The sequence below is a fragment of the Trachurus trachurus genome (genome assembly GCF_905171665.1).
Source record: "Trachurus trachurus genome assembly, chromosome: 14".
Classification (NCBI taxonomy): Eukaryota; Metazoa; Chordata; class Actinopteri; order Carangiformes; family Carangidae; genus Trachurus; species Trachurus trachurus.
In genome coordinates, this window is record NC_139903.1 from 6,313,041 (window position 1) to 6,367,190 (window position 54,150).

General features: G+C 43.3%; 1 protein-coding gene across 1 annotated transcript; it reads right to left on the reverse strand.

The window, feature by feature from the left end:
- Window positions 1–575: 575 nt before the first annotated feature.
- On the reverse strand, window positions 576–48,105 carry pdlim4 (PDZ and LIM domain 4). Its single transcript, XM_083987276.1, has 7 exons — window positions 47,807–48,105; window positions 37,783–37,934; window positions 26,991–27,072; window positions 13,976–14,292; window positions 11,348–11,505; window positions 4,738–4,879; window positions 576–2,406 (listed from the first exon to the last, which is right to left on the reverse strand). The coding sequence occupies exons 1-7, from the start codon at window positions 47,897–47,899 to the stop codon at window positions 2,202–2,204; spliced, it is 1,149 nt and encodes a 382-aa protein (XP_083843402.1). The 5' UTR covers window positions 47,900–48,105; the 3' UTR covers window positions 576–2,201.
- Window positions 48,106–54,150: the final 6,045 nt, after the last annotated feature.

The window sequence follows — 54,150 nt, forward strand, 5'->3', positions numbered from 1 at the left end:
GATGTCAGACCAGAGGCTACGCAACATTGTTGATAGGAAAGAAAAAACAATAATGGAGATCAGCACTGCAAAGAAAAAAAAAAACATTTTCCCACCTCAAATTACAAATAAAGTAGTTTTGTTAGAAACAGTTTGTAAAATCAGGAATAAAAAAACCACCCCATTCACTTCACTATTCATATGAAGCCAAAAGAGAGAGAGAGAGGGAAGAAAACCGACGCCATGTCCTCGTCTCTCTTTCTTAATCCCTCCCTTGCTCTCGGGGGAAATGTAAAATATATATTTCATTTTGTTTTCTGGACGCGAGGCCGTGAGCAGGAATCTGAATCTGAATTCATAGTCGGAAGGGAATAAAAAACTAAAATGCACACTTCCAACTTCTGTCTTCCAGAGAGGAGCTGTATCTGTGTAGTGGCTCCAGAAAAAAAAAAAAAAAAGGCTAAACAAAGTGAATATCACTCCCATATGTTGGAGACGCACGTCCAGTCCCAGTTTAACAGATTTTCTGACAGTTTTCTACGGCTCCCGTCTCTTTACTATACTATTTCTTTTTCCTTTTTTGTTTAAAAAAACAAAAAAAAAGCACAAGTCACGAGGGTCTGGAGAGAAACCTGAGTGTTTTTAATAAACACGTCCTGTGAACTCTGTGCTCTCGTCTCTGTGAACTTTAAATTCTTCACTGCGAGTTTTGAAATTCCTCTCTCAGTCAGGTGCAGGAGGAGCCAGAAGCACTTCATCTTCAAACTGTCATGGATTCTCTGCAGGCGATTTTGTCGATTAAAAAAGCTCGGGAGTCGGGAGTGGTAGAGTTTGTCACTGAGCTGCGAGGACATGGTCGGTTGGTTGTTTGTTTGTATTAGCTAATAGCTACTGCACATGAAAGGCTGCGCTACAGGTAGATCCCACCTGATCTACTCACTCATTGTTTAACTGACAGATGAGCGTGAAGAGATTTTCGTAAAGAGAGAGAGATGTTTCCCAGCTTCAGAAAGTCCAGAAGATTAAAAAACTGCGACAGGAGAATAATGTGGAACTGTAACATGGTAAAAAAAAAAAAAAAAACCTTTAAAACCCGTTCACCAAACATAAACATGACATCATCAAACCCTTAGGTGACTGTACGACATCCCAGTGTCTCCACAAACACCTGGAGACTCCATAGTGGATACACCTGTGTGTTGCTTTCTCTGTTTGACCCTACTGTATGTGACCCTTGGTAACCACGGTGATGGTTAATGTCACAACAAAGCCATGAATCTGAGGAGGTTTTTGTCTCACTCATCCAGAGTTGAATCTAAAACAACTGGACTGAAAAAAACCTCTTGGAAACATCCGAGTCGGATCCAACTTCCTCTGGGAAGTTCAGGTGAAGTCTGCAGAAATGCTGACTCATGGTAAGTGAAGCTCAAAATGCATGAGACAACGAACACGAAGCCCTAATGGACTTATGGGTAAATCTGTCTGTGAGTCTGTGAGTGTGGACGCTGTGGGGACACTGGGATTGGACCAACTGTTGCCAGGGAAACTGTTGTTATAATGACCAGACTCCTCTGCAAATTTCATTCCAGCAAACAAACCAATCAGCTTCATTATCTCTTATCGTAATAACACACATACACACACATACACACACACACACACACACACCAGTGATCTATGATTAAGGCTTGACTGAAGGTTGTAATTGAACATTAGATATGATGCCGGTAATAAACTGATAAACTTTCTCTTCTTTTTCTTCTCCTTCTCCCCTGCCCGAGTCTCATTTCTTCTTTAGTAAACTATAATAACTTTGTTTATGAAACTTTGATATGAACGTCGCTCTGTTATTGTGACCTTGAACTGGTCGTCTCGTATCTAAGGTATCTAATGTAAACACACTGATGCAGAGATGAGGGCTGTCGTATCAGATTGGGACGTAAAAAAAAAACAAAAAAAAAAACAATGTCAGCTTTTAGATGTGTGTGATCCGCCCCGAGCCTTATCTTTATTTTTAATCAATATACTCAATATAAACAACATTTATTAGGTCTGTGAGTGTAGAAATGCTGATATAGGATCAATAAATACATGAATATGAAAAGATTGATCCAATATTAACATCCCTCCTCGACAGAACCTGATAAACGTCGGCTCGGGCGCTCAGTAGCCCCGTCCTCCCACATTTTGGTTTCCCAGTTATTTTACGCTCTGCCTCCGTCTCACACCAGCTCCACCTTGGAGTTGGGGTAAACGGCGACGACGTCGTAGCCCTCGGGCGGCTGCACTCGGGCCTTGGCGTGGGTCTCACAGTACAGATTTTCCTCGATGAAGAAGTAGCCTCTCTGCTTCAGGTTGAGGCCGCAGTCGTCGCACATGAAGCACTCGGGGTGGTAGAGCTTGTCCCTCGCTTTGACGATGGTGCCGCTGGTGATATAAGAGAAAAGACGGAGACAGTGAGGACACAAGGACGAGGTTTTCTGGTTTTACACTTTACAGTTGTTAAGACTGAACAAAACAAACCAGCACAAGATATTTTGAAATGTTATATATAACATATATGTCTGTATATCAAGAGTGATGTTGATCACATATTGTACATGTGTAGATAGAAGTTTACAACAAACACCAAAAATCCATATTGAAATTTCTAAATTTCTATTAACTAAAATGAAAGCAGAAGTAAGCGGAATATTTGTGTTAATATAAGTCTTAAATAGTTATATCTTCCGACAGCAATCACTTATATAGAGTGTTTGGTCTGAAACACGGGTCTGTCAGTCACTCTGTTCTGCTGTAAGCCGAGGAGAAAACTTTCCTTGTATCCTACAACCTTTATCCAATGAGGAGAGAGAACGGCATAAAGGGGCGGTCCTCTCTGTGTGCAGCCAAGGGATCATGCGCGTGAATGTGGTGACGTAGGGACGAGGGCGGGGACTGCTAACTCCATCGGCTGACAAGAAGTTAGCCAAAACGACCGGATCGCTTACTTCTGCTTTAAATTATTACTATGAAAACATTATACATATATATTGTTGAATGATTTGAATAATTGAAGATAATTTAATTCAACTGTTTCGACATCTTTTACATTCAGGATGAGGTTTCCTCCTGTAATGTTTTGTTTGTCAAGAAGCAGAGTTGTTGTACTGTTTGACTGTAAGCTGCTTTTTTTGTTTTGTTTTTTAATAAAGTTATTTCTATTTGAACAACATGGATTAGAGTGACTGCTCACAGAGGAGTGAGTGAAGACCACAGGTAAATATCTAATTTATTAAAACAACATACAACAGTAACAGTTTATATATGTATTTCTTATTGATTTCTCATTAAGTTTAAATATGTGACTTGAATAGAGTTAATACTCTTTATACATGCATGTTCTATTTCCTATGGACATATATGGAAATCCAACATGTGCATGTGTTTATGAGTTGGGTCATTTACATGTGTACAACATGTTTCAGCCTCCCTGAAGACTTTAGACAAACATAAACAAACATTTATTTTTATTCTCAGCCTTATATGCAGTGTGTTTGTGCAGTCTGCATATGTTTGTGAAGTCTTTGGGGAAAAGTGGAGCAGAAATAGTTGAACTCTCACAGAGTCAGGCTGCCGAGGATGAAAATGGATAAAAATGCATAATAGGAAAATGATGCAGCGACGACGCCAACTGCAAAAAAAAAAAAAACACAGAGCGCCTTAAAAGGGCGACTGCAGGCAGCATCATCTTCATCATCTTCCTCTTCCTCGCTGCAGAGCACAGTCAGCTCTTTAAAGGGCAGCGCGGTGACTCACAGCTGTTCGTTGAACTATTATCAATGCAAATGAACTGTTATCATATTTTACAGCTGCAGTTTGAATGCATCTCATCACCACTGGTCATTTTCTGAACAGTCTTGTGTTTTAATTCTGCGGAGCTGGTCTCTGATCAGCGCTGGGTTGAGTCAGAAATCACTCGCTCATGTATTCGAGGGCGTCGCTCACTCAGATTTTCCTCTGTGAGGTTTTGGAGCCGGCGAAACGTTTCGGTCACGAGCTTCTTTTTTTAAAATCAGTGGAGCCGCAGCAGTCGCAGGATAAACTCCTGACACCGTCCTCGTCGTTGTCTGCTGTGCTTAAAAAAAAAAAAAAAATGCTATAAAATATGCTGCCGGCCGGGTCATAACAGCCTCATTGTGCCATGCCATGCTCCCACAATGCACTCTTGTTCAGCCAATGACATCACTGCTTACCTGCAGCTGCTTTAATAGAGGAGAGGGGGAGGGCGGGGATTACCGGTGCATGAGCTGTCTTTGGCAGAGCGGGGTGTGCACGTGCATGTGGAAGTTGTATGTAACAGTGTGTATATGTTCCTAGGTGTGTGTGTGCACAGTGTGTGTGTACAGTACAGTGTGCGTGCGTGGGAAAGGGTGCGGACGGCGGCTTTGGTTTAATCATTAAAGTGATAAATGGCAGCAGATTTGACTGAGGCTTGTTGGTGCAGGAGTTCAGCTCTTTGTCTCAGTGAAGAACCTGAACTCACCTCCAGGTAGTTTAACTTATTAACTTTGTCACGACAAGAAACATCCTCCATAACTTTTAACCGCAAATGTGAGAATAAATCAATTAGATTTTGAAATCCCAAGTTTCCTCTTTGAAGTGAAAAGTAAACTTGATGTAAACTGTAATGAATGAAGGCGTCTCTACAGGAATGACACACTGTTATAGGAAACAAACTGAGGTCATGATTGTTATGATTCATTCAGTGACACTTACACGATGCCGTTGCAGCAGCGTGTGCACTGGGGCAGCTTCTGCAGACCAGGCATAGGACTGGTGGGGATGGGGCTTCCCAGTTTGGGGATGGGAGACCGGACTGGAGACTTCAGGCTCCTCATCCTCTCTGTCGGGGAAACACCTGGGGGAAAAAAACAACAGAGTAAACACAGAAGCTCTGGACACTGGATGGTTTTAAAGAGCTGACCAAGGTGACTCAGGTCTGATAACTGATACAAACATGGATCAATATTAGGGGGGAGACCGTGGGTGAGACCCTGCCCATCGACCCATCAATCAATCAATTATATCAATCACATCAATCACTGTCAATCACCATCCGTTTTGCCTGTCCACCTGCCTCTACCCCCAGGTAGAGGCTTATGCACCCAGGTCTACCTTTGCTCTTGATGTGACCAATGGAAACCTTAAATCGACATCCCCTGTTTTATTTAGTTTTTAAAAAAAGTTTTTAGTATGTTTTCATCTGAACTTTGTATTCTAAGTATTTTAACCTATTTATTGCACTCACCGCACTTTCTTTCTTTCTCTTTTCTTGGTGTATGTTTGCCATCGTTACTGTTGTATATTCTGGCGTGTATGTATGTATTGTATGTTTATATTCAGTTGTTTCTTACGGCGCTACTTGCCCAAGACAAATCTCCCTCGCGGGACAAAAAAAGTTAATTTGATTGATTTGATTTGAATATTTATCTGATCAGCTTCCACTTAATGCATCATGAGTAAGTTTCACACACACACACCTCCCTCCTCCCCCCTCCACCTACAGTACAGCTGTGTGTTAACCTGTTGGCTTTAAGGCATCAGCAGCAGCCTCAGGTAACAGCAACTCTTCTATCATCTGTCTTTTTGTTTTGTTCTTTTTCATTTTTGATCGATGATTTTTCCAACTGTTTTGTTTTAGACATCAAACGCGGTGACGAGTCGGATCATGCAGCTCCGTGTCACCACCACTGTCGTTCTCATGCATGGACTAAAAATACATCGGTGTTAACACGGCCGCGGCGCTGCTGCTGCTGCCGTCATGAAGCTCGTACTGTTTCGAAGGGGTTTATTTTTATTGAGCCTGTTTCAGAGGTGTTGATTCGACTTTACGATCTCTCTGGGGGGTGAAACCCGAGGTGCTGTCGTTACACGTCGAGGTGTTTCTCTCATTTTGCTGCTGCTGCTGCTCATTGAGATAAATGGGGTGGGTTTAAAGTAATGGAGACTCTGGCTCCCGCTCAAGATTCAGCTGCAGCTCGTTGAACCCAATAAACCGACAGCAGAGACCAGTTTGGGAGAAAAAAAAAATCTTAAACCTGCAACTTCACCCACACTCACAAGACTCTGGACGTTTTGGGGCCGAGGCCTCGTCCAGATCTGATCTGATCTGACACAGATCACGACAGAATAGAAAAACCAAACTATGGACACGCTCTGATCCTCGAAGACGACTGCTGACCTCAGTGTCCCTGTAACTTGAGGTCATGTTCATCGTTGACCTCGTGCTTTTCTTCACAAACAGGACGTCGCCACTTGTTTCCACTTCCTCAGTTTCTCCGCTGCATTTTTTTCCTTTTTTTCTACACGTGATTATTCTGAAGAGGTTCAGTTGTTTCCATGAAATTCAACCCGGTGACAAAAAAAACAAGAGGGAAAAACAGTTCGTCAGTCTTCACGGACATTAAATGTGCTGATCCTTTATTGATATAAAAAAATCACTTTACTTGGCATAAAGTGTTGTTGTTTTTACCACAGAAAGCTGAATTGTGAGAATGGATCTGTCACGTCTCCTCTCTCTCTCTCTCCCTGACCTCTGACCTCTCCATGTCCCTGTGATTCACTCTGTTGCAGCTTTTTCCTTGAACTAATTCATCAGTCAAACAGAAGCTTGACAGGACGAAGAGTCCGACTTTACGCATCACACCGGTCTGTTACCTCCTCGACGTCGTGTGACGTTCAAGTCTCAGCTGGAAAACTTCCCCATGCATCTTAAAGAGGAACTATGCAGGATTCTTACTTTAACTATACTATATTTTTACCTTAATTAACCAGCTTCAGAGTCCTAGTGCTGGTTAAATCAATGACTTGTAACTTGTTCCAGGGAGAATGGAGGCTCTCTGCCTTCCACCTAGCGTCTCTTGGCTGAAAACCAACCTTGTAAGATCAGAGCTCCTACCCGGTGTCCCAGCTCTCGTCTCTGCGGCACCACCACACAAACGCACCCCGCCGTAACCCGTAATCTCTTGTTTATGACAGATACGACTACACAAATATACACATGGTAACATGGTAGATGATAAATAACGATATCCACCGCTCCATGGATTGATTTCTTGCCGGCTTCGTTGAAAACAAATGCACATGGCCGACAGGAGGAGGAGAGTTAGCAACGCAGAGGAAAAGCGATCAAACTTGTATAGTTCCCCTTTAACTTTTCATTAAAAAATATAATAAAATACTAGTTCACATATAAATATCAGTACAGAGTGGGAACAGTGGCTGCTGCTGCTGCCTCCTCCATGAATAACATATTTTTTATGAAGTGCGATCATCTCCAGCCCAGAAGTGTTTAGTTCTGCTCGGCTGCAGGAATGCATGAAAGGAAGGAAGGGGCAAATTTAATACTGGATATCTGGAGCTGCTCCCAGGGGCTCCGAGTGCAGCGGCCAGGGGCAGATCAGTAAAATCCTGCACTATACAGATATATATATATATACACACACACACAACATCCCTTCACTGATGACGACGTGCCAGCAGAGGCTGTTCAGACCTCTCACACAGTCTAACGACTCTGCACCTGGCACCTGAGTCAAAGCACTCTCAGTTCACCTCCGCCTGCTCCGTGGTGCATTTAAGGTCTGCTCGCATTAGCCGGGCGTTTTATCCCTGGGATTAATGTCAGTGTTACCTGCTGATACTTAACCTTCTGATGGAAAATACCTTTTTATGTGCAGCTCTTGTGGCTTTTTGAAAAAGGTCACGTATCAGGAACGACAGACAAAGAGCAGGATGAAGGAGCGCTTGTTTAGTCTTTTTTTAATAGACTGACTACTTAAGACCCACATGCTCTGCTGCAGCTGCAGACAGACACACACACACACACACACACACACACACACACACACACACACACACACACACACACACACACACACACACACACACACACCATGTTTTATTTGACAGACAGTGACAAGCTGGCACATTACAACATATCTCGCCCCACGCAGCATTCATGCCGCTCGAGTGTGTCCTCCACTGTGACTAATATCAACCAGACGTATTGTAAAAAAAAACGGCCACACACTCGTGTTGGGGCTCGTCTCGCCGCGGCCTGCAGTCGACTACAGAGCTGCGAAGCCAGGAGTCTGAGAGTTTAAGGCAAAGCGAATCACAATATCGAAAGATAAATAAACAGATGTAATAATATACGTTTATACAGCTGTTTCGTGAGATTTTTCAAGGAAGCCAGAGATTTTTTTCAAAAAAAAAAGAAAAGAAAAAGTCTTGATCTGTTTCCCCGACCGTGTGCAGACTAGAGCAGGTTCCAGTTAAATCAAGAGTTATGATGAACAGGGTTTAAGGAATAAAGAAAGTTCAAAAATGGATCAGGGGTCACACACATGCAACCAGAGGGAAAGATATATTATCCCAAGAGAGAGAGAAAAACACTGTAAAATACAGGAAACCCTACTGACATAATCATCAGTGACTTATAATAATAAAATAAAACCAAAAGTTGAACTAAGATCAGTTCTGTATCACTGTGCTAACGAGTGGATGATGTGATACTGTGTGTATGTTGAAGCCGCCCGTCAGACAGCCAAAGGGTTAAACCCCCCTCACAGTTAAAACCCCATGTGGACTCCCACCAGACCATGAAATCCTCACAGGGCTTTAAATCTTGTATCTTTTTCAGGTCTGTTCTGATCCGGTCAGTATCTGGAACGCTCCTGCTCCTTTTTTTTTGTTTTTATAACTCTGAACTTTTTATCTTCCTCACAACATCACAGAACCGCATTTCATTTCAGACTGATGAGACGTTCATCTCATCTCATATCCATCACTTCACTGTCTCCTTTTAACTTCCCACAGGTTTTCTAAATTGTGACACACAGTGAGATAAAAGTTTCAGATCAAACTCCAAGAAGAAATCAATAATCAGTCACGTTTTGATCTTTGAGAGTCTCACGTTTCCCTCCCTCCTTTCTTCCTTTTGTGGTCATTACTCATCAGTGTTGTGTCGAGCTGCCTGCTGAACAAACACCCCCCAGGAGCCGATGGAAAGTCTGGAGATAAACAACATGAGGTCGAAAATATGATTTATCTTCTTTTTTTTTGGAACTAAATAACCTTTCTGGAGTTCTGGGAAGGCCTGAGGTCTCAGAGAGGTCACCGGCCCTCATGTTTATTCCTCCGTCCAACTGTTAAAGAAACACGTCCTCCCTCCTCCGCATGTCCTCTCTCAGCTCATTTCTTTAACGATGGTGGAGAAATTATAAAGTTTTATCTTTCTTGCTCTTCAGAGTTTTAACTCCTCATCTTCACTTTCAAAAGAAAACAACACACAGAATCATCCTGAGTTAAAGTTTGTTTTTTTGTTTGTTTGTTGACTGTCTCGGCGTTAAGCTCCCTGATTGAGCAGCTCCCTCTTTTCTGTCCAATCTCGACGGAGCCTGAGGAATTCTGGGTAAACTGACACTCTTATTTGCTTTAGCTTTAAAAGCCCCTGAAAGTCAACATGGCCTCTACAGGAGACTCCTTCAAGCAGCTACAGTGATTTAAAAGCCTGACACAGAGGAATGCATTTCAGAAAGAAACAAAAAAACAGGAATTTCTTCATCTGATGATTTCACTTGTTTTTGTTTTTTAGATTTAAAAAGAATTCATTTAAAAAGGGGCGGGGTTTACTGACATCTGCAGATGAGACAGGAAGCTGTCAATCAACCTGTCAATCAACCCACTGACAGGAGACTTTCCTTTTCATCTCTTTAATCCATCAACAGTTTCACTCTCTCCTGTTTCTTCTGTCATTACCATCTGTTTTTTTGTTCCCCCCCCCCCCCCCCCCCCCCCCCCTCCCTCGTTGCTTTGAGTGTGATCTTTAAACACGAACTGAAGTCTGAACCTGCTGCTGCTCCTGGTGCTGCGGATCATCCCGTGTTGGTTCGCACATCAAAGTGTTGAACCAGATCTGAGATCAGCTGCGGGGGAGACAGACGGTCTCCAGGGAAACAACATCAGACTCTTTGTAAAAAAAAAAAAAAACTGATACTATCAATGTTTTTAAAGTCTGAAGCTAAAAACACTGGCACCTTCGTCTCCTTAAAAACAGCTGCTACAGATGTTTTCTTATTCAGATGTTTATTCGTCTCCACGATCAGTGCGGTAACACAACACAGACACGCAGACACACAACACAAAGGTTGAGTGGATCTTCTTGTTTGTGTGATTTCTAAACTTCTTTGTGTTGGTTCAGTGCAAACAAAATAAATATGTGTGTGTTGTTGTTGGAGTTACTACTGTTTTGGGTATCTGATGAGATATCTATTCTTTTTATTTAGGGATGAACGATAACTATCGGTACAGATAATTAGTGGCAAATACACAGATAGATAAGTCAGATAATGATATTTCTAGAGGGAATTATATATAATCAGCCAATATTGCCCTGATTTTGCTCATTTTCAGTTTCCGTTCGTCCCCTGTGTTGATGATCGGTATCGTCGCTGGTTATGAGAAGCAGGAAGTTATCAAAATAAATCGTAAATTCCTATTTTCATTCTGTTTCCTGCAGGTTCACAGTGATTCACACGGTGCTCACAAGGGTCACAACATTAATCACTGACTCTCTGTAACGGGTCGTAAACCGTCTTCTCTGAATTGCTGCTTTCACAACTTCTGTCACAAAACCTGGAGAGGCGGTTTTTAGTTTTTGTTTTTCTTACAGAGATTATCGTCATTTTCATCATCATCATCATTATCATCACCATCAGCGTGGTCACATGACTCCTCCCTCCTCCGGAGCTGGAATGCGGCGCGGTCAGGAGTCGGACAGGAAAACCATATTTCTCACTTTATTGTCCTTTGTGAAGTTGTTTTTGCAGTAAATTGCCTTAAAAAAACTTCCCTCCCCTGTTCATCTGTGCGTGAGCTATTTAAACCACTTCATCTTCCTCCTGCTCTCCCTCTCTCTCTCTCTCTCACCCCATCCTCTCTGTCTGTGTCTTTCTATATAAGGAAAGCTATGCCACTGAGACAGAGGAGTTCCCTCCAGCCGGGCCTGACTGAGATCTTCCTCTGGCTGAAATCATTGGAGGAAATATCTGCTCAGTAATTTCCACTGTCGACACATAAACAACTCGACTTTAACGAAACGCTCCAGGACCGTTGCATCGATGCGTGCAGGTACACCCGGGGGTATAAACACATTATAACTGCCCTGTAACCTGCTCAACAGGTCGTTCTTGTCATTTCAACACTTTTTTATCCTCCAGCCAGTGCAGCAGATTCAGACTCAGACTCACAGGAGCCGACATCAAGTTCCTGCACAATAACACAACAGAAACTTACAGTAATCTCATAAACAAACTCCTCCTACCTCCGTCCTCCGCCTCCAGGATTCCCTGCAGGTATTTGAAGGAGCCGGACTGTTTGGGTTCAGAGACGGGCTCCTCGTAGTCCTGCAGCATCTTGTAGACGTCGGACTGCGGGTCGAAGCCGTTACGACCCGGGGGGGAGTGGACGGGCGGCTCTGGGCTGAAGGAGGCGAGAGAGGGAAAGACGTATTAATGCCAAAGCAAGCGAAATCACTTTACTTACTCTACTTTTTTTGTTTATTTAGTCAGGACAATGCATATTAATGAACAGTGAGTACTAGAGTACCCACAGTAAATACACCGGATTTAGCACATGTGCTAAATTACATCCGTAGTCCCCAAAACAATACAACAATTAACATAAAAAGTCCATAAAGACGGAGGACCAGTAGATAACAGAAAATGTACATAGTTACAGGGTTGGGCATGATTCTTTAAATTGTAAAAAATATATAATCTATATAGCTGCAATTAACATGATTCATTGAAATATAAAAATATATATCTATACAGTTGCGATTGACACGATTCCTTTAAATATAAAAATATAAATCTATACAGTTGTGCTTAACATGATTCGTTGACTTACAGTATAAAAGAAAAATATATATCTATACAATTGCAATTGACATGATTCATCGAAATATACACTCAGTGTGATGTGATGTGATGTGATTGTGACGTGATGTTTGACAACGGCAGGAGTAAAAAGGTCTAAAGAAAAAGATAAAACAACCAGAGAGAAAGAAAACCTCAGAGATGCAGCTGAGAAAACTACGGAGGAAACGCAACAACACTTTCCTCAGAGACAGACTGTGAGCAGCAGCATGTGTTGCACTGTAGTTTTCTGGTGGCTGCACAGAGTTGTGTACTTTTTACGCTCTACATGTGACTCCACAGACGTGAAGTCTTAATCACAGCAGCAGCTCGGAGCCGCGCCGTCGTCCATTCATCAAGTTTCTCCCCCAAAAAAACCTCCCAGGACGGATCATCACACTCATCGGATCCACTCAGACCTCAGGGGGACGGGAGGGAGCGAGGGGGGGGCGGGGGGGCCGACAGATGTGTCCAAACCCCGACACACTTTACTGCATGTCTGTCTCCAGACAGAGTGTGTGCGTCTGTGTGTGTGTGTGTGTGAGAAAGCCTGAGTTAGTGAAAGTGAGACTGAGAGACAGAGACAGGAGATGAGCAGTGTTAAAGTGTGTGTGTGTGTGTGTGTGTGTGTGTGTGTGTGTGTGTGTGTGTGTGTGTGTGTGTGTGTGTGTGTGTGTGTGTGTGTGTGTGTGTGTGTGTGTGTGTGTGTGTGTGTGTGTGTGTGTGTGTGTGTGTGTTGGAGGGGATTTTTACTGGGAGACTAAACACACACATTTATTGTCCACTTGAGGAAACGCACAATAACAAATGGCTTTTCCAGATTCCACACATCCATCTGTGCAGGTGTGTGTGTGTGTGTGTGTGTCCATCTCTGTTGGACTATTACAGCTGACTGTGTTTATGTGTGTGTGTGTGTGTTTTTTTTACATAACAACACACCTGGTGAGGCGTTAACAACACAGAGGTTGATGGATTTTTAGAGGCGGCCACCGGAGACTCGCTCTCGGTTTCCTCCTGTGATTTTCTCACAGGAACGAAACCGAACTGATATTTTATCATCTGATACACTGTTAAAAAAAACTGAGTAAGATAAGAGTCACTGATAGTGAATTTACAGATTTTTTGGAGGGAATAGAAACACCTGACTTCCCAAAAAGTTCCCATTTGGTAACATTTTTTTGTCTTTTTGTTTGTTTTATTCAGAATTAAAGGAGAATTCCGGCCATTTTTGACTCCTAAATCGTTGCCATGATGGTCACCCAGTGTTGGGGGGAGCAAAAAACGCGACTAAAATTGATGCAGGCAAACCAGAGTGCGCTAGTGATAGCGACAACGCTAACCCATGGGGACAATTCTTTCAACCAAACACTCAAAAAATAATCAAATATCTATGGTACATGACTGGAATCCTTACGAGACACCACTGAACTCATATAGTTACAGTATAAACAGTACAAACTTTGTGTTTGTTGTGTTGCATGTAGTCATCACCTCAGACAGCCGAACTCTGAAACATCCTGGGAAGACATTACTAAGCGATCGCAGAGCGCCTGCTCTCCCCGCCACAGAAACTAATACTTTTTCCTTGTTGTGATGATTTCTTTACAAAAATAAACGATTGAGCAGTGCAGTGGTAATGTCCATAATATCTCAGACCGTTTATTTTTTATAAAGAAATCATCACAACAAGGAAAAAGTGTTTGTTTCTGTGGCGGGGAGAGCAGGTGCTCTGCGATCGGATAGTAATGTCTTTCCAGGATGTTTCAGTGTTCGGCTATCTGAGGTGAATGACTACATGCAAAAACACAAAGTTTATACTGTTTATACTGTACACTATATGAGTTTGTTGTGGTTGAAATAATTGCCCCCATGGGTTAGCGTTGTCGCTATCCCTAGCGTAGCCATGGTGTAACTCCGGTTTGCCTGCATCAATATCAGTCACGTTTTTTGCTCCCCGCAACACTGGGTGACCATCAGGATTCTGATTCTCCTTTAACCACCAGGAAACTTTAACCCCCTCCTCTCTGTCTCACCTGTGTGTGGCGCTCAGGCTCAGGCCGCTCATCTTGCTCGGCAGAGACCGGTCTCCGTTGCTGCCTCCGTACAGTCCGGCCGGGTTGTTGTACTGAGCGTGACCCTGACCCTGACCCTGACCCTGTCCTTGTCCGTGTCCGTGTCCGGTCCCGTTGCCGTAGCCGTAGCTGTGGCCGTTGTTGTTGGGTCTGGAGTGTCCGTTGTTGAGGTGAGCAGCAGCAGGCGGGGCGACGGGCTGAGGGGACTGAGGTTCGGGGGTGTACGAAGGTTTACGGCTGTAACCGCCGTATCCGCTGGTGATGGGCCGGAAATTCTGCTACAAAAAGAAACAAAAGACAGAAACAGAAGCAGGTTTTTTTAGAGAAAAGTAAACAGAGCTGTTAAAGTTAAGAATCTAGTTTCATTAGACGAAAACAGACGGGTAATGGATTTATTACAGAACGCACCATTTACGCTTCGGTTCAGCAAATGAGGGTTAAAAAGAGCAGAGGAATGAGAAAACAAGCAGAGCGGTGGCCTCGCTGGAAAAACCACAATTGTTTCTGAGGCGAGGAGAGCGGTCGACGCTGAGCAGCACTGAGGTCGGAAAGAAAAAAGCTTTTTCCAGCTCATTTCTGCTCGTCCCCCTCTTTAATAGTGAAGGTTATTAAGACGGAGCTCGCATTAGATTCCCTGCAGATGTTTCTGTCAAAACAAATTAACTTGTGTGGAGTAAATATTGAAATAAAATTTGTTGTTTCTTCTTCTTCTCCTTCCCCTTCTATGAAGTGAGGAGTTTACAGAAGCTGATGGAGCCGAGGCTCAGAACAAGACTGAAGTATTTTCTCTCTGCTGTTTAGAGGAAGAAGAAGCTGCAGCAGGAACTAATGCAGGACAGATGCACAGGCACCTCCACTTAAACCACTGTTTACTCACTGAGTGTTTATCCTGAGGTCAACGCCCTTTTCATGCATTTGTAAAAGAAAAAAGAAAAAAAAAAAGGTTACATCACTGAGCGGCTCAGTGTTTACACGACTATCAGCTAAACTGCAGTGATAGCGCTGAGAGCCAGAGACCGGCTCGTCCGGCTCAGACACTGAAAACATTTACAGATAAAAGTTTTATTGCATGGCTTTCGATGATGTCAGCATCTGTTATGTGTGTGTGTGTGTGTGTGTGTTGGTGCTTTGAATTTCAGAGATAGCAGCAGCAGCAGCAGCAGCAGCAGCCGCAGTGATGGTGATGGATGGTAACCGAGGGAACAGGGCTGCACACGGTCACACGTCCAGACTGTAAACATTTCAACTGAGACCAAGAGAACTGTTTACAAGTGAAGCAACGAGAGAGAGAGAGAGAGAGAGAGAGGAGTCACTGCCGGTCAGACTGCTGCTGCTGGAGCTATGAGCCACTGGAATGAGTGTGTGTGTGTGTGTGTCTGTGTGTGTGTGTGTGTGTGTGTGTGTGTGTGTGTGTGTGTGTGTGTGTGTGTGTGTGTGTGTGTGTGTGTGTGTGTGTGTTTGGGCTGGTTTAAAGTGTCTTAGCCGCAGGAGGTGGGGGTTCACAGCCTCTCCAGACAGGACCCCTGTCATTTCAACAGATGGGTCTGCTGGATGTCATCCTGCCCCCGCCTGGACCACACACACACACACACACACACACACACACACACACACACACACACACACATGCACAGGTCTTCTGTAATCAGCATTTTCCAGCGTGCAGCTCTCTGCAGACCTCCTCCTCCTCTTCATGTACACCAACCAAACAACCAACCAACCAACCAAGCGGCCCACATCTTGAACCGGGGGGAGCGCGCCCTGTCATTGCTGCTGCCTGCTGCACTTAAGACAGATGATTTTCAAGAAATTCAAAACCACTTCTTCTTCCTGCTCGTCTGAAAAACCTCAGGCAGTAAAGACGGATCCAGCAGAACACGCTTTATACCGATAGCCATTCATGGTTATAAGTTTGGAGCAGGAGAGCCCCTCCACCCCCCCTCAACAAACCCTGTTTGGGCAGGACGTCAGAAACACCCAGCGCTCTGCGGCTTCCTCTCCGAGTAAACCAGACACTGTGCAGCTCGGCTCCCACCACACGACCAAACAGCACAGACCAGATTCTACTTATTATCCCCAGCCCCTATTTGCACAGATGTTGTTGGACCTCATGTGATTCTGATTTAAAAAAAAAAAAAAAAAAATCTCCAAACTGCTGCATTTCATGAAACCTTAGACCAATAAAAGCAGCGGCAGGTAGAAGGGTGTTGACTCAGATGAACTTTTCCTCTCCTGTGACCTTTTCCTATCTTTTATTTCTACTGACAATCCATCTTACATCTTTTCATTTCCTGAGGAGAAACTGAACTGAACTGAACTTCCCAGAACTGGAAGGGTAAGTTCTCCAGAACAAATCACTGCTGCCCTTACACGTCCTCTTTTTTTTAAATATATATATATACGTAAGTCTTAATTAAAATCCATTATTCACAGCTCATATTTAGACAGGAGCTAAATCTGCAGATAACAACCGGTACAATAACTGTATCATAGTCAGACAAGCTTATTCATGCCTGAGTCTGGAGAATAAAGGAGGCAAGAGGAGGGAAATCCCTGAGAGTGTATTATATTACACGCTCCTGCAGTGGCAGGACAGTAAAGACATTACATTTATGACTCCTGATCTGTACAAACATGACATGTGAGGGAGGAGGAGCGGCCATCACACACGCAAACCTATGTGGCTATATATTCAAAAGAAAAACAAAGGAGAGAAAAAAAAATATTATGATCTTGTTTTACTGACTCGAGGGGAAATGACCCTGAAGAAGAAATCGAGTTAGTTTTATTTGCATAGCCCCAAATCACAAATTTGTCACAGATGGGCTCAACCATCTGAGCAGCAGCAGCAGCAGCAGCAGCAGCAGCAGGTTTCTATCCTCAGACGAAGAAGAACAGGAACCACAGGGAAGGAGAACTGGAGGTAAGTTCGGTCCGATGTTTTACTCTTTTTAGGAAAGTTTTACAGTTGGAAGGAAAGACGAGGTTTGTACATCATAAAATAAATAGAATATGCAGGTCATGAGTGCACAGATTCCTGAATTATAGCTCTGAATATTCACCACAGAGCTTTAAAGTTCATTGGACAGAGCTCAAACCAATCAGAGTAACGATCCAGATGACGACGTAAAACGTGTCAACAAATGTGGTTGTTGTAGTTTTGCAGGAGCGATGGCGTCTAGGGAGTTTGTGTCTGGTGTCTACAGATGTTCGACCGACGTTGCGATGGCTGCTCTTCAGTTTCCGCAACGTTGCATGTACAGTAAACCAAAGTTGCTAGACGTCGCTTCTCTGTTGTCATCACGTTAAATCTCAACTATGTTTCCAGGGAATTGGAAGTCGACCTCAACGATCTGTAAAGTGAAACGAAATCTCTGGCAGGTTCATCTGAATTCAGCCAGTATACGTAGGCATTTTGCATTTGCAAGGTCAAAGTAATGTTCTGTGAACTTAGTGTGACTTTGACCTTTGACCACAACAAAATAAACAATCTGTTCATCAACTTTGTCCAATGGCTGCTCCGAATTAAAAAAAAGAAGAAAAAAAAAAGAAAGACACTATTCGATCATGAATGGATGAGGTTATAGAGCATCTGTCCCTCGTTGTAGCAAACAACAATATTATAATGTTGGTTTTATTGAAAATTGAAACTGAAAACAGCTCCACAGAAACAGAAACAGGAGGAAATCAACATCAGAAGAGTCAGAAGGATCCCGATGAATCCCGATCCCTTTGTCGTTTATCAAACCGATATCGATATTTTCCCAGTGCAGCTATTGAAGGTGTCAGACTGGGTTTTTTTCTCCCCTGCACCTGAATGCACCAGTTTTTCAGTGGATTTCCTTGTCGCCAGCCGTGAGCACATGTTCACCCATTCTCACCCTCACACTCCTGCCTGAGATGGTGTCACTCCTTCTGTTTCCAGCTCCTTCTCCTTCTCTCTCTCTCTCTCCTTCTCTCTCCCCCCTCCCCGGCCTGTTGCCCAGATATTTGCTTTTAGCTGGATGGCAGATTTATAAGGCAGCACATCTGGCGCTCGCCTTATAAAAATGCCAGTTTGGTAACATTCAGGACCTGTAAGTGCTTTCAAGTTGCTCTGAAGGTATGGTGGCTCGGTCTCCTTTTATGATAGGAGATCAGCTGTGAGCCAACTGTCTCGTTAAAAAGATTTATCCAAGCTTTTCCACGTCTGAACTGCACACGGGGCTTAACGTCGATCCTGTGGTCGAAGGCGACAGTGACGACGCTATAATCTGCTCTGTGCCTGCCTCGTCCCGTCGCCCCCCCGGTAACCTTATCTTGTTTCCTCCTAATGTAGACAAAACAGTTTGGGATTAATAGAGGAGCAGCTTCAGTCGGTCAGTCGATCTGCTGCAGGAACTCAACCTAACAAGGCCGTCGTCATCTGTCCGTGACATCATCGATTTCCTAATGTCTCCCTCTCGACAAAAAGCTGCTCTTTCATTTTCTCCCAGATCTCGACTGCATCATTCCTCCTGGCTCGGAGGAAAAGGGAGGAACAAAAAAAAAAAAAAGATAACTCAAAGCAGTAACCGGGGTATTTATGAGAACCAACACTGTGTGTGCTCATAAATCCGGGGCTGCCATCTGATTTCACCGAGCTGTTTTACAGTGGTAACCAAGCATGGCTAATGGTTTGGGATGACCGACCGCGTATGTCCGCAAGTGCCAAAGATGGAAGGAGAGACACAAAGACGGAAAGAAAGAAAGATATATATATAATGGGAGCAAGAGTTGATTTCCACTTGTGTGTGCGTGTTTTTTTTTCTGAGCTGAGGTTTTTTGCAGCCGAGAGGAACCCGGTGCCTCCATCCATCACCCGGACCAAAAGTCGACCTAAGAGTAATAAGAGTTCGGATGGGAGAAGACGTCAAGTTACAGTTTCAGCGACCGCAGTTTGGTCGGAGAGGAGGGGTGAGACGAGACGAGAGGAGGGGGAGGAGGAGGAGGAGGAGGCTGAGAGCGAGGAGGAAAAGGTGGAGGACCCTAATTGAAATCATATGCTGGTGTTTAACTGAGGACGGGGACCTCAGCCTGCCTCACCGGAGACACACACACACACACACCACACACACACGCACACCTCCTGCATGGTTTAATCCCTCTAGACCTTCGAAATTAAGCTTTTCACATGGCGCTCTGCACCACTAACCAAACACAAACCAGCCCTTTATGGCTCCCTGAGTCTGGCCCTGGGCTGCAGAGGTGGAGGCTGGAGGAGGGTGGGGGAGGATGGAGGGGAGGATGGAGGGGTGGAGGGGTCATAACTGCAGCGGTGGAATTTCTCATCCAAGAAAATGTGTTTTATTTGATCAATTTTCAACTAACAGCTCCAATAAATAATAATAAATATAATAAAGCCATTAAAACTGAAACATTTCGTGGTTTGAATTAAACGTGTTGTGACGCAGCCAACGACACTTTTTTTTTTTTTACGACGCGGCCCCGACAGTTTCAGGTGAAGGCGCTTAAATTATTTCGGTTTGGACTAAAACGTTTGTGTGTGGTGTTGATGTAGAGAGAAAGCCACCTGTGTTAAAGTAAACTAACAACCTTCCTCTGTGTGTGAAGTGAAGCAGAGCGGATGAATTAACCAGTGTGACTGAGCAGGATTCATCTGGTTGGCAGGAGAAACACAGTTTTAGTAGAAGGTTTCCTTCTGTTAACTTCAAGACATAAACAAAGCTCAGTGAAAGAAACTGACGAATATAAAAATAGTGATTTTGTTTTTCTTCTCGGTTATTACGGTAAGCAGTTACCTTGGTGACTAACAGGTTGATCATTTCCACAGTTGAACAAGTGTCACTTTCCTCTTAAAGTGAAAAACAAAGGAAGTTTAACTGGCTGTTAATACTAACGTAGCTACGTAGCAACCAAACAAAAACAAAAAAGCATGGTGCAACACAGCAGATAAGCCAGGATAACTTTGACCACTTTGGAGTTCAGTATTGTCAAGACTATTTATTATGGGTTGAGCTCAGTGTGAAAGGATTAACATGGATTAAGACGGCGAAAATGCTGCAGGGAGTTAAGGTCAGATTGAACAGCTAAAGAGCTACAGTCAGTTTCATGAATAGTATCTCTGATAAATATACTGTTAAGAACAGTTTGAGGAACTCTTTCCACTCTTTATGAATAATTCAAAACTCAATTCATCTGCTTTTTTAAATAAAAACCAAAACGATTATAATGTAATCCAGTTTCGGCACAGCTGTTGTTGTTGTTTCGGGGGGTTTTATGGATCTGTGTCACATTTGCGACCCTGAAAACAAAAGAGGGCTGGATTGAGGTTAAAAACAGAAAATCTTCATTTAATCCTTAAAAACAGAGGAGGATGAGGTCGTCTTTTGGTTGTTGTTTTTTTTTTTATATGAGCGAGCCTGTTCCCTCCTGCTCTCAGTGACCCCGTCCAGCCAGGCAGGCAGGCTGCTGCTGCTGCTGCTGCTGCTCCATTAAGGGGAAAACTCCCCCCAAACACTGACGATTTGGACATTTCTGGGATTACTGACTGATTAGTGAACACAAACAACCAAATAAGTGGGGTCACACAGGTCTGTGATCTGAACGGCCTGCTGTGTGTGGTGGAGCCTCTGCAGCAGCAATGCTCCACTGCTCTGAGATTTCCTGGCAGCAGATTATAAGCAGCAGTGAACCCAGTAAACATATTTTGGCTTCGAATGAGAAAACTCTAAACCCCTTTAATAATGGCCCCATATTGTTCAGACGTACTCTCTATTTAAATGTTAATCCAGTTTTTTTTCGCAATGCTCTGCTTCACTGTTTATTATCCCTGAGTGTAAATGCATCTTTGACAAATTAGCTTCACAACTCTGAAGCTGTGTGAAATTTTTTAACTTATTACTGTCATGTGTTTTTTTTTTTTTTTTTTAAAGGCAAATAACAAATTCGTCACACACTTTTTTTTTTTTTTTCTTTTCCAGAAGCAAAATTCAATTCCAAGCAGTAAAGGAATTACTGTGTGTGTAAGTCATGCAAGGACTTTGTCTGTCAGCTCCTATTAATGTTAGCCCGGAGAATTCGCCTTCAGCTGCCAGCTCCTGGACTCACACCGAAGCCTCAGAGTGACGTGTGATCCAGAAATCTCAGCTTCCGCATTGTGAAGCCTCATTCTTTCCACGGGGGCCGAAGCTGCTGCTGCTGCTGCTGCTGCTGCTGCTGCTGCTGCTGCTGCTGCTGGGGCCACAATAACGACGGCTTTAATAACAGGGGTCTCTGCCAGGAATGGCATTCTGATCGCCGCCTGCCAAAAAAACACTGTTCAACTCTTTTTTTTTTTCTGACCAATACGTCCAATCCCACCTACACTCAGAGCTGCTGCTGCCACTACTGTGTAACTCAATGGAAGGAATTCGTGCGATGAGCTGAAATGCCAGTAGGCTAACTGCTGGTATTTCTTCACTGGGTGCATTATAATAATAAAAAAAAAAACGTCCCGGGAGTAACACTGACAACCGAGCGGCTAAAACGCAGATGTAGGATGAGATAACCATTTAGTCTGCGTCTTTGAAACTGTCTTTCTCATTGGAAAAAAGGTTCAGTACTGAGATAGTCTGCATGCAACAGCACTCAGCGCCGTCCTCAGATCAAATACAAACTCCAAGAAGAACAAAAAGAAACACTGACTGGACTTCTGCTTTGATTTGTTCGAGTGCAGCTTTATTATTTTTTCTTCCCAGACCACTAATCATTATCAAAAAGCCTGATGTAATGGTGCATCTTGAAAATGTCAAAACTGTGATAATTTGACGTCCAAACGATGAAACGAGAGCATAAAAATGTGAATCATGACACAAAGAAATGAAAGGAAAAATCCGTCGTTCGGCGCACAGATTTGTTGTCACCATCTCGGCCTGAGTAGTTTCCAAATGTGGAACTAAGCGAACACATGTGTTTAAACCCACACACACCAGAAAGTCATCATGTCGTTTGATTTCGGACTGTCTTCGCTCCAGGTTTTTGATTAAAAGTAAAGCTGGGGTCTCGACTTGATTAAAGTTAATGAGGATTAACAGCAAAAAGAGGAGAAAACCAGGTGGAAAAGACGTCAAGTGCATCTGAAAGTTGAGAAAAAATCTGATTCATGAAGGAACGAAAAACAAAAAATGATCACGATCATCGGAAATAATGTGAGTATGATGGAGTAGAAGTTCAGTTTTCCAAATACAGTTGATAGATAATAAGAGAAACTTTAGTTTACATGAGAGCAGAGCAGATTTCCGAAGGCGGCCATGACAGAAGAAGCAGCTCTGTATTTTAGGCTCACTGCTGTTCCTCTTTTTTATGGCCGTGATACAGACCATTAACTTCTTCTGGACTTGTTATTGTTTGCACTTTGTCTCTTTTGCATGGAATTTGAAAAGTGAAGCTTCTGTTTTTCTGTTTACGACTCATTTATCTTCCAGCGAAGACACCTCACCATGATCTCATCTCCTCCTTATCAACTTTCATTTATTTTTCTTTCTTTTTTCAACTCCTTGTTGAAATGACAACCGGTTGGAAAATATCTTGCCAGGACATGAGCACAGAGTTTTTTTTGGAAGGACGTTACACACCGTCACCGCAAAAATTCCCTGAATGATAACACAAATGAAACACTCAACTCAAAGCAGATTACATTCACATGAACAGAATGAAATCAGACGCTTTTTCTAATATCCAAAAATACAACATTTCCTCATCGGCTTTTATGACAATAGCTATCCCGTGTTCCCGAGGCGAAAGGAAACACCTCATAGCTTCCATGTGTCACTTCCTGCTCAGTAGCTAATTCCCACAAGTGAGACTGGAATTTCTACCTAAGCCAGAGAAGAAAAAAGCTTATGAGAGGGAAAAATGGAAAAGTAAAAAAAAAAGAGTCCGTTATCAGATTCGCAGCTATCTGGGCACTTTTCATGAGGCTCAAGTGGTAACAATTTCTGCCTCTCTCTCTTTCTCTCTGATGCTCTTTTTTTTTTTGCAATATTCCCAGTTAACTGAGTCAATCTGTGTTATAAAAGCACCAATGAATGCCGATGTAGGCCGGAAAAATGTGTGGTCACTTCCAGAGGAATTTGTTTATACAAAAGCTGAAGTGTCCTGGTGTGCCTCTTTGGTTTCAGTTCTCACCCTGCAAGCCAAGGCGTCCTGCACTCCGAGTGAGTCCTAATCCTGCAGGTCACGTCAACACAGCGGTAGGTGAGTGTAGGATGACAGAACAAGGCCTCAGATCTCCGCCAGCACAATCAGAGACTGTGTCGTCGCTCCTCGTCCAGCGATTTGATTCGGTTCTTTTTATTTTATTTATTTCTTTTATTTTTTTTTATTCTTCGTTCTGTCCAAACAGTGTCAGATAATTCAGTCTGGACTTGGTTCAGAGAGGCCGTGGTGCGTTTAAGGTCTCCGAGGTGTCTGAGCAACAATCGCCATTGTTATGTGTCAGTGCGAGACCCTCCGAGCTGTATCTGATTCTGAATACAGCAGGAAACAAAAGAAAGAAAGAGAAAGAGAGAGGGAGAGAGAGAGAGAGCCTCGGTTCTTTTTATGCGACCCCGGGGAGCGGATGTTTCCTCCTTTCATGCAAAGAGGAATTCACCTGAGCGTGAAGCTAAAGTGGCCCTGACTTAGTGGTTTCCAGGCGTCCAGGTTCACTTCATTAAATGAGACGCCAGGGAACATTTTTTAGACTTTAGAGAGAGAGGAAGAGCTGGATAAGATGTTACAGAGATACAGAGAGAGGGAGAGACTTGGACAGAAAAGAGCAGGAGAGACAGACACAGATCTGCAGCTCTCGTATTACCCACATAGGCAAAAAAAAAAGGAAGAAAAAAGAAAAAGCGAGAGCCTTCCTGTCATGCGTGTCCCTGTTTGTATTAAAGGCTGGTTCCCTTCACTCAGGTTCAGAGTTTCCTGGTGTTAATCAAAGGCCGAGGTCGGAGGATGACGACTATCGAGGTGGACGCTGCTCGTTTATCAAACACAGAGGCTGAAAAACTACGGAGACGTACAGAACTGAAGGGAAAACACCGGCTGGGATCTGATCGTTGTTTCATGTGGCCGCTATTGGTAAATAATGATAACCTATTTAACCCAGTGTTGTGCACGGTCTGACTCTTAAATATGCAATAATTGGGCTCGGTGGCCCGGGTCTAAATCCAACTCATGGCCCTTTGCAGCAGGTCATCCCTCTCTCTCTGTCTAACACTGCTGTCCTATCACAATAAAGGCCTTAGAAAGCTCAAAAACGTATCTTGCAAAAGAAAAAAAACATTAAAGAAGAACTATGCAATATTTGAGCCTTAATTAAACAGCTTCGGAGTAATTGTGATGATGAAATGACTTGTTACAGGGAGAATGGGGGCTCTCTGACTTCAACCTAGCGCCTCTTGGCCGAAAACCAACTCAAGACAGATCAGAGCCTCCGACCCGGTGTCCCAGCTCTTGTCTCGTCAGACTGCTTTACGGCACTACGACACACGCTCCGTAATCCGTAATCTTTCGCTCCAACTTAGTTGAAAACAAATGCACAGGGGTGGAGTGGTGAGTTTTTACGACAGTGTAAATATGCACTCCGAAACTGTAGGGGGAGCTCTGTAGAGGAAAAAGCGACCAAAACATAGAAAAAGCGACCGGACTTGCAATTAACTGTGTCACATAATCGTCAGCATTCATAACTGTTGTGCTCTCTCTTCGTCAGGTTTACCAGTTGGTTACTGTAAATGATTCACTTTATATTAATACACAACACATATGCATCTGTTTGTATCTGTTTTCCAATCTGGTTCTGCTGTAAAGTAACATATTTAATGGACACCTGCTCAACTCACTGGTTGGTCATTTCAGAATAAAAGTCCCCTGGGAAGAGAAATCATGTAATAATAAGGATATTTGATCCCATGACCAATAACAGTCCTGATTAGTTTCACACACACAGTAAAGCCCCTTTCACTTTTTGTTTCTGTCACTGAAATTTCCTGTCGAATCGAGTGTCAAACTGAGTGTCAAACTGACTTCAGGTCAGATCTTTGTTCCTCCCTTCAGAGACGAGAACACACACAGATCAGTCCACAACACAATAACTTGACAAATGGACATCTCTCATATGTCCCGAGACACAATATGCTCATTGTCTATTTCGCTCTCCATATGTGTGAGCGCATGCACACACATTACACACACACACACACATATTATACACATTACACACACACACACACACCTCCTATTCTCTCAGAAACCTGCTGCCCTGCCAGCACTGGAAAACTTGGAAAAGATCATCTGCTAGAGTTCATCATGCCTTGAATATCCGTTTGGCAGCTCGCACGACTGGAGAACAATCAAGATACTATTTCAAATCCACTGCAGTCGACAGTGGGACACATTATCTCACTCATAATAACCATGTGAATAATGGTGTACAGTCAATTTACAAAAAGAAAAAAGAAAAATCGCCTGTTGCGCCTGTTTCCATGGATTCTGTTTAGGGTCTAAACAGACGGACAAACCTGGAGTCTCACACCCAGAAAAAAACTGGACTGTTTTTGTTTTTCAAGTTATGGCCCTCAAATGTGAACAGGAAGTGGAGACGGAGCTCTGGCCAAAGCAGTAGATTTCAAAATAATGGGCCACAGTTTGACATAAATCAGAAAAGGGACAGATGAGCTGAGTTTAAAGGGTCATTTAAATCCAAATCAAAACGAGATGTCAGACTTTTTGATGAGTACATTGTTATTTCATAATGCATCTATATCGATATCCCTGGAGATATTATTCCAGTGGCTTCCATTGTTTTGGTGCAGCGACGCTCTGATTGGTGGACGTTCCTGAACCTTCTGGGTCCCATGTTTCGTTTCGTTTTTTCTCACAGACGCTGTTACTGTTACGTGACTCACAGTTGAAGCACTTCCACCACTTGGATGGATGTGAAACTCTCCCTTTGGGGTCGTCAATCAAAAAAATACACAGCTGGGAGAGAAAGCGCCTGGTTCTCTGACAAACAAGGTGAATGTATGAGCCGGTGCACATAAAAAAAATAAAAAAAAATAAATAAAAAAAGTGCATTTCTGCAAAATTCAGCCGATCACCATGTTATAGTTCTGTGACTTGTGCCACTAATGGTGGAAAACAGGAGGATTTCCAACAGCTGTGGTGTGAAGAGGGGCTTTTTTATTCAAAAACTCAACTACAAAACATTTTGAATCTGCTACTGCTCATTTTTACAGCGGTGCCAGCAGAGGCTCATGGGTAATGTAGTATTCAGACAGTAGTTTAGGCCTTATCCACACAGAAACAGAGCTTTCCCTGTTCCATCTTTTTCTGTTTAGTTCTTAACAAGTTTTTCATAAACACGGCATATGATTTTAAGAAAGAAGGCTCACTAAACGTCGATGTCCAAATGCAGATACGATACTAAACTTTTGCAGACACTCCTAAACTCTACTATGGTGGTTGCTGATTGATCACCGATGGAATCAATACAATATCTGGGAAACTATGTTCAGTAACTCAATGTAATGAACAGATTTTGCAGGTTTTGTTTTTGATGCATCAGACTTGGTTTTTGTCTCAAACACTTTAGTTTTTTCTCTCATTTATGGTCTGGTTTGAGTTTTGAGTTCGTAGAAAAAGTGACCACATTCAATATCGATTTCAAAACTGAGTACAGGTGCACGGCAAAGTCATGTGGGTCAAATCTCTTCATTTCCTTTAATCCAGACAGCAGTAGCCCACAACATAAGCGTTTAAAGCAGAGAAGCTTTCTTCAGCCCTTCTCTCTTACTTCGCTTCGACTGTTTGTGATTTTTCTGGTTTGAGTTTTGACCTTGACGTCGGTGGCATGAAGAACTAAGGCAGACCAGACCAGACCAGATCAGATCTGATCAGATCGGATCGGATGTGTGCCGTCCTGACAGCAAACGATGACTTGCACTTTTCTAAATCCAGAGTAAACAGCAGTTACCTGTGAGTCAGGCTCCATGTAAGGGCTTGTCTTTCCATCTTCGCTAAAAGTTGGCGACAACACTCTTTCTCCTGGTCCCGGCCTGAAAGACAATACCCATGACAGGGAGAGAGAGAGAGAGAGACACAGAGAGAGGGTGAGTCTCAGATAAATCTTCTCAGGAATCAAAATGTGCAGATTTCAGACATTTCTGCTGAGAAACACCAACTTTTTCCTTCCACAGAGGATTCCTGTGTCTAAAGTGTAATTACTTCTGAGTGTGGATGTTGAAAAAGAGTGAAAGATGCTATTTACTGTAATCATTGTATAATTACTGTGAGCTTGGGAAAACACGACAACTCCCATGATATCCCATAACTGTTGTGCAACATTAGCAGAGCAGGGTTGTTGTTTTTTTCTTAAATTGGGCCTAAATAATGTCGTTTAGCTGCAGTTAACAAATCACTCACTTGTCCTAAAGTTGCTTTGAGTTGCGTGAATGCATGCATGCGAACGTTTGGCAGGTTTTTACATTAGGAATGGGATAAGGCTACGTCCTGGGCCTCCTCCCACTGGTGCACAGATAAAGTCATCATCACATCATAACTCCAGTGTATGAACTATCCAGAGCAGGCTGCAGTCTGAGCCACAGGCTGCTCACAAAAAAAGTAGTGATAACTGAATTACTGGTATTTGGGATTTCCCTCCTCCTGTTGAGATTACTAGTAATTGACTCCAGTTGCACATAGTTTTCAAACAGGACATGACTTACTGACTGGCAGCGATGATAAAACACGTTATTTAGAGCTGCTGCTGCTGCTGAACGCGGCCTACTGTGCGTGCATGAGCGGGAGTCGGACGCAGTAATTCATTTTGCTCTTTAACAGGCAGAGAATTAAACGCTTTGCTGAAACAACTTGTGTGTTTCTGCTCCCTGTGATACATGCTTCGCTGTTTCACTTTCAGGGTTCATGCTGAAGCAGTTGTGGTTTTTGCATGTCACATAAAAAAGATCTGAAGAGGAGAAGGAGGAGGAGGAGGAGAGGATGAGGAGTTTTGTTGCCATGGCGCGGGCAGCTGAGCGGGAAAGCAGCCAAGGGCTAAAAAAGAGGGTAACACCAGGACGTCGCAGCTATACAGTGTGTGTGTGTGTAAGGAAGGAGGTGTGAATGAGTGAAGAGAAGCACACAGAGACATAAAGACAATTAACTCTATGTATGTGTGTGTGTGTGTGTGTGTGTGTGTGTGTGTGTGTGTGTGTGTGTGTGTGTGTGTGTGTGTGTGTGTCTTCATCCGCCCCACGCGGTGAAGGTTTGACATCCCTAAGTGATGAGGTCATCGGGCTGCAGCTGGCACGGCGTTGGCCGAGCCGAGGCTTCAGATATGAAACATGGAGGTGTTTGTATCAAAGACGTTCTTATGAGGCGCCGAGTGTCTGGCGTCAACAACCAACAGCTACTCGCCCTCCCTCCCTCCCCCACCACCACCACCACCCTCCTCCCTCCTCTTTTACCAATTTCACCAGGACAGAAAAGGCCCGCGGTGTTTTCAGATTTTTGTTTGGTTTCGATGGTTACGGCAACAAACAGCTCCATTCATGACGAGTGAAGAGTGAAAGTTCAGCCTGAAATGGCTCCCTCCATTTAAAAAATGACATTTTGGAAAATACAGTACAAGAGAAACGGTGAGGAGAGCGCCGCCACCGCCGCCGACGCGTGGGCGGACGCCGGCGAGGGAGCAGAGCTGCACTCATTACACTGATAAACTGTCTTCAAGACGTCAGCTACCTACTTGAAAAGTGAAAAATGTTCCACTTTGAGAATGACGCCGTTGTTTTGTCTTTTTTTTTTGGTTTCGTGCTTACGGCTGTACGTCATCTAAACTCTTCAGATTTTTAAGCAGTGGACAGAGTTGAGGTTTATTACTTCTGCCAGAAGGAGAGAGGGAGAGAGAACGGAAACAGTTTCTGGATCTTCTCAAATATAAACCAACAGAAAATGACCACAACAGACAGAAACAATCTGCTGCACACAAGTTTGATCACAGACAATGAGCTGCTCTGTTACTCTCTGCATTGATTCAGTGTGTGTGTGTGTGTGTGTGTGTGAGGGATAACCCTGATCTGTCTGCTCCAAGGATGGAAACAAGAGGAAAACCTGAGTTAACCAGAACACGATGATGTGCAGAGATATAGAGGGATATTTAAATGTTTTATGTCATGTCACTAAAACTGAAACTTCCTCCTCCTCCTCCTCTTCCTCCTCCTCTTCCTCCTTGTCGTCTTTGATTTCCACCCACCAGCTCATAACTGAACACATCAATGACAGACGAGACTAAATAACAGGAAATAAAGTGGAATAATAATTCACATGAGACGTGGGGTGAAAAGACGACGCACGAGGAGCTCATTTCTAAAAAAAAAAAAAAAAAAAATCCACATGTTTTCATTCTGGTAACCAATATATTTAGTTACTGGACCACAAGTTGTTTGATTATCCTCATTCATAAAAACACAAGACAGCTCCATAAATCACATGATATTGACAGGAGACGCCACAACAGGATCAAAACAGTTATAAAAAAGAAAAAAGAAGAAGACAAAGAAATAAAAAATAAAGCCATAAAACGCTGCCACAGAAAAGCTGAACATACGGGTTCATGACAGAAAGATATACTGTAAAGAGGATAAAACGCAGAGAGAAAAGAAAGTCTCAGGTCATCACAACAACTTTTCCATTCTTTCCTTTGGTCATACCCCCCTCTTTCATCTGACCTCCCCCTGCCAGGTTTAATTTCCTGATTGAGGGGGGGGGGATCTGGTTTTTGGAGCTGGTGGATGAGTTTACTTTGGCTGTTCAGCATCGGCGTGTTAGAGGAGGAGCATGAAAACCGAGTGCCCTCAAATTAAGATGTGGCCGATCAGAGAAGATTTCAGGGTTCAGCAGCAGCAGCAGCAGCTTGAGGAGTCGGTCCGTCAGAAACAGTTAATGGTTGATATGAGAGGAGGTGTTCAAACACTTGAGCTGGTCGGTGTTAAAGGGATAGTTCACCCAAAATTCAAATTTCACTCATTATCTACTCACCCTCATGTCGACTAAGGGCTGGGAGAAGTTTCAGAGTTATCCGTGCCTTCTCGGAGTTACGGGGGGGGCTCAGCGTAGCAGTGCATGTCCATATGACGGTTGCAAATGGATACCAACTGTCTTCATAATAACAAAAGAACACACCAAAAAACATCCAAATACTTCCGCTATACAAACAAGCTTGAAAAATAGACATATTTAATTTTTTTCGGGACAATTTCGCATTTCGGGGCTTCAATGCAAGACGGACATTACATACGAGCAGCATGGAGGTATTTGGATGTTTTTTGGTGTGTCTTTTTGTTACGAAGACAGTTGGTATCCATTTGCAACCGTTATATGAACATACACTGCTACGCCGAGACCCCCTGTAACTCCGAGAAGGCACGGATAACTCTGAAACTTCTCCCAGCCCTTAGTCGACATGAGGGTGAAATTTCAATTTTGGGTGAACTATCCCTTTAAGTCTACATCTGGGTGATGACAAGATCAGTGCAAGACGGAGAAAGCATCCCTCCACTGGAGCTGACTTTATAACCACCACAATAAAAGAAAGAGACCGTGGGAGGGATGACGTGATGAAGGGATGAAGAAGGAGGAGGAGGAGGAGGAGACGCTGCTGGTGGTGGTGGTGGTGGCAGCGGGGGCATGAGTGTGAGCTGGCTCCTTTTCTTCTCCGTCCCGTGCAGCGTTTTATAATTCCTCAGCCGTGAGTCACAGGTCGAGGAGTCAGTCACAGGGTTTGAATCTTTCACTCTGTATCTTTTCTCTGCCTCTTCGCTCCGATTCCTCCTGAATCCTCCTGAATCCTCCTGAATCCTCCACCCTGGGTTTTTTTTTTCTTTCTTTCTTTCTTTATTCTCCAGATCCATGATCATATCTGCTGTGTCTGCTCACATACAGGCATTATTACACATCATCACCCCCCCCTCTGCCCTTTACCCTGGCCTTGCTCATTTCTACTGCATCATGTCTCTTAACCTTCACCCACTACAGCCCTCCCAACAGAGACTTTGATAATCAAAACCGACTGCACAAACACAGTCAGGATGGTTACAGCAGAGCAGCTGAGATTCACAAGCTGTATCCCGATTCAGGGGCCGGATCCTTCGGAGGATCCAGTCTACGTGCTCTACGGAGGCAACGGCTTCGGCACGCAAAGAATCTTGGGATACGGGAGGCCACAAAGGACGGGTGAGGTGCGTCCTCCTAGAGCAGGCAAAGGGAGGAGCCTTCGAGTTGGGACAGGCCTTGTTGTCACATCGCTGTGACGTAATCGGCCTTCAAATGCGTTGTTCGAAGGATGCAGCCGCTGAATTCGGACACAACAGCAGCTTCACAGAGGCTTCGTCCATCTCTATGTGTCAGCATTTTGACCAGTGCAGCCTCAACTCAAACGGTCACTCACTAACTTCTTGTATCTGGCCAAAGAAAAGTCAAAGTGACGATTTTCATTCAACAACAAAGAACTTCTGCAAGTGTGAGGCATGTTTACGCTGGGTGTCTCAAGACTCAAGATTCATTTCTGAAAACATGGGCAAAAAATTGAGATTGGTGAAAAACTGAGTTTTAGGTTCCTGAACGCCACCATGTTGGGTGTGCGACTCCTTCATTCAATCTAAACTCATGATGCTGTCAAAGCAGAGCTCTTATTAACAAACAGGAAGTGAAGTTGTTTTTTTCCAGGCATCTGATTGGCTGGCATCATGGCTCTGTACTTCCTGTGTATTTATTTATCCAGAATTGTGTAGATGAAGATATTGATGAAAATGGAGGTGGAAAAATATTTGTTTTCATAAACACCTGGCTACACATGGCCTCAAGTCATCAAGATGCAGCTAAAAGCGTTTCTATAAAAGTCCAGTAAATGAACCTTTGAACTCATTTTTGCTACTGAATTAAGAAGATGAAACTTTTCCTTGAAGTTCAGTTCAACAAAACATTGTGTCTCAGTCCCGCCGAGTGGTTTTGACCAAACCCAAGTTTAAGTTTAATGACTCCGGGATTGGAGAATATATAATATATCTGCTTCTTAATCTTCCGTTTCCCTCCCAATAAAAAAAAAAAGATGGAGATGAAGATGAATGGACTCCAGTGAAAACTCTCTTGCACAAATTAAATTCCTTTGAGCCTCTACGAGCGTTTGATATTTGACTGAACTGATCCTTTAAGCTCTAAACCATCTGCACGTCAAACTTCATTCCAGCCTCGACCGAACTGTAAATTTTCCTTTCTGCAGTAAGTGGAACTGAAACAAGAACAGCAGGACGTCCCCTTCGTTTCTTTTTTTTTTTTAAATACAAGAACAAGAGTAACACACGCACGCACACACACGCACACAGACACACACACAGAGCTTGAGCATCATGACTCATTTCTCAGCACATTTAACTTGCCACCCCAGCAGGAGTCTTTCCGAACAGCTTGACCAGCGGTGGAAACACGTCCCGACCGCCATCATCTGTTCCTCGGGCCTCCGCAAACCACACGGCTTTTCTCCAACAAGAAGAAGAAGAAGACGAGCTGGGAGGAGGAGGAGGAGGAGGAGGAGGAGGAGGAGGAGGAGATGGAGGAGAGGAAGATGAAGAGGAGCTGAAAGGAAGAACGTGGAGGAAGAGGAGGTTTCTCACCAGGTACCATGGGCGGTGGCCATGTTTACTCCAGGAACTAGCCAGTGCCAGGCCTGAATCAGTGAAAGTAAAAAAAAAAAACCTCTTTTCATCTTTCCTTTTGTTTTCTCTTCACCTCCTTTCATTATCCCGTCTTTCCCCTCACTTAACCTCTGTCTGGACCGACATAAATCCAGCCCAGAACACAAGAGATGTCCAATTATTGGTAATTTTCTACATCTATTTTCTTCTCCTCCTTCTTCGTCTTTGGTGGTACGGATGACAAATTGCAGACTTGCAGAGTAGATGAAGATGCTTCCAGGGAAAGAATGAAAAAAAAACAAAAAAAAAACGTCTTGTTGGCAGAATCAAACAGGAAAACATCATATCAGCCTGTAAAGACTCTGGAGCCTCAGTTCTCCATAATGCAACGCAGCTGGAAGACGTGTTTTGATTAAGTGTATTGGCATAAAAGTGAAGATCTGAACGGTTCAAACAAATGCTCCTGGGATCCACTATCACTGTCGTAAAAGAAGAAGCAAAAGACAAAGACAAAGATGGAGGTCTTCATCACAGCGCTGTGCAGATTAATGACATTTAAAATAAATGTTTGAAGGCTGTATTTTGTTTTAACTGCAGCGTAAAATATAAAACTCAAAACGCACACAAACAACCGCAGCTGCGTTCAAAAGCACTTCATAATGCGAATGATAAAAAATGAGGAGGTTGCAGAGGGGTGGTGGTGGTGGAGGGGGGTTATGAATCTAATAAATGCGGTCGGACACGTTACAAAGAAACATTCTTGAGTTACACAAGACCTCAGGCTTCGGACGCGTCCAACCGAACTGTAATTTTGGTTCTCAGCAGACGTGTAGACTCATATATTTGTCCATCGGCAGCTTCACAAAATTACAGCTCTCTCGCTCGCTCCCCCCCAACCCCCCCCCCCTCCTCTCTTCTACGACTCTGTGACTGTTTGGACGGTTCCACGGCGGCGCAGGATTTAATGACGACTGAGAACTTGTGTCCTCTGAAATATTATTTTCTCATGAGTCAGCACGGCGGCTTCTCGTCACTCCCTGTTTCTTTTTTTTTTCTTTTACTCTATACTCAGTTGAATAGTTGATAATCACATGCTTCGTGTTTTCTTTGGTTAATAACTATAGTTAGAGTGTGTTTTTTGTTCTCTCTCTCTCTCTCTTACATATGAACATGACGTCCTTATTGTTATAATGAGTAACACAGGGGTTTGGACTTTATTCACCAACCAGAGAGCGAACCAAAGTGCCATGTGGCTGCTGTTACACAGCTCATTGAACCTTTCAAGGTTATTATGATATATTATATAATAACGTATTATTATTAAAGAGTATTTCTATTTATTTATGTCGCCATTTAAACTCCTGGTTCTGACTTTTGTTTTTTCCTCCCATTGATGAACTGAGGCTCTTTTGTTTGTCCGCTCAGTCATAGTGACTGTTGCTGTTTATTATTAACGCACAAACTTCCTGTGCATCATTTTGTTTTTTCCCTGAGAAACAAAACGAACTGAAAGAAACTGAAGGGTTGAAGCTTTAATCACCTGGTGTTTCTGCTTCTGCTTGAGGAAAAGGATTACTTTGGGAAAAACATGGATATGAGGTTTTATCCAGGAACAGCTTTGATCTGACAGGAGGAATGTGTGAAAACAAAAAAAACGAAGAAAAAGAAGTGGACATCCCATCATCTCCTTCCCCCAGCAGCAGGGAAATGTTAAGATTATTTCAAAACTTGTGTCGCTCATGTGAAGTCAGAGAAATGTGAGTCAGGGCTGGTTGTTTCTGTGTCATTGTCGTTGTCGCTGTGATTGAATTTCCAGCGATGCAGAAAACTGGCTGTAAAACGACAGAGCAGATCGAGCTCGTGTGGATTTCTCACTCGTTTCCTCTGATTCACCGCTCCTCTACTTGGCTTCACTCTCTCTCTCTCTTTTTTCCTCTTTCTCATATTTCCCACCATCTTTCAGCCACTCCCGTCTCTTTCAACACTTCTTCTCGCCTGCCGTCTCGTCTTTGTGACGGAGTAACCCAAGACTTTCATATCCATTTTTAAAACGGTCTCTTCCCTCCGCCTGAACCCTCCTCCTCCTCCTCCTCTTCTTCCTCACTCCCTCCTTCCCTCTCATTCACCACCAGCTCATCTGGAGCCAGTGCTGCATGCCTACATATCTCTCAGACATGACCTACCCTCCTCCTCCTCCTGCTCCTCCTGTCCAACAGCGGGGGCAATTCACACTGTAATTATTCATCCAATATACTGAGGGCAGGTCACATACCAGCAGCTGACGTACGACCCCCAAACACAAACCGACTGCTATCTTGTCAGCTTAAATGGGAAATTAAAGAGGATGGATGAGCAGCGTGAGTCGCTCTGGCGGTTTACTTGTGGTTTTAATTCAGAGGAGCGATTTAACTTCAACTATTTACAAGACTGAGACACGCAGGTTTTTCCCCTTCTATCTGTGTCCACGACTCCACGACGTCACTGAAAAGTCAGGTTTAAAGAGGAACTATGTTGGATTTTTACCTTAATTAAACAGCTTCAGAGTCTGGTTAAATCAATGACTTGTAACTTGTTCCACCTAGCGTCTTGGCTGAAAACCAACCTAAGATCAGAGCCTCCGACCCGGTGTGCCAGCTCTCGTCTCTCTGGCACCACCACACAAACATAACGCGCCCCGTAACCCGTAATCTCTTGTTTATGACAGATAAGACTACACAAATATACACATGGTAAGATCGTAGATGATAAATAATGTCATGTACCGCTCTACTGATTGATTTCTCGTTAAAAACAAATGCAGAAGCTTCCTCCTTCAGCTGCTGTTAACATTAGCATGTTTCTCACAATCTCTGTTGTAAATTGTTTTCTTGTCTGTAACAACATCTATTGCACGTGAGGGATCCCTCCTCTGTTGCTCACCCTGAGGTTTCTCCGATTTTTCCCTGTTAAAAGGATTTTCCATGGAGTTTTTCCTCAGTCGATGTGAGGGTCTAAGGACAGAGGATGTTGTTATGATGCTATGTGAAGCCCTTTGAGACAAACTGTTTGTAAAAACGGGCTATACAAATAAAATTGCCTTGCCTTGCCTTGCCACATAACCAGGAGGAGGGTTAGCAAAACAGTGGAAAAGTGACTGGACTTGCAAAGTTCCCCTTTAACGTTGTTTTCACCATCTTGTATTTCACCTCCAATACAACAGATGAAACACAACTGGAGTTTTAAACAAGGTCACTGTGTAACTCTAACTTCTTTCTAATCTCAAAACTGCAAAAAACCTGCATCAGTTTAGATGATGGTTAAGAGATCAGAGTGTAAATACGTCTTGACTGAAAACCATGAAAAGCAGCAGCAGCATCTTTAGATTCCAATATATCAGTCAGTATAAATGTGACAGAGCTCTGCACAGTAAATACATCACCTCGAGCTGCTCCCGTTTCTCTGTTGTGTTAAATAACTTCTTCAATAGCTGATTTTGGGAGCGTTCGGGTGCAGGTGGTCGAGTGGGAGTTTTTTTTGTGTGTGTGTGTGTGTGTTGCTGCAGCTGTAGAGGAGCTGACCCCCTCTCCTCCCCGCCTGCTTTGCTCTGTGCTCTGAATACTACTTTATGTATCCTTAAATAAATTTACTGTCCCTGTGTGGACGAGCCACTGAACGCTGATGATATATGAGTGGACGAGGTTGGATGGATGCTACGGTGCAGGCTGTGGGGCGATGTGAGCGGCGGTGGTGGTGGTGATGGTGGTGGTGCTGCTTCATGCTAGAGTGCAAAAACTATAAAACACAAAATACAGAGCAGAGAAAAAGTTCCTCTCGGTCTTGAACGAGAAGCAGCGTTCGTACGTGTGTGCGTGTGTTTGTGTGACGGCTCCGGTTTCTCTGGTGCTGATTCTTATTTCCACTGGATCTGCAGGTCGACTGTGGTGTGGTTTGTGTGTGTGTGTGTCTGTGTGTGTCTGTGTGTGTGTGTTGCCCTAAAAGGAGACAGAGCTGCAGCAGCTCCACTTGGCCGTTGTCACTTCACTGAAAACCACAGTGTTCTCCATCTGAGAAGACCGGGGGTTCAGAGGTTGCCAGATTTGCTCTGCACTTTTCCAGTGCTCTGGCAACCCAAACTAACCATCTAATAGAAATGTGGGAAGCGACTGACATTTCAGTTTTTCCTTGGTTACCCCCCCACCTCCCCCCTCTCTCTCTTTCTCTCTCCTCCACCCCTCCCTAACCTCGCTCTGTGCTGTTAACTGTTTAGACAGATGATTTCCATTCTGCTATCTTGACAGAAACATGTTGCCGCTGCCTTCCCCCTAAAGGTCGATTCATCCGTCCTCACGTACTAAAAAAGATGATGCACCGACCGACCGACCGGCCTGATGAAGAAGAATAAAAAGGCAGGAGATAATTTTCCACTTCATGAAGTGGCAGAATGGATGATATCAACCTTTCAAAGTCCATTTTTAAAAAGGTCGCCCTCTGACTCGCTGTGTGCACACTGCAGGCCTCAATAGGAGCCAGTCGATCATTTAAACCGTCATAAAGCTGTCATCCGTCGCCGTGACTCCGCCGCCGCTGCGCCAGGAATAGAAACAATATGTGTTCCTGGACGAGCGGCAGAAAATGACCTGAGTCGTAAAAATCAGTCGAGTTTTTCATCTCAATTCGCTTAATGAGCCTCAGAGCAGAAACCGTGAGCTGCTGCTGCTGCTGCTGCTGCTGCTGCGACGACTGATCAGCCCCAGTGACTAACGCTCAAACATTTCCTGAAAAATCCAGCGTCATAATTCCCATCAGTCAATCCCGTACGGAAAATCTGAGGAGCGAGGTTAATGACGTCTCCGTTGTTGGTTTTTTTATGAACTCCACACCCAGATTTTTCTCATTTCAGAGCTGAAGTCTTTAGACCCAAACACCTGACATCACTTGAGGCAGTTTATCAGACTTCACGCAGCGCGACACAACTGTTTTCACATGTGCAACAACGTGCACCTCCGAATGCCTGCGTGCACACAGACTTTGATGTGTGAAATCACAGCAGGAGAGGAGGGGGGTTCGGTAAAGAGCTTGATCATGACTTGTTTTCCGTACCTGCTGATGTTGAGTGTGAGCTGCTGGGTGCACGTTTTGATCCTGTTCTGAGCCTCCATGTGCGTCATGGTCTCTGTGCTGTCACCGTTGATGGCCAGGATGGTGTCGCCCGGATACAGGTCGCCCAGGGCCGCCTTGCTGCCTGGTGTTACCTGAATAGCATTCAAACACACACACACACACGCACATACCAATCCAAGCACACCCAAGGAAGAAGAAAAGAAAGAGCTGTTATAAGTGGTGTCAAAGTGTCAGCGGGAGAGAAAGAGACAGAAAAAAAGAAAGAAAAGAGAATTAGTGAGGGAGGGAGGGAGTGTCGGCAGAGGCATAGAAGAGGCCAAATCCAACAAAAAGCAGCTCTCTTTTGATTTATGTCATGTCATGTCGCCTCGGGCAGATCCAGATCTCTGGGTTCACAATGTTCACAAGCCGACAGCAGCGACACTGGGAAGTGAGAGGCCACTCAAAGTGCTGAAGGTGCTGAAATATTCACAGAGAACTGGAACAGAAACAGTTTTTCCAAGTCATGATGTGGTCCTTTTTTTGAGATTCAGGAGAAAAAAACTCTCATTAGTTTGGCATCTGACACTTGACCCCTTAACAACAACTACAACAACCGTCTCTATGCAGCTGGTGGTTACGATCGATCTGCACGGCTTCGATTTGTGAAAAACACACGAACACGACGCTTTAATTTCTGCAGGATTACGGTTCAGCCACCGGACAGTGAGCAGGTTCCTGTCTGTGATCCTTCAGGCCTCTAACAGGCCGGTCTGTGGACGTCTGAGGGGAGGGGAAGGGCAGAGGGGGGGGGTCCCACTGGGTCTGTTTCACCTTCACAGACACACTAAGTAACATATGATAACAATTTTCCATTATTGCAGTGCACACACACACACAGATCTGCACATACGTCCCTGGTATTTCCAGACCTGGTCGTTTGGATCAGATCCTCCATCGCCCACAGTGAGAACAGTCACTGTCATGTGGCTGCAAGCTGCACAGGAAAATATCATCTTTACTACTCACACAAAGAGAGAAAGAAAAAGAAAGTAATGAAATGTGAACAATTGTCATCGTGTCTCCGGTCGTCTCTCCATGTGCTGTCAAGCTGTGACATGTATAACTTTTACTTTAACTGTATTTTTCCAGCTGTTAAATGTCTGGAGATTTGCTGCAGCTGGATTCAGTTGTGATTGTCACACAGTTTTTTTTTGTTTTTTTTGGGAGGAATTTAAATCATTAATCTGTGACAGACAAGCAGGGATCTTTAAACAGAGGAAGGATGTGTGAGGACGGCACCAGATTCACGGGCTAAAGATTATTTCATAAGTTAATTATTGATAATAACAGATCCAAATCCCTTGTTTTGTTTAACCAATAGATGATTAGACAAACAGACTGTAATTAATTGATGGATCTATTGATAAACAGGAAGAACGAACTGACACTTTCACATGTCAAAACTAAAAATAATGACCTGTATATTCATGAAAAAACACAGTAAAGAAGATTTGGGATCATTTTCCTGTTAATGAAGCCTCGTATGTCAAGAGCTGGTGATTCATCTTTATCCTGTCGCCCTGGTTTTTTTTTTAAAGCGGAGACCTCATTTATCTCCTGATGCCTGTTACACCCTGACACCTCCACATCGAGACGTACATTTGTTGTGTTTGGAGCGGCAGAAAGAAACTTTGAGTGGAAATAACACTTACCTCACTAAGAGGTATCGATAAGATAATCCAAGACAAGTTGAGACCATGCATAATGAACAAATAAAGAAAGTGAAGGAGGAGGAGGAGGAGGAGGAGGAAACAGGGGACGAGTGGTTTGAGGGCAAAGACTCACAAGTTCATGCTCCATGAAGCACTAACAGCCGAGTCGTGTGGTTCACATGTGGAATTTGTAATTTACAGCTTCTGACTGCCCCCAATGTCCCTGACTCAGTTCCGGTAAGCTCAGAGAGGTCAGAGGCATTATGGGAAGTGTGTGTGTGTGTGTGTGTGTGTGTGTGTGTGTGTGTGTGCGGGTAAGTGTGTGTGTGTCTCGGGGAAAGGAGACAAAAAAAGCATCTAAACACATTTAATCCATCAAGTTGTTTGTGACATAAATCACAGTTATATAATGACTGGGGTAAAGACTGAGACTATAAAAGGGGAAAGAGGAAGAATCTGTTGATAGACACTAAGTGGAGGGTGTGTGTGTGTGTGTGTGTGTGTCTTGGGCTGTGTCACAGTGGAGTGACGTAACATCACTTCAGCTTCAGGCCATGAATAGCAGTGCATGAATCACACACACACACTCACAAACATACACACACACACACACAGCGGTATGCCAAGTGACACAATGGCATGGCCGCGGTCGTCACCAGAGGACAAACATTCCCCAAATGTGAGGAGGGAGCAGAGCGAAGTGTTTCAGACACATCATCAAAATCTGATGTATTTATGTTGTGATGCAATAACGTCAAACTATAAAACTATAAAACTATTTTAAAAAAAGATGAAAGATGTGATTTTCTAATTATCACGCTTTGATTCCCAAACCAACATTTTCTTCTCTTTTATTTTTCAACCATATTTTTTTATTTTAACCACGATTTTCTCTTGTTGACTTACTCTGACACGAAAACTTCAGCTAATATAAATAAATAGATATAAGTCATAAATTATGAGTGACCCTAGTGTGTGTATGTGCAGCCAGTAAAGAGTTACTTAGTAGTTGTGAGCGTTATAAAGTGGTTTCTGGGCCTCTGTGGAGAGCAGAGAGAGACAATAAATTTAATAAATTGAGTGAAATTACCCCGTTTTGCTAAAAGTAGTAACATGGGATCACATGGTACAATGACTTCAATCCCATTTTCACCCAGTAAACCTACTTTCAGCTCCGCAGGCTGCACCAACAGAGGTTTGTTTTTACTATAAACTGAGAAAAAATGCATTGAAATGATGAAAAATACAGAAAATTAGATCATAGACAGATATCACATCAGTTACTGTGTGTGCACGCTGCTGCTGGTATGAGCAGGTTTTCTGTCACAGACACAGAAACTCGATGAACTGACTTTATCTACAGTATGTTATCTACCACACACACACACAAACACACACACACACACAGGTGGTGTCGATTGCACAAACAGCCGTGATGGAAGAGCAGCAGCTCCTCTGGTTGTTGGGTAATCCAAACAGTCCCATCACAAACAGTGACACAGTTAATTGCAAACAGACAGAGCGGTTAGCGTTAATGGCAGCCTCATGTCACACACACACACATCATGTGGCCCACTGAGGCCTGATGTGTGTGTGTGTTCACCACCGACACCAGGTGAAAAGAAGAAGCTGCATCGACACATTAAGTGGACTGTGACATCAGCCTCGGGGCAAAGTGTCCTGTCACGTCATCGCTGCTTCAGTCTGTGTGAACTGTCTGTTTTTATCTGAAGTCAGATCTAAACCATAAAAATGAAAGTGCCGATCTTCTTCAGTGCTTAGTGATAGAAACAAACAGGCCGTGTAAACACATGCAGCCAGGTATCTTGTATTTTTAGATTTGTCTCCTTATGTAGATCATGATACAATCAGAGCAGAGATCTTATTAACGTTCGTCCGAATGCTTTCTGTTTCTTTGCACTTGTCCATTATGTTGAGGAGCATGAAGGAGAAGAAGGAGAAGGAGCTCTGAGGTCACTTGTTTTACTCGGCTCTTTAGCCTGGTTAACACCAAACCACATCACAATCTGATTAGAGACTGGGTAAGGAGAAGGTGCAACCAATGGACTTAGATAAAAATGCCTCTGAACACAACTGGACAGACCTCAAACCAATCAGAGCAACAATCCAGACGACGTACTGTATGCAGAGCAACGCAAAACGTATAAAATGCTGATGTTATTCTTATTTTTATTCACTTTTTTAGTGACGTGGCTTATCTTTCGTCATCGTGTTAACACCAACTATGTAAAATAACCTGTTTGTGTTTGGTTTCACAGTTTTCAGGGAATTGGAAGTCGACCTCAACAATTTCTTCTCAAGAGAAATTAAAGAGGAACTACAGTATGCCAGATTTGTACGTTAATTAAACATTTTTGGTTTTGTTCCAGGGAGAATAGCGGCTCTCTGCCTTCCAACTAATGTCTCTTGGCCCATAAACCAACCATGCAAGATCAGAGCCTCCGACCCGGTGTCCTGGCAGCACTATCACACAAACACGCCACACAATCTGTGATGTGTGTGTTCATGACAGATAAGACAACACAAATGGATTGCTTTCTCATCGGCTTTGTTGAAAACAAATGCACATGGCCGGGCGCCGAAAAAGCAACCGGACTTGCATAGTTCTTGTTTAATCGCTGACAGGTTTGTCTAGCATTGATGCTTCCTGTTACTCTGCCACCTATAGGCCTGACCTGGTCATGACAGCCCTATTTATCCATATAGATGAAGATCTTCATGAGAACGATCTGGTGTGTACGATGTTATTATTGAAAAGCGAGGCCTTAGAGTCTCTTCTTCTGCACGTTGATTAGACGTTCCTGTGAGGAGAGTTCAGATGTCTCTATGGAGCCTAGGTTTCCGGCCTCTCCTCCTCTGGATATGAACAGTCAAACACACTTCCTCCTCTATTAGTAGTACACACTGTGTAATTTGTCACAGCGCTGAAAGGACATGTCAACGTGCAGATTAAAACTGTTCTAAATTTGACTGGAAATTAAAGGTTTTTCAGCTTCTCAGAGGAAATATTATAATTTAACAGAAACAAGCTGCTCCTCTAAATACCTCCTGATCTTTTGAATGTTGTTTTTTTTTTTTTTCCTCATGCATGAGTCGCTCCTCTGCCGGGACTGAGTCGCACGTCTCAGCAACACGGAGAATAATTCCTGGCAACGAGTCAGACGCCTTTGTTTGCTTGTTGGACCTGAGATAGGAACCATGGTTATGACCTTGGTGACGCTTCGGAGAGACGTTACACAGTCTGGGGTGTGAGGTTCTGACCGGTGTGTGATTATCACACTCAAACAAAGACACCTGAATGTGCCAAGAGCAATAAACAAGAGCGGAGATTGTGATTTAATATGTTAGGTTAGACTTTAATGAGAACACGGGGAAATGGGAGAGTCACTTGAGCCTGAATGCATTTTGTTCCGTGTACTGTACAATGACCACGTTGCGACTCATCAATGAGCGAGTAGAAGAAACCCCTGATTCACGCAGAGATTACTCGTCATCTGACAGGTTTTCACACCTCAGCTTCTACTGAAGACTTTCCCACATGTCGTCGTCCTGATGAATCAAGACCCCATGCTTTAGATACTTGGCAATCCTCGGCAACAAACGCGTCACAACAACAACAAGTTTGCGGTGATGCAAGCAGACGAGGATGATGAAAAGATGGGAAGCTCGAGGGGGAAACTCCATAACTCAAACCTCAGTCGATGATGACACAAGAGAAAATCTCGAGCCAAAGTGTAAGAAAGTGTGAGAACTTTTCTAGACTCTTAAAAAGACATCTATCTGAGCTTTTTCATGGTGCTCATGCAGCTCCAACAGTTACAGAAAGTCACTTTCATACACCAGATAACCAGATGAGCAGGAAAACGCTCAGCAACAACCCAAGGACTCTCATTGTTCCCTCTGTGCCGCACTGTTTCAGGAACTTCGCCGCTCCGCTGACAACAGGAAACTCTCGGAGAGCACCATCTGTTATCTTTTGCTCGGTGTGTTGTGGATATATAGCAGCTTGTAGCATCTGTAATTGCAGCCTGGAGAAAAGAGGCAGCCGGAGAAGCCGCCTGAAGCTGACTATAACGACCAGTAGTGTCTGAGAAACAACCCCGTGTGGCTTTAGGTCACATGTTCTGTCTGTGGTATGTGGCAGCCAGCTGCACAGATGTATGCTGGGAGATTGAAGGGCACAGGTCGTATGGCGTCTATAAGTCAGGCTGCTAATGAAGGCAGAAACCTTTATTTGCTCTTTATCTAAACACCCTTGTATAATCAGCATAAGAAACATGGAGCGATACGACCCGATACGGTCCGAGCCTCCGATAAATCCAACAGTAGAACTGATGACGAGGAATGTGATGATGATGATGATGCTACGTGACTCCCTCCATCACATTCACAATTTGTCAGGGTACGTCTTTACAACCAGTCTGGACAACCAACAATAACTCCTCAGATATTCATACATCTGTGTCGCTTTAAGACTTAACGACAGAAAATATGAAGCTTTAAATGCATAAAGAACATTTACAGCACTGATAAAGTATCAGTGAGACTGAGGTTGGACTTTGATTCCACTCAGATATGGCGGGAATCTTTATGAAGAAGACGTCTGTGATTCTTATCTTGTGTTGTGGAGGATGTCTTCAATTAGGCTAATATGTTACTTTTCTTTGTCCTGATGTGAATATTGTTGAGTCTAGGAGAGTTAAACATTATGAAAACATCCATATGGGCACGTTTCTTAGGTATCATAGACTAAAAATGTATCATATATTGAAATGAATCTTTGTTTCCAGGCGACAAAACTGATTTTTCGGCGCATTAAAAGCTATATCCTACATGTTTAACGTCGTCCCCTTAACAAAACTGACTTTAAACACTCCCTGGTTTTCTGTTTTCTTGCATTTGGGCAAAACAAGCACTTTTCTCAGAGGAAATTGGGAAATTGCGGCCTCTTTTCTCTAATCGTCCACACATGAAACAACTAATCCGACTCCAAACGCACCATGAACCGTCCACTCAGCAGGACGGACAACAAGCTGGACACTGATCTGTGTGGTTATTTACCCGACGCTCGGCTGTAAATTCCTGTCCACACAGGGACGACTGTTTGCCCGTTGGCAGTAGCGACAAGCGTCCTGCGTCGGCTTTTTATACCAAAAGTGCTTTTTACAGCCACTGCCGTATTCAACGCATCCTCTCTAAATGCTTGTGCAGTTACACAAGTGATTTTATACGTTTCACTCGTTCTCTCACATGCACATGCAGCCGTTTAACAACCTACCACTGCACACATGCTCACACACACAATCAGAGCAAATGTTTCCAGAGTCAAGTCGAGTCGACACGCCATCAACTGGCAGCGGTCCTAACGGGCTGGCAGGGGACTAATGGGCTCATCCTGGGACGTTATCACCTTGCAGCAAAGCACCAGCTGCTGCCATCAGAACTTGTTTTCTGGTATTTACAACTTTAAACTGGCTCCGAGTTCAGGTGTTTCATGACATTTACTTTTATACACGCAGAAAGATGTGAAGCAAAGGAGGGAGGGGAGCTGTCAATCACAACAAAGTGGAGGTTTGATTGTGTTGAGGTCGTGTCTTAAACCAGCATTTCCCTCTCTTGTGACTTCCCTCCCCCCCCACACACACAGAGTTACACCCTTCACACTGTTCTGGCCTGTTTGCAGCTTATGTGATATTAAAATGCCCCCTGAAGAGGCATTCAGGATCCTGCAGGACATAAAGTATCTGAAACACTCACGCAAAATCACACTCCACCACGTATCCTCCTCCATGCATCTCTTTCTCTTGTCACCGCTCAACACAACTGTAATTGCCGTCTTGGGCAACGCACTGCAGAGCAAAGAATGCAACACGTATATGATGAATAGTGAGTTTAGGAGATACTGAGCAGCCATGAATCACACCATACTTCAAACTCAGGAGTGCAACCAGCTCCCTGGAGATGAGGCGAGAGGAGAGAGGATTCCTTTCCCATCCACCCCCCCCTCTCCTTATACTTTTGGGATTTTTTTTCACTCACATAAACCATAATATGAGAGAGCGGGATAAAACAATTATCGAGTTTTTCCAATAAAACACATTTTAGTTCTGTCAGCTGATGTTTCAGAGCCTGTGACGTCAATCGGACACTGAGCTGCTCTGTAGTGGCTGGTAGAAAGCAACAACAACAAAAAAACTCCTTCAAGAGGTATTGTAATCCTGGGACTTTCTGCCAAAACACTGTGTGTATTTATGCCTCTGACATTACACATTTATCTAAATATGCTTGCATCTCAAAGACAGCTGTTTCCCTCTCTCTAATGCTCAAGCCAAGACTTCAGAATTAAGTCAAAACTCTTTTGCAGACAGGTGGTTTTTATTGCCACCTTCGCTACGTAACTGTCTGCAAAGTGAAACCCGTAATTAATCTCACTGATGCCATCATCATCATCATCATCATCATCGCGGTGTTACACAATGTTCACAATGCAAACGACTTCCTTCTCCGTGCATGCAGCGGTTTTCACATTGGCAGTCGAGCAAGTATGCACAGATCAAACCGATGGGAAATAGTGAGATTGACACCAAGACTCGGCTGCTGTGCTTAAAAAAAAAAAAACTTCAGGAAAGTCTCAGCTGCCCTGAAGCTGCAGTGCAGTATACACAGCTTTTTGACTTTAAACTTTAAACTTTAAACATGAGAGCTGTGAGTGAGGCCATAAGTGTAGATTTCCCCGTGTTTTTCCAATTCAGTTCTAGTGTCGGGTGAAATCTCTGCTGGAAACTCTAGACTAAGATACTAACTGGAACAAGAAGGTCAAGCGTGCAGCCAGAGAGACGTCCAGAGACGAGGCTTTGCCAACAATATCTGAGCCCCACCATCAAAACAAGACATTGATGTATCAGGAGTGAGGAGTGTGTCGATCCAATATGTGATTTCTGGATTGTTTTAGGGTTGAAAAATGCGTCTAACTTTTCACTGTCAGTTGGAGAAGGTGCCTGGTTAGCAGCCCTGCAGAGCTCCAGAGTCAAAGTATCTCTCTCTTCAGGATCCAACAGGTATAGGTTTAAAACCAGAGAGCACTTCAGGTGACCTTCCCAGTCAAGTCCTTAATCGGCCGCCGTAAATCTAAAAATTACACCTCTGCTCCGAGGAGCTCGGGCCCTGTAGTTAAAGGGGTCGGTTTGGGGGCTGGTCTGCCGGTGATACAGCTGAGCACAACACCTGGAATCCCTCAGCAGCACCAATGAGCTCTGATGAAAAACAAATGTCAGCACCCCCGCCTCCTAAACCCCCGCGCTCCTCCGCCAGCGCCGAGCCCTGCAGCAGGACCGGGCTGTGTTTACCCTGGCTGGGATAAACTATAGGCTACTGCCAGATCCACTGCCAGCACACTGACTCCTGACCCATATTCTGAGGGTCACGGAAGTTCACCGAGGTTTCAGGATGGTAGATAGATCCACCACTAACACCACCACCACAGCTGCTGCTTTAACTAGCCTACTGCTACCACTAACAAAATTAACAATAATTAAAGATCACATGCAATTACACATTAATATAATAACACCAATAATGCAATTTCCCCCTAATAGATTCCAGATAACTTCTCATTAAGCCCCATCTCGCTGACATGTGATCAAAAGCTGGAATAATAACTTTTTTAAATCACATTATTGATATAAATAACATCTCTAAATCAAAGGTTCATTTCCTTGTCATGCACCATACAGTATGTCCCGTTTGAAGGATCACTTTATTGATGTAATTTTATTAAAATTGGTTAAAAAACACACCATCATGTGGTTCAGCTCAGCACTTTTAACGATTAACATGACCTGGATGACTGAGAACCTACACACACACACTCATCACCACCATAGTGTTCAAACTAAAAGCCTCTTGACTGATGATCGGCCAATTGCAATGACTCACTGACTGAACAGCAGTGGCAACTTTGGCTGCCAGGAATTAGACGGCACCATCTGTCATCAAAAGCTCCTGTTCATACATTTATAATTACAGCTGCCGGGCGACCTCTTAGGCCTATTAAAAGATTAATTAATGAAGTAATTGGGCTTCAGTTCCAGGTAAGGCTGATGGCTCATCTCAGGCTTTCCGAATCATTAACTCTGGAAGTCACTCAAATAGTTGAAAACAGGTTCATCATCACGGATTCGTGTGTAGAAATAAGAAAATAATAAACTTTAGGAAGCAAGTTGCGCGGCTCAATGAATGAAAACACAACAAACACAGAGAGAGACAGAGAGAGAGGAGCGAGCACCCACCCTGGAGATGGTTAACGGTGTGCTGAAGTCCCGACCTCCCACCAGTCGAAAGCCCCAGGGAGAGGGTCCCTTTAGTGTCACGGTCTGGGTCATGGTTCGCTGTCCGGACGTCGAGCGCAGAGAGGCGGCTTTCTGAGCGAGGAGGAGGAGGAGAAAGTCCGCGGTTCGGTTGTGTGTGGTGGTGGTGGTGCTGCTGCTTATTATTGGATTCAACCAGGAAAAAAAAAAAGAGCCAGCAGCAAGCAGCAACGTGACCGGGAGAGAGCAGAGCAGAGCAGAGCAACACTCACTTCTCTGAGTCCTGTCTGTGCCCTGGCTGCAGCTGCTAGGCAACGCTGTCCCGACCGAGAAAACTTTCCTCCCCTCGCGAGTCAAGTTTAAATAACGAAGCCGCCTGTGACGTCGGATGACGGGCAGCGCTGAGTGGGAGGAGACGGAGCTGCTGCGCTGTCGGCGGCTCAGTCAGGAGTCACCACCACCATGCACAGTGAGTCCGCTACAGGTAATAACAACAAAAAATAGGCCTATTATTTATTTATATAGCACTTTTCAAGCAAATACCAAAGTTATTTACAGATAAAACATCACAGAAGAGGAATGAAAAAGAAAGAAAACCCCTTGTAAACCCCCCTCCCTTTGAAGTCATACAGTATTAACCTCCTATCAATAAGCAGCACTGTGCCCAACAAAGACAAGTGCACCGTACAAATGAGTTCATATATAAAAAGGTACAATACAAAATGAACCTGTTGTTATAAATGAAGTGCTTTTGTAAGGCAGATGATATTTAATTTAATGAAATTTAATGAAAAAACACAGGCTTTCCGAATCATTAACTCTGTAAACCCGTGAAGTCACTCAAATAGTTGAAAACAGGTTCATCATCACGGATTCGTGTGTAGAAATAAGAAAATATAAAACTTTGGGAAGCAAGTTGCGCGGCTCAATGAATGAAAACACATCGAAACAACAAACAGAGAGAGGAGATAGAGAGGAGCGAGCACCCACCAATATAAAACCAATATAAAACTTCTGAAAAACATCTGATACAGGATATAAATCCTCTACATCAGACTCTAATAAATAACAACATACAAAAATTAAACACAAATACCAACCCATACATAATCACTAAAGTACATAACAGAATAATGTGATGATGTGATAATGTGATGTGATGATACATTATTAAAATTAGGTAGGTAGGTACAACAGTCTGGTTTGTTTCCTTTCTCTTATCAACAGTTCAGCCATTTTTTCCCTCCAGCATTTAACCTGCTGCTCCTGTGAGAAGAGTTTACTGTTGTCAGGAGGATATTTAGCTAGGCTATTTTCTTTCCCTCAATCTTTATTGAAACTTGGTGATTAAGAGTTTCCAGACACAAGAATAACAATAATATTAAACTTATGGAAACACAAACACAATAAAATCAACAGAAGTGCCGAGAAATAAAACATCAATAAAAGCCACAAAAACATTAAGAATGTGTAAAAACCTTAACAATAGTGAAAGTTATTGTATTTTAATTAAAAGTTAAAAAGTTTTAATGCTTTTATAGGCTACATGAGGAAGTCTGTTATATAGCCAATACTGACAAAAAGGGGGCAGCTGCTGGTCTTGATTGAAAATCCAGGTTGGAAATTAAATTGTTACCAAAATTTGCTGTGAACATCAAAAACACATGTGAGTGCATCAACATTAAACCGCAGCAGGAAACATTTAGTTTTAAGTGTTTTATATATATGACAGAGACATGTCTAAACATCTGTCAATCAAACACTGAGATATTTTCCCAGTCCTAATGCAGGAGGTAAAGTATTTAAAGATATTCATCCAATAGCCACAACATACCTGTAGTTTTATGTGTCTCTTAATTTGGAATTAAAAAGCTAAAGTTAATATTTGCTAACTGGCACTAAACAGAAAGCTTGTGTGCCATTAGTTTAGACTAAGTGAAAGTTTGACCTAATGGTGGTGAAGGAAAGGTCACCAAGGCAATTATAATTTATTTTGTGGAGCACATAAATGTGTTTATACTATTAAAAATGTCATGCCAATCCCCTCAACAGTTGTCAAGATATTTCATATGTATAAACCCAGTAGACCAGAGTTGCCATCCAAAAGAGCCAGAGCTGTTAGCGTGACTAAGAAGAAATGAAAACACAGATTCATGTCAGGCTCCAGCGTCCTCAGAGGAAAGTCTGGACCTCCTCCTGAAACTCTGAGGCTCGTCAATAACTCATTAATCAGGGTCTGAAGTAAAAAAAAAAAAAAAAAAGCTGTGAGGCCCGAGTCTCATCCTCAGCAAGGACGATGTTTGTGCTGAAATGTGGACTCGTCACCGTTAGAAAAGACCTCTCCCATCTGTCAGAGGATATCCTCGTATCCTCTCTGCCCCACTTCTTGATTCTTTAATTTCCCCAGCCAATTACAGACAGTCCCAACTTCTTTCCTCTGCAGTGGGAATGATCTCATAGACATTCCTGGGAATCTGTCTCTCTCTGTCTCTCTCTCTTTCTCTCAGACAACGGCAGGCATGTGGAGCTCCGTCTGAAGATCTGACTCAGCCGTGCGACTCAGACGTTCACCCATCCCACTTCCTGTCTCCTACAGTGGCACAGATGTCAAACCCTCTCTGGATCCAAACATCAGGTACCAACACGTGTGTGTGGGGAGTGAACACAATGATCGAGCCGCTGTGACGAAAAGCTATGACGTGCACGGTGGTGATCTAAACTGATGAGACAACAAACAAGATAGAGAATACTACAGGTCATTGAGTGTTTTGGTTCAGTGTAAACAAACCTACAAACCTCTTGTCAGGACTTTGGATTCAGACAAACACACATAAGACAAAACATAATCAATGACATGACGACACTGCAGAGATACTGGTGGAGAATAAAGCACCAGTTTCCTCATAATCCAACATTTTAACAACAAAAGTTTAGGAAGAATTTACAAATCCATACGGTAATTTGTGCAGACAAAGCTAATAATCTCATTACAGCGAGTTCGTACTTGTACTTGTTACCAGGGGCACTTCAAAAGGATGACTAACAAAGACCCAAAAGAGGATGAGAGGGCCGCAGACTCGCACACTGGAGATTTGTTGAGCAGATGAACGGGCTGACGTTTTGGATATGTATCTTCTTCAAAGCCCCGTGGCCAATAAATCTGAGTCAAACTACAGAGAGCTCCCAAAGCCTCTGTTCTTTTCTCCTTTTTTTTTTTCTTCCCCCGGATGGTCATCATTCGACATACCTTTGGCAGCGTCTGAGGAGTCCTTTTTAAATGCCCACAAATGTCTGATTCTGCCTCTGTGCTGTGTAGACAAGTCGAACCCGAGACGGGCAGGTAAGACGAGTGGTGTTGTAATCATGGAGCCGCCGTGCCTCCATCTGGATTATCTCCACAGTCGGTGGTGGGAGTGGGGAAATGATCTCATATAAGCACAAGCTCCTCTTCACTGGCACTAAATAGAGTCCGGTTGTTATTAATGTTGTCAAACATGTAAATCTTGTAATCTCCAATAAATTCATTCTCGTGAGATGAGCAAGAATTTCGCTGACAGATGTATTTTTATAGGAAACCGCAGTGAAAGGTCTTTAAAATCCTTCAGTGCAGCGTTGCGTAAGAGATTTTCCAAACTCATGCACATGTTACCGAATGTAATATTCAGAAAGGGACTTGATACAGTTATTAAAACGTAGGAACCTGACCTCACAATACAGCAGCAGCAGCAGCAGCAGCAGTAGCAATAACTAATATTTCAATGAGTTTATAATGTATGAGATGAAAGGAGTTGCTCATGGCTCTGTTGTGTGTTTTTTTTTGCCTCTTTCAGCTCATTGCTTTGGTTTTAAGCTGCTGTGTACAACCTGTACAGCAGCAGAAAACAGACACAGTCTAGTGACTACATGCTGAACACACAAAGTGAATTATAATGCTGCTAAATGCCTGACACAGATATGTGTAAATTATCAAGTGGTTGTGAAGACATTCCCCTCAATGAGTGAATAATACCTCAGTGCTGGGTGCAGCTCCCTGCCTCAAAAATGAATCTGTAATATTCATCATTTAGCCTACTTACTTGTTGAAACGTTGTACGTTTTGTACTTCTTCCTACTATTTCCGGACACAATAATATGTTGATTTGATTTATGTTTTTTCTTTTGTTGTTCTTGTGTTTCTAACTACTGGTTTTCGTTGCTCGTCTTTGCATGTTCGAGAATAAAAATCATCAATCAATCAAAAATATGTAGCTCCTAACGGTTAACATCTTTGCTGCATTAGCAGAAAAACACAGCTTCTTCATTTTTTTTGCTCTCACAACAGTTGGTATAGCTTTATGTCCCCTGCGTTGAAACCAGTTAATTCCTGGGTATGGGGGTATGACACAGGAGGGAAACAATGGTGCCACTTAACCAGGGCTGCGCCTGCCCTGCAGCGCCCTATGGGGGAGCAAATAGTTGTAGGAGAATGATGAAGCTTTAATTTATGTGGGTTGCAATATTTTTGCTGAGTCGAAAATGAAAAACAGATGATTTCATAGCATAAGAGCATAGCGCAGCCCCCCAAAGCCATCTCATAAGACATGCAGGAGCAGACATACACATAAACCATCAGGGAGTTGATGTGATTACCAATAATTGACAGAGAAGGGATGATAGCGGAGGAAATACTAATGTTTATCTCAAAAGTATGTGCCCCCTTCGCTCTCTATAGTCTGGCTTAACATGCACAGTGTTATCCAGTTGTGATCAGTTTCAGGTGTGAAGTATGAAACCCCGAGGCGGAGGCAAGAATAAATACTCTCCAATTTATTCATCTCACATATCAATCATTTTCAGTCCAAAGTAATCGTGAATCACTGTGGTCTTCAGTTTTTGCCAACCTGGTGAGAGGACTGTTGAAAAAACAACAATCAACCTTTTACACAACCATCCATCTTCAGACATGACTCTGAACTCAACTTGTTTCCTGGCCACACATGCAGTCACACACACACACACACACACACGTATAAACACACACACTGCCCAGATGCTAGCAATGAATATTTAATGTGGTGCTGCGGCCTTACTGTTGTCGGAATAACAAACAGATGTGAATGAATCTTCAAGCGCAGTCCATTAATATAGAAAACAATCGAATAAATAAAAAATATTCTCTTACTGTTGAGACAGTGCATCGACATGGAAACAAGAGAGATTAAGTGCCTAGTTAACCTATAAATTAAATGATGAAACGTTTTTTATTTCACTAAGTTTTGTGAAATATTAGCCTACTGAATTGATGAATTAGTTCATTTTGTTCTGGGATTCAGAAGTGAAATAAAACATTGCATGAAATGTAAAACAATCATGGAAAAGCACAAACTACTGTAGACCTGTTTGTTAAATATAAGTTGTAGTTTTTTTTTTTAGCCAGAGGTACTACTACAGAATCGAAGCATCAGTGTGTGGTGTGTCTAAAACATATTATTATGTAGGTTTTGCAAAGCAGCACATCTCATCAGGGGCCCAGGCAGCGTTCCTGTTTGGAGAAGGGCCAGACCGGTTTGTATTATATATATACATATTTAACATTCAAGACATGTATGTGGCTTACAATGAGTGCACTGTTGTACTACAAATAGAACGATTAAATGAGTGCAGTAGGGGGTCGACTGTGTCTGAATACAGAGTTGAGGTTGAACTACGACCTGTAGGTGCAGCTTTTTGACCTGTGCTGCACTAAAAAAAAACAAAAAAACATGTTGCTGCCTGTCACCTCATTGCATCCACAATTTACTCTGAATAAGAGCTTCATTACACAGTGTCAGTTTTATTATCCCTATAAGTCCCTAAAAGGTCAGGATTAGCAGGAACATACCAGCGGTGGGTGTATTGTATCGCACGTTGGTTGTCAGTGTTATTGAAACAGTCACGGTCTGGTTAGATTGAGTTGAGGGTTACAAAAAGAAGAAGACTTTAGTTGTCATGGTTAGGATAATGGGCGAAGAGGTTGTTTAAGGTTGTCGAACGTCATGGATCAAAAACTTCATTATGTCATATGTTCATTATGTAATGAACCTGAGGGGATGATTAAGGTTTTAAAGTAGTCATCAAAAAAACCTCTTGGATTAAACCAACACTAAGGAACTTTTCAACCTTCATAAAATATTTTCATAACTTTTGTGATGATACATCGACTTACAACAAGTTGAATGACACCTCTGTCATGGCCTGAGGGGGTCTGTATCTCTTTCTCTGGCACTAAGCAGCTTTGAGGAGCATGGTAGGAACCCTGCTCTCACGCTAGTGTTCATGGGAAATGGAGTCTTCCTTCACTTTCACTT

What these genes read in the sequence shown, in the direction of transcription:
- pdlim4 (XM_083987276.1), bottom strand. Translation starts at nt 47,899, where the DNA reads ATGACCCAGACCGTGACACTAAAGGGACCCTCTCCCTGGGGCTTTCGA. An exon ending in CTCACACTCAACATCAGCAG is followed by an intron (nt 27,073 to 37,782) that starts GTACGGAAAACA and finishes ATTGTCTTTCAG; the next exon opens with GCCGGGACCAGGAGAAAGAG. An exon ending in CCTGGAGGCGGAGGACGGAG is followed by an intron (nt 4,880 to 11,347) that starts GTAGGAGGAGTT and finishes TTTTTCCCCCAG; the next exon opens with GTGTTTCCCCGACAGAGAGG.